Source organism: Bidens hawaiensis, unplaced genomic scaffold (genome assembly GCF_021521415.1).
Source record: "Bidens hawaiensis isolate Kalapana, Puna unplaced genomic scaffold, B.hawaiensis_p1.1 tig00008633_1, whole genome shotgun sequence".
NCBI lineage: Eukaryota > Viridiplantae > Streptophyta > Magnoliopsida > Asterales > Asteraceae > Bidens > Bidens hawaiensis.
In genome coordinates this window covers 1,006,680-1,078,768 of record NW_027491622.1, presented here as the reverse complement: position 1 = coordinate 1,078,768, position 72,089 = coordinate 1,006,680, and the positions used below count along the sequence as shown (strand labels likewise).

Below are 72,089 nucleotides of genomic sequence, written 5' to 3'. Positions count from 1 at the left end.
CTGAATTAAACGTTTAACCGAAAAACGAACTGAACCAGATTATCCACAACATTATCCGGATTACACAATCCGAATGTGTGGCCATGGTTGGAGATGTGGGCCCCCCCACTAACATAACATGGACTGATCGGTCCATGCTACACACACATACACATTCATTCTCTTTTTCTTACAACCAAACTCTCCAAAACCTCTCAACCTTACATACATCCAACCTAAATCTTTGATTTTTATCAACAATCACAAGGTAAAAACATGGTTATATTGGTTAAATCATAGTTTTAATTCTATAATCTTGAGAAAATGAGGTTTCAAATGAAAAATGGGTGAAAACCCGAGATGAAACCGATTCTTGGAGGATCAAGTGATGTATACAAGTTATACAAAGGATCTTGGTCCAAGAAAGGAGTTAAAAGAGTCAAAAACGAATTTTTACGGTCAAAATCTTTGTTTTGATGTTTTAATCGAAACCATAAAAGAAATGGCTTGATTGTGGGTATAACTTGCTTGGTGTGGTGTTGTTGTGCTTGTAGGTGTTGTATCTAGTGGCTAGCAAAGGCTAGAAACCAAGATCTTTGCGATCTAACGCTAGAAAACACAAGGTAGTTCAGTTTTCGTATGATTTAGATAATTTGGACAGATTGTGATAAACCTAGAGTTGGGTCACGAAATTTCACAGAGATGATCTACACATGAAAATATGAGATCTGTGAATTTTTGGTAATTTTTGGATAAAGGATGAATATTTGGTGAATTTAATGCTCGGTTTTGGCCAAAAATGGTGAAAAATAGCTAAACATCATGAAAAATTCTGGAAAATTTAAGATAAGCTTTTTATAACATATAAAAGTTACACACAAATTTCAGGTTCATTGGAGAAGTGTAAGTAGGCTTTTCGGTAAAACGAGTTCTAGGGATTTCTAACTCGGTTTTGGTGAAAATGGCATGAAAAATAAGTTTTGGTTCTGGAAAAAATTACAGGGAACTATGAGGATTGCAGGGGTCATCCCAGAAAAATTTGGGATTTTTTTTAAGTCGTTTAGTATTTTCGACATATTTGGTGTTTAAATGACGTTTAAAAATAGTTAAATAAATGTTAGATGTAGAAATTAATTCTTGAAAAATTTTATAAAATTCCTTACTGTCAAAAAGTAGTTTGTGAAAAATTTTAAGATCCGAGACTAAACGGATATTTATTTGTGCTAAAAAGAACCTATAAACAAACTTTTAAAGCTTAAAACGAGTAAACCGGCAAAGTTCGCCTAAGCGAACTGACTGGTGCATAAAAACCTTAAAAATGGACTATTTTCATGAAACTAAGTTAATCAAGTAAAAATAAATCATCCGCAAATAATTCGGATGATTTGGGTAATTTTACCCGATTTAAACCGTTTCCGATATATTAAAGACGGAAACGGGCCCCGCGGCCAAACGGGGTGTCTAACCGAGCTCTAATTTCACCACTTTAATGAAAATATCAATAATGACTATTTTCGGGACGTATATGATCAAACTCATTTTTTGAAAACATAAAGACGAATAACCGTGCTAGGCACGCAAAACGAGAAAACAAACTATCGGTAGTTTTGACTAAAGAACTCTAAGTGATATCACAATCTAAGTCCTGAAAAGTATTTCGGGGTTAACATTGTCCCCGGATCGTGTACGGTACTGGGTTAACAGTGTCCCCAGACGTACCGGTTAACACGAATTTAAGTTATATTGATAGAAATTGTGTAGTAACGATTTGGGGGATCGTATTACAGATCTGTACCAGTAGCCGTGCACCGTAGTACATCTTGCTCACAAGAAGGTGAGTTTTCACGAGCCCCTTTTTACTGAACTGTTTTAAATATTTTCCCGGGGCGGAAAGCATGTTTTTATCAAAGTGTTTAAGTACATGCCGATCGCATGGAAATAAATGAATTTATTTAATGTTTATTGTACGGGAATCGTACGGTAATGTATTAAGATGGTAATTGTCTGAGTTGTTAATCTTGTAAGGCCCGAAACAGTGTTCTGGGTTAACCGTGCCCCCAGAGGTTATTAAATGTGTTTCTGGGTTAACCGTGTCCCCAGAGGTTATTAAATGTGTTTCTGGGTTAACCGTGACCCCAGAGGTTATTAAATGTGTTTCTGGGTTAACAGTGTTCCCAGAAGTTATTAGATGTGTTTCTGGGTTAATAGGGGTTTCATTTGTGAACTCAGCATAATTTCATCGTTAATATATGATTTTTATACTGATTTAACATGGTTTATTTAAACTAGTGAAACTCACCAACTATTCGTAGTTGACCTGTTTCTTTACATGCTTTCTAGGTACCCCCAAACTGGAGTAAGTGCTATATGCTTGTTGATGCGTGTTTTGTGGAAGCATAGGGATCATTTTGTAATATATATGTTAATGTAATGTTGGTAAAACACATGTGTTAACACCTAGACGGTAATGGAACAGTGTAATACGTTTAAATTAATGTAGTGGTGTTTTCTTTATAAGCAATGATGTTGATATCAGATGTGTCTGTTGCATCCCGTGTACGTTTCCGCTGCGGTTACGGGGTGTTACAGATGAGGTATTCCCTATTCCTTTGTCCGAAGTTCTAACTATCTACACACAACAATCACCCCAAACAAACCAAGTTAATTCAACATATTCATCCTCACACTTGCTTGTTACTATGGTTGTGGATATTCAACCATTAGTCAATTTACCAAAATATCAAGATTTGCTTTAACACATGATTTCCAATTTATCAATATAACAACCATATGTTTAAAACACTTATCCATTAACCACAACCTTAAGGTACAACCATTATACTAATTAATCAAAAAGCAAGTGGGTATATTTCAAATAAATTCTACCTTAACAAATTTTTCAATGTGTACAAGAAAATTGACAAAGAACATACATTGATTGTTAAATAGGATGAAAACTAATTCTTTCTTCACACAATAATAAAAACCCCAAAAATTTCCTAATAAATTTTTCACCCCGATGGTTAACAAACGGATTCACACGTAACAATGAGTAGAATTAAGCTTGATATTATTAATCCTCACGAAAATCGAATCAAAATAAGGTTAAGAATCTTTAAAATGGACGGTTATATGAGAAAGTTAGGATGGTAGAGTTAGGGTTTGTAGAGAGGATTTGGGGAGAAGATGGTTTGAGTTAAGGTCAAGGGTGAAAGTAGGTGTAATGTGTGGTGTATAATGATGTAAAAATAACTTTATCTTTTGTTTTTTTAAACCCTAAATCGGACCTAATTCAACAGCCTTGCTCGCACCGTGGGCCACGGTTGAAACCGTGGTCCACGGTTCTATAATATTATCGGTCTGCGGGTCCGAACCATGGCTCACAGTTAGCACCGTTGGCCACGATTGATGAGCATCGGGGTGAACAGACCACACTGTACCGTGGCGTGGTCGTCCACCATGAACCTCACCATGGTTCATGGTTAGCACCGTGAGCCACAGTTCACCCATTTTTGGAATTTAGTTATTTTTTTTAATTAAATAAGAAGAACCAAAAATAAAATAATTTACCAAAATTTTACTTACAAAATCAAAATAAAAATTACCTTACCCCCTATGAAAGACCCGAGTTATCCCTAACACGGTAAGGAAATTCAAAAAAACAACTTCCCCACACTTGATTTGGACATACTCCAAAGCGAGAAAGGTAATTTTTAAAACCAAATTTAAACAATAATCTAAACTAAATTATACAACATGCCTGGACCTTTACGTAGTGGAAACATCCGGTGAGCTTAGGAAGAAACTCACATTGTCATCTTCAAGCATATTAACATCTTTACCTTCTAGGTATGTGTAACACCCCGGCCTCTCGTACCACCAACATTGTCCGCTCTGCCCACGAAGAGCTCACGGATTTGTTTTTGGTTGCCCAAAACGCGTTGGTGATGTTAAGAGGTAGGACATTACTTATGAACCAAGGATCTCTCTTGTCCACGGCCGATGTGGGATAGCCTAAGAGTGGGACGATGTTTGTGTTTGCCAAGGGTGTTACAAACAACCCCCCTTTGGACTCATCGTCCTCGATAAGGCATGTCCCATCATCCCGAACGGCACAAGAGTGGCTCTGATACCAACTCCCGTAACACCCTGCCCCTCGCACCACCAATATTGTCCGCTCTACGGATTTGTTTTTGGTTGCCCAAAATGCGTTGGTGATGTTAAGAGGTAGGACATTACTTATGAACCAAGGATCTCTCTTGTCCACGGCCGATGTGGGATAGCCTAAGAGTGGTACGATGTTGTGTTTGCCAAGGGTGTTACAGACAACCACCCTTTGGACTAATCGTCCTTGATGAGGCGTGTTCCAACATCCTGAACGGCACAAGAGTGGCTCTGATACCACCTGTAACACCCCGCCCCTCGCACCACCAATATTGTCCGCTCTGCCCACAAAGAGCTCACGGATTTGTTTTTGGTTGCCCAAAACGAGTTGGTGATGTTAAGAGGTAGGACATTACTTATGAATCAAGGATCTCTCTTGTCCACGGCCGATGTGGGATAGCCTAAGAGTGGGACGATTTTGTGTTTGCCAAGGGTGTTACAGACAACCCCCCTTTGGACTCATCGTCCTCGATGAGGCGTGTCCCAACATCCCGAACGGCACAAGAGTGGCTTTGATACCAACTGTAACATCCGTCCCCTCGCACCACCAATATTGTCTGCTATGCCCACGAAGAGCTCACAGATTTGTTTTTGGTTGCCCAAAACGCGTTGGTGATTGAAGAGGCAGGGCATTACTTATGAAACAAGGATCTCTCTTATCCCCTTCCGCGTATCGATGATCTTTTCGATCAACTCCAAGGAGTTGCACGTTTCTCTAAGATTGATCTCCGTTCGGGTTATCACCAACTCCGTGTCCACGATGATGACATACCCAAGACCGCCTTCCTTACTCGTTATGGTCACTTTGAATTCCGAGTTATGCCTTTTGGTTTGACTAATGCTCCTGCCGTTTTCATGGATCTTATGAATCTTGTTTGTAAACCCTACCTCGACAAGTTCGTGATTGTTTTCATCGACGAATCTTGATATACTCTAAGTCCGAGACCGAGCACAAAGACCATTTGCGCGCCATTCTCGACTTGTTACAAAAAGAACAACTTATGCTAAGTTCTCCAAATGCGAATTTTGGCTAAAAGAAGTTCAATTCTGCCGATACCCGTAGAAAACCATTATCATTTGAGTAAGGTGATAAAGTGTATTTGAAAGTATCACCTTGGAAAGGAGTAGTCAGATTTGGAAAGGCGGGGAAGTTAGCCTAGATACATTGGACCATTCGACATTATTGCAAAAATCGGTCCTGTAGCATACCGATTAGAACTGCCTGATGAACTGAGTGCAGTTCACAACGTGTTCCACGTGTCGAACTTGAAAAGGTGTCTGTCGGATGAGACATTGGTGTTACCTTTAGAGGGTGTTCAAATAAATGATAAGCTCAACATTGTAGAGGAGCCCATAGAAATAGTAGACGGGAAAATCAAGCAACTTAGACACAATAAGATCTCGTTGGTCAAAGTTAGATGGAACTCGCAACGAGGCCCAGAATATACATGGGAACGAAAGGGCGAATTTCGGAAGAAATACCCCCACCTATTTCCGCAAAAGGAAATAGTTGATGCGTAAAATTTCGAGGACGAAATTTTTGTAACGGAGGGAGAATGTAACAATTCCGACAAATTCAGTTATACCCTAGCCGGAATATACTATTTACGTGTTATTTAATACTGAATATATGGATTATAATGTGATTATACGAATATATAAGATTCTCAGTACGAATTATACTCAAATGTACAACTAGTTGTATCGGAATTACGATTAATCGATGAACGGTTATTGAAACGCGAACGAATCGGGAATTACATTATAGACGAAATATATAATGTTTAGTGATGTTTACGAAGTATTAAAGCTTCGGGATAAGTGAATTATAGCACAGAAAAAGGATTTCGATTTATTAGTACGTCGGTACGATAAACGAAACCTTTAACATCAAATCAAGCAAGAGACGATCGATCAAGCCGAAAAAGATGCACAATTACCGACAATATGATGTGTTAAGTCAATAAACGTCATGGTTTAAGTTTTTAAAGTTTTTAAATCAGTTTTATATAAATTTCATTTTTAAGCCGAAAAACGACCGTTTTGGCCTCGTTTTGAGCTGAATTAAACGTTTAAACCGAAAAACGAACTGAACCAGATTATCCACAACATTATCCGGATTACACAATCTGAATGTGTGGCCATGGTTGGAGATGTGGGCCCCCCCACTAACATAACATGGACCGATCGGTCCATGCTACACACACATACACATTCATTCTCTTTTTCTTACAACCAAACTCTCCAAAACCTCTCAACCTTACATACATCCAACCTAAATCTTTGATTTTTATCAACAATCACAAGGTAAAAACATGGTTATATTGGTTAAATCATAGTTTTAATTCTATAATCTTGAGAAAATGAGGTTTCAAATGAAAAATGGGTGAAAACCCGAGATGAAACCGATTCTTGGAGGATCAAGTGATGTATACAAGTTATACAAAGGATCTTGGTCCAAGAAAGGAGTTAAAAGAGTCAAAAACGAATTTTTACGGTCAAAATCTTTGTTTTGATGTTTTAATCGAAACCATGAAAGAAATGGCTTGATTGTGGGTATAACTTTCTTGGTGTGGTGTTGTTGTGCTTGTAGGTGTTGTATCTAGTGGCTAGCAAAGGCTAGAAACCAAGATCTTTGCGATCTAACGCTAGAAAACACAAGGTAGTTCAGTTTTCGTATGATTTAGATAATTTGGACAGATTGTGATAGACCTAGAGTTGGGTCACGAAATTTCACAGAGATGATCTACACATGAAAATATGAGATCTGTGAATTTTTGGTAATTTTTGGATAAAGGATGAATATTTGGTGAATTTAATGCTCGGTTTTGGCCAAAAATGGTGAAAAATAGCTAAACATTATGAAAAATTCTGGAAAATTTAAGATAAGCTTTTTAAAACATATAAAAGTCACACACAAAATTTCAGGTTCATTGGAGAAGTGTAAGTAGGCTTTTCGGTAAAACGAGTTCTAGGGATTTCTAACTCGGTTTTGGTGAAAATGGCATGAAAAATGAGTTTTGGTTCTGGAAAAAATTACAGGGAACTATGAGGATTGCAGGGGTCATCTCAGAAAAATTTGGGATCTTTTTTAAGTCGGTTAGTATTTTCGACATATTTGGTGTTTAAATGACGTTTAAAAATAGTTAAATAAATGTTAGATGTAGAAATTAATTCTGGAAAAATTTTATAAAATTCCTTACTGTCAAAAAGTAGTTTGTGCAAAATTTTAAGATCCGAGACTAAACAGATATTTATTTGTGCTAAAAAGAACCTAAAAACAAACTTTTAAAGCTTAAAACGAGTAAACCGGCAAAGTTCGCCTAAGCGAACTGACTGGTGCATAAAAACCTTAAAAATGGACTATTTTCATGAAACTAAGTTAATCAAGTAAAAATAAATCATCCGCAAATAATTCGGATGATTTGGGTAATTTTACCCGATTTAACCGTTTCCGATGTATTAAAGACGGAAACGGGCCCCGCGGCCAAACGGGGTGTCTAACCGAGCTCTAATTTCACCACTTTAATGAAAATATCAATAATGACTATTTTCGGGACGTATGTGATCAAACTCATTTTTTGAAAACATAAAGACGAATAACCGTGCTAGGCACGCAAAACGAGAAAACAAACTATCGGTAGTTTTGACTAAAGAACTCTAAGTGATATCACAATCTAAGTCCTGAAAAGTATTTCGGGGTTAACATTGTCCCCGGATCGTGTACGGTACTGGGTTAACAGTGTCCCCAGACGTACCGGTTAACACGAATTTAAGTTATATTGATAGAAATTGTGTAGTAACGATTTGGGGGATCGTATTACAGATCTGTACCAGTAGCCGTGCACCGTAGTACATCTTGCTCACAAGAAGGTGAGTTTTCACGAGCCCCTTTTTACTGAACTGTTTTAAATATTTTCCCGGGGCGGAAAGCATGTTTTTATCAAAGTGTTTAAGTACATGCCGATCGCATGGAAATAAATGAATTTATTTAATGTTTATTGTACGGGAATCGTACGGTAAAGTATTAAGATGGTAATTGTCTGAGTTGTTAATCTTGTAAGGCCCGAAACAGTGTTCTGGGTTAACCGTGCCCCCAGAGGTTATTAAATGTGTTTCTGGGTTAACCGTGTCCCCAGAGGTTATTAAATGTGTTTCTGGGTTAACCGTGACCCCAGAGGTTATTAAATGTGTTTCTGGGTTAACAATGTTCCCAGAAGTTATTAGATGTGTTTCTGGGTTAATAGGGGTTTCATTTGTGAACTCAGCATAATTTCATCGTTAATATATGATTTTTATACTGATTTAACATGGTTTATTTAAACTAGTGAAACTCACCAACTATTCGTAGTTGACCTGTTTCTTTACATGCTTTCTAGGTACCCCCAAACTGGAGTAAGTGCTATATGCTTGTTGATGCGTGTTTTGTGGAAGCATAGGGATCATTTTGTAATATATATGTTAATGTAATGTTGGTAAAACACATGTGTTAACACCTAGACGGTAATGGAACAATGTAATACGTTTAAATTAATGTAGTGGTGTTTTCTTTATAAGCAATGCTGTTGATATCAGATGTGTCTGTTGCATCCCGTGTACGTTTCAACTGCGGTTACGGGGTGTTACAGATGAGGTCTTCCCTATTCCTTTGTCCGAAGTTCTACCTATCTACACACAACAATCACCCCAAACAAACCAAGTTAATTCAACATATTCATCCTCACACTTGCTTGTTACTATGGTTGTGGATATTCAACCATTAGTCAATTTACCAAAATATCAAGATTTGCTTTAACACATGATTTCCAATTTATCAATATAACAACCATATGTTTAAAACACTTATCCATTAACCACAACCATAAGGTACAACCATTATACTAATTAATCAAAAAGCAAGTGGGTATATTTCAAATAAATTCTACCTTAACAAATTTTTCAATGTGTACAAGAAAATTGACAGAGAACATACATTGATTGTTAAATAGGATGAAAACTAATTCTTTCTTCACACAATAATAAAAACCCCAAAAATTTCCTAAGAAATTTATCACCCCGATGGTTAACAAACGGATTCACACGTAACAATGAGTAGAATTAAGCTTGATATTATTAATCCTCACGAAAATCGAATCAAAATAACGTTAAAAATCTTTAAAATTGTTGGTTATATGAGAAAGTTAGGATGGTAGAGTTAGGGTTTGTAGAGAGGATTTGGGGAGAAGATGGTTTGAGTTAAGGTCAAGGGTGAAAGTAGGTGTAATGTGTGGTGTATAATGATGTAAAAATAACTTTATCTTTTGTTTTTTTAAACCCTAAATCGGACCTAATTCAACAGCCTTGCTCGCACCGTGGGCCACGGTTGAAACCGTGGTCCACGGTTCTATAATATTATCGGTCTGCGGGTCCGAACCATGGCTCACAGTTAGCACCGTTGGCCACGATTGATGAGCATCGGGGTGAACAGACCACACTGTACCGTGGCGTGGTCGTCCACCATGAACCTCACCATGGTTCATGGTTAGCACCGTGAGCCACAGTTCACCCATTTTTGGAATTTTGTTATTTTTTTTAATTAAATAAGAAGACCAAAAATAAAATAATTGACCAAAATTTTACTTACAAAATCAAAATAAAAATTACCTTACCCCCTATGAAAAACCCGAGTTATCCCTAACACGGTAAGGAAATTCAAAAAAACAACTTCCCCACACTTGATTTAGACATACTCCAAAGCGAGAAAGGTAATTTTTAAAACCAAATTTAAACAAAAATCTAAACTAAATTATACAACATGCCTGGACCTTTACGTAGTGGAAACATCCGGTGAGCTTAGGAAGAAACTCACATTGTCATCTTCAAGCATATTAACATCTTTACCTTCTAGGTATGTGTAACACCCCGGCCTCTCGTACCACCAACATTGTCCGCTCTGCCCACGAAGAGCTCACGGATTTGTTTTTGGTTTCCCAAAACGCTTTGGTGATGTTAAGAGGTAGGACATTACTTATGAACCAAGGATCTCTCTTGTCCACGGCCGATGTGGGATAGCCTAAGAGTGGGACGATGTTTGTGTTTGCCAAGGGTGTTACAAACAACCCCCCTTTGGACTCATCGTCCTCGATAAGGCATGTCCCATCATCCCGAACGGCACAAGAGTGGCTCTGATACCAACTCCCGTAACACCCTGCCCCTCGCACCACCAATATTGTCCGCTCTACGGATTTGTTTTTGGTTGCCCAAAATGCGTTGGTGATGTTAAGAGGTAGGACATTACTTATGAACCAAGGATCTCTCTTGTCCACGGCCGATGTGGGATAGCCTAAGAGTGGTACGATGTTGTGTTTGCCAAGGGTGTTACAGACAACCACCCTTTGGACTAATCGTCCTCGATGAGGCGTGTTCCAACATCCTGAACGGCACAAGAGTGGCTCTGATACCACCTGTAACACCCCGCCCCTCGCACCACCAATATTGTCCGCTCTGCCCACAAAGAGCTCACAGATTTATTTTTGGTTGCCCAAAACGCGTTGGTGATGTTAAGAGGTAGGACATTACTTATGAATCAAGGATCTCTCTTGTCCACGGCCGATGTGGGATAGCCTAAGAGTGGGACGATTTTGTGTTTGCCAAGGGTGTTACAGACAACCCCCCTTTGGACTCATCGTCCTCGATGAGGCGTGTCCCAACATCCCGAACGGCACAAGAGTGGCTTTGATACCAACTGTAACATCCGTCCCCTCGCACCACCAATATTGTCTGCTATGCCCACGAAGAGCTCACAGATTTGTTTTTGGTTGCCCAAAACGCGTTGGTGATTGAAGAGGCAGGACATTACTTATGAAACAAGGATCTCTCTTATCCCCTTCCGCGTATCGATGATCTTTTCGATCAACTCCAAGGAGTTGCACGTTTCTCTAAGATTGATCTCCGTTCGGGTTATCACCAACTCCGTGTCCACGAAGATGACATACCCAAGACCGCCTTCCGTACTCGTTATGGTCACTTTGAATTCCGAGTTATGCCTTTTGGTTTGACTAATGCTCCTGTCGTTTTCATGGATCTTATGAATCTTGTTTGTAAACCCTACCTCGACAAGTTCGTGATTGTTTTCATCGACGATATCTTGATATACTCTAAGTCCGAGACCGAGCACAAAGACCATTTGCGCGCCATTCTCGACTTGTTACAAAAAGAACAACTTATGCTAAGTTCTCCAAATGCGAATTTTGGCTAAAAGAAGTTCAATTCTTGGGCCACATCGTTAACGACAAGGGTATTCACGTTGATCCCGCTAAAATTGAGGCCGTTAAAAATTGGGCGACCCCGTCTTCTCCAACGGAGGTTCGTTCCTTTCTTGGTTTAGCGGGGTATTACCGTCGTTTTATCTGCAACTTTTCAAAGATTGCTTCACCCCTTACCGCACTAACCCACAAAGGGAAAGTTTATGGATGGGGTTCCGATCAAGAGGAAGCGTTTCAAACTCTTAAGGACATGCTTTGCAATGCTCCAATCCTTGCCCTTCCTGTTGCGGAGTATACGGAGCGCTGTATTGATGTTCAATTCCTTTCTGAAGACAGAAGATCTCCATTTCAAAATTCTTGAACTATGTCCCATTGTCACTTCTGATGAACTTAACTGTTTTACTCATGACGTTCTCAACTTTAGTAATCAAACTCTTCACCATTTGAGCCGTCTCATCTTTCGATTTCAGAAAATATACCCACGAGTATCGCGAGTAGTCATCAGTGATCACCAAGCAGTAAGAAGTACCTCCTAGACTTTTTACATTCACGGGACTGAAGAGATCCATGTGAAGCAGTTCTAGAGTACTGGCAATTGAGTTGACCTTCTTGGTGAGATGGGATTTCTTGTGTTGCTTTCCCTTCTTGTATGCAATACATTTGTCTTCAAAGTTAAAACTTTTCAAGGGAACGCCCATCACAAGCCCATTTTTGACAATGTGGTTCATCTTCCGAAGATGAATGTGCCCCATTCTCCTGTGCCATAGTTCGGATTCTGATTCGCTTGCTTTCGTCATTAAACATGATTCTCCCGAGGCCATTTCAGTAGACCTCATATCCATCACATACGTATTTGTATCACGTGGAGCTGTCATCACTATCCACTCGTCTGGTATCTGAAAACCAGGCTTTAACACGATCGCCTCATTCTTCGTGAAGTGAACAGTATACTCCTTATCACAAATCTGCGACACACTCAGCAGATTGTGCTTCAGCTCTTCCACAAAATTCACATTCTCAAGTGTTATCTTCCCATTGGACACCGTTCCTTTTCCAGTTATTCTTCCTCCACTTTCACCAGCAAAACTAACTCTCGCTCCCTGAACAGGTTTTAAGTCGTGTAACAAAAATTTGTTACCCGTCATGTGCCGGGAACAGCCGCTATCTACAATCCAAAGACTGTGGGCAGCCCTGTTCAACTGTTCCTGCACAATAAAGCAAATGATTAGAATCTAGGGACCCAAGACCAATTGGTCTTGGATCTATACATCCCGTACTTCTGCTTTCCAAAGTTAGCATTTGGATAATTCCTGTCAGTCCATTTAGGAAATCTCATTGGAGATTGAGTGTGAGGCCTTCCAAACCTATGCGTATTGAAAGTATTATATCTTACGGTTTGGTGTTTAGCATTGTAAAACTGAGGTTTGTTTCTTTGAAAACCTGAATTAGTTACATTTTGAAACTTTGAAGGGTTTTCATTTTTAGCATTATTAAAATTTCCATTAATCTTATGCTCAGTTTTAATAGGCCTCACGCCTCTGAATTTCGGCGTCAGAGGACAATCTGCGACAAGATGTCCTAACTTATTACACCTAAAACAACACCTATAATCCATTTTCTTTTCAAAGGTTGTTTTGGATGTCGAGGCAGTGTTACCGGCCGTTCGTCTCACATAAGGTGGGACGTACGGGTTGAGTGGAGTACTCTTTTTAGGAGATTTATCTTTTTCTCCACCAGTGGGTAACACTACCTTCTCGTTTGTCTTACCCGATTCAGACAATTTATCCGAATCCGATGAGACTGGACTCGTAACAGAAATATTCACACTTGAAACAGGCGAACTCGTTTCGCCACTACTAACACTTGGTTCTGAACTCGTAACCTTGATTGGAACTGTCTGAGGAACTTCAAAATCAGCAGATTTCTGTACACTAGGGTTAAAAGTGTAATTGTGGTTATACGGTGGTGGAACCTCGTGATAACCAATTCCTCCTCTCTTTGTAGAGGTACCTTAATCACTAACAAGGTGATCAAGAATAGCTGAGGAATTTCTGAACTGTTCTAGTTTTCGGTTCAGTTCCACCACTTTCACCTGGTGGTCAGCAATCTGCTTTTCTCGTTCAGCAATCAGTTTAGTTTTTTCTTCTAAAACCTCATAACTTAGATCAATTACTTCAATTTTTTCAGCAAGTTTAGTTTTTAAGCTTTTAACATCTTTTTCACATGCTTTAATTTTAACTTTGTAACTGTTTTCTCTTGCTTTTGTGAAGTGATGATCTTCTTTAAGAGTTTTAAATTCAGCATCTAAACGAACATACTGATCAGTTATGGTAGCAAGTTGCTCAGACAAATTCTCACATTTAGTACAGATAGATTTAGAACTTACCTCGGAGCGTTGATCATCGTTATCTGCCATGAAAGCTTTTTCTTTACCAGCAGCTTTCTCTTCTCCGGTAGTCTTCTCACGTTCTTCATTCTCAACCTTAGCCATATTTGCCTGTTCATTATTTTCATTCAAATGCAAGTTCCAGTTGTATTCACCTGCTTCTCTGGACAGCATGGCATTGATTTCCTTATTATTCCCAGTGTGCTGTGTAGACCGGCCCTGACCACGTTCAACTCTCTCGTTTCTGCAATCTTTTGCAAAGTGCCCGTTTTGTTGACAGTTATAGCACCTCACCTTAGACTTGTCGAACCCTGGCCTGCCACCCACAAACTTTCTCCTCGTCTTTCTCATGAACTTCTTCACTCTCCTCACTATCATGGCCATCTGCCATTGTAAATCCATCTCCTCCAGATCATCAGCATCGATCTGGTCATAGTCTTCATCTAGCATCGCTGGATCAACCACCTTTCCTTGAATATAGTTTTCGTATGAAGCAATAAATGAAGCATAGAGGCCAAACTGCTCTTCAGCAGATTTGACGCTCATTGGCATCTTTGAGTAATTATTGCTTGAGGAACTTGAAGATCCACTACTCTGGCTTGCTGTCTGTTGAGTACCACTTGATCCACCCGCAACAAAGCAAACATCCCCATTTAAGTTTACTGACACATGCCCCTCCTGTGAAGAATTGGCACCCGACTCACCTTTCGAGTAGTAGGCGGCAGAGTCAGTCTTTGAACTTGTATTGGAGTTCACTTTCGCACCGTACATGCCTGGATCTTGAACCTGATCCATAGATGTTTCTTTTCTTACCATATTAAGCTCAAAAGTTCTGAGCTTGTTGACAGCGGTTTCAAGATCATACGTAGAGAAGTCCTTGTCTTCCCTCATCAGTACAGTATACATCTCCCATTTTGGTGGGAGAGCATTGAGAAGTTTCTCCACAATCTCTTCTTCTCGGTATGAAATGGAGTAGTTACTCAATTCAGTCATTAGATGATAATATCGAGTGATAATGTCATCAAGAGATTCGTTCTTCAAGTACTTAAAGACTGAAAATAGAGTCTTGAGTAACTTTATCTTTGAGGCCCGAATGCCTACATTTCCTTCGAATCTGCTCTCAAGAGCTTCCCAAAGCTCTCTAGCTGATGTATACTTTCTGAAAGTATGGAGGATCTCCTGTGGAAGAGCCATTGTGATTGCAGCATGAGCCTTGCTTTCGGCTTCATACATCTTCTTCTCCTCTTCTTCCATTTTACTGTATTTCTTGATTTGGTCTCGACCCTCATACTCCATGATCGGTGGAATATATCCATCTTGGATGCATACCCACATTTTCGCATCCTGGTACTTAACATACTGTATGAACCGATCCTTCCACGCAACAAAGTCGGTTCCCTTCAGCAACCTTGGGGCCTTTGTAGATGACCCCGCTTCAACTTCCATCTTGACAAGCTCTGAAATGTTGATTGACGACATCCTTCTTGAAGACTAAGAAACCCAAAAAATTCTGTAAAGGGCGAAGTTAGAAAAATTTCTTCGAAACAGTACTGTAGGCGAAGTTAAGGATAACTTCGCTTTAGTAATAACTTCGCTGGATCCTTCTTAAATTCGCGTGACTGAGCGAAGTTGAGAATAACTTCGCTTAGGGTAAGCGAACTTAGAAAGTAAGCGAACTTGAAGAGAACTTCGCTGAACTAGGCGAACTTGAGAAGAACTTCGCTGAGTTAGGCGTAGTTGAGGAGGTAGGCGAAGTTGTGAATAACTTCGCTTCTCCTTATATCTTCGCTGAAACCCTACGAATCCTGACGGCAACTTCGCCTGATGAACAGCAACTTCGCCTGACGAACTTGAACTTTCTGCAGATCTGAAAAACGGATTTTAACGACGATTTTGACGATTTGAAGGCTTAAACACACTGGTAGGAAGCTAGAATGAGCAAACACACCACAAACTCGTCCCGGTAATACCCGAAATGAGACGAATTCTACACCCGCGTGAATATCCCGAACCACACAATCGAGCAAGGGCTCTGATACCAATTGTAGGTTCCCTGGACGGATCACACGAGATATCCCGATATACACAGGTGCGGAATCCCTTTGTAGATCGTTACGGACGTAGAATATAAGCTTACGAACACACGTACACACGATACGAACAACCACACGTTATATTAATAACTTGAACCGTGTTACTTACAGACTCACGTCAATAGACTAACGTAAACTGAACTCGATCAACCAAAACACTAACTGACCAACAACTAAACCGTAAACAGTTAAACAATATAAATACACGACAACTTCGCCTCAGGCGAAGTTGTCTATAACTTCGCTCGTTCAACAAGTTCGCCTAGGCGAACTTGTCAACAACTTCGCTTGGTTAACAAGTTCGCCTAAGCGAACTTGTCAGCAACTTCGCTGTTACACAAACAATTACATAAACAATATTACAGACTCGATTACAGACTTTAGACATATGAACTACTGACATCTATGCACCAACACTTCCCGAGGGCAACGACGATTTTGTTGTCTTTTGTGACGCTTCTATTCATGGTCTTGGTTGTGTTATTATGCAACGAGACAAGGACATTGCTTACGCTTCGCGTCAACTCAAGGTGCACGAGAAAAATTACACGACGCACGACCTCAAACTTGGTGCGGTCGTGTTTGCCTTGAAAATTTGGAGACACTACCTTTACGGCACGAAATGTTTGGTCTTCACCGACCATAAAAGTTTACAACACATTTTCGACCAAAAGGACCTCAATATGAGACAAAGACGATGGGCCAAATTGTTAAGCGATTATGATTGCGAAATTCGCTACCACCCCGGGAAAGCGAATGTCGTGGTCGATGCTCTTAGTCGTAAGAGTCATGTTAAATCCGTCTTGCTCCATTGGGTCACCATCCAATCTGACCTCCAAAGCCGCATCTTCGACGCACAACATGTCTTTATCACCGTGGGTAACTTACATGACGAGATGTCGTGTGGCGCCGAACTCCAACTTGAAACCAAACGTAATGGCTTACTCTATTATTTGGACTATTTATGGGTTCCCGATCGTGACGGTCTTCGCATGTTCATCCTCGATGAAGCTCATAAGTCACGATACTCTATTCATCCCAGTGCGGATAAAATGTATGCCGATCTTCGTTTCATGTTTTGGTGGCCGTGAATGAAGAAAGATATTGCGGTGTATGTATCCAAATGCCTCACTTGTTCTAAGGTTAAAGCCGAGCATCAAAAGCCGTTTGGTTTGCTCGAGCAACCTCCGATCCCCGTTTGGAAATGGGAAGACATAGCCATGGATTTCGTTACCAAACTCCCCACTACTAAAAGCCGCAATGATAGTATTTGGGTGATTGTTGATCATTTGACCAAGTCAGCTCACTTCATACCGTTCCTAGAAAAATCCTCCGTAAGCGAATTAGCTCGACTCTATGTCAAGAACATCATTTGCCACCATGGAACGCTTTTGACCATTATTTCTGATCGTGATAGTCGGTTTACCTCTCACGTTTGGAGATCCTTGCAAACCGCCTTGGGTACTCATATTGATCTAAGCACCGCATATCACCCGCAAACCGATGGTCAATCTGAGAGAACGATCCAAACTCTCGAAGATATGCTCCGCTCTTGCATACTAGGCTTTGGTGGAAATTGGGATACTCACTTGCCACTTGTAGAGTTTTCCTACAACAATAGTTTTCACACTAGTATTGGCATAGCACCTTTTGAAGCTCTCTATGGCCGAAAATGTCGTTCCCCAATTTGTTGGAACGAGGTTGGTGAATCGCAAATCACCGGTCCCGAGCTTGTTCAAGAAACCTCTGATCGAATCGCTCTTATTCGTCAAAATCTTCATGCCGCTCGTAGCCGTCAAAAGAGCTACGCTGATAAGCGTCGTAAACCTCTCGAGTTCAATGTTGGTGATCGAGTGTTTAGCGTACAGTTGTTCCTTCTTTAGCAATTCTAGGATCAACCTCAGGTGTTCTTCGTGCTCAGCCTTGTCCTTGGAGTAGACGAGGATATCATCAATAAAAACAATCACAAACTTGTCGAGGTACGCCTTGCATACTCGGTTCATGAGATCCATAAATACGGCTGGTGCGTTGGTTAAGCCAAAATTCGCATTTCGAGAGTTTAGCGTACAGTTGTTCCTTCTTTAGCAATTCTAGGATCAACCTCAGGGTTCTTCGTGGTCAGCCTTGTCCTTGGAGTAGACGAGGATATCATCAATAAAAACAATCACAAACTTGTCGAGGTACGCCTTGCATACTCGGTTCATGAGATCCATAAATACGGCTGGTGCGTTGGTTAAGCCAAAAGGCATAACCGAAAACTCGTAGTGACCGTACCGAGTTCTGAAAGCCGTCTTTGAAATGTCTTCTTCGCGCAATCTTAATTGATGGTAACCAGATCTCAGATAGATCTTCGAGTAGTAACTCGATCCTTGAAGCTGGTCGAACATATCATCAATTCGGGGTAGGGGATAACGGTTCTTGATCGTCACCTTGTTCAGCTCTCGGTAGTCGATGCACATGCGGAAAGTCCCGTCCTTCTTTCGAACAAATAAGACAGGGGCTCCCCATGGTGATGAGCTAGGTCGGATAAAACCTTTATCCAACAAATCTTGCAATTGAGTGGACAACTCCTGAAGCTCTGCCGGTGCGAGCCGATACGGGGCTCGTGCTATGGGTGCTGCACCGGGGGTCAATTCGATTTGGAACTCAACTTATCGAATAGGCGAGAGTCCAGGCAAATCCTCCGGGAAGACTTCCGGAAAATATCGCACAATCGGTATGTCTTCGATTCGCTTCTCCTCCGCGGGTTTCTCGACAATATGGGCTAAAATTGCTGGATGACCCTTTCGTAGATATTTCTGCGTCTTCATGAGGGTGATAACACTTGTAGTCATGCCGCTCTTCTCGCCATGTATCGAAATGATTTCGCCGGAAGGGGTAGTGATGTGGACTATCTTGTCGTGACATATAATCTCCGCTCAGTTCTCGGATAGCCAGTCCATGCCGACAACGACATCGAAACTACCAAGTGTAAAAGGTATGAGGTCGATATCAAAAGTATGACCCGACAGTTTCAACTTACATCCCGCAAGTACATGAGTTGTTTCTATAGACTTACCATCAGCTAATTCAACAGGAAACTTAGCATCTAACGGGGTTGGAGTTAAGTCTAAGAGTTTACTAAAGGCTTTCGATACAAAACTCTTATCAGCTCCAGTGTCAAACGAAACAGAAGCAAAACAGTCATTCACAGGAAACTTACCGGTAACCACATTCGGATCGCTGCGGGCCTGGCCCGACCCAATGACGAAAGCTCTACCTTTACCACTGCTTCCGCCACTGTTGCTGCCTCCATTGTTCTCATTCAGCTTTAGTTTGGGCAATCCTTCCTGAAATGACCCTCTTGACCACACTCGAAGCACCCTTTAGTCGCCGTAGGCTGTTTAGGAGCACCCTTTTACCGCTAGGTCTCCCCTACATTCCTTGGCCTGATGACCCATTTTTCCGCATCTCAGACACTTGATACAGTTGCATGAGCCAGCATGGTGATAGTTGCACTTGTTGCATTTCGGGTATTTCCCAGCATAGCCACTCGAAACCTGCCCGACACCGTTGTTATTATTGTTGGAACCCTGATTATTGAAGCTCTGAGTGAGTTCAGGCTTACGGTAGTGTTGTTGCTGTGGGGGGGTCGATGATGAGGACCTGGTGTTGTCAAATTTCCTCTTTCGATTACCCGGGTTGTTGTTGTTGTCAGTGATTGAGTTGTCTCGGGTTTTAGAGGTTGAACCTCTAGGTGGTAACGCACCTTGCGTCACTGCCTGGTCCGTCAGTTTGTGAGCTAACCGGATCGCTTGCTGAATTGTAGCCGGTTTGGAAGACGTCACCATACCCTGAATTTGTGGTACCAGCCCATCGATATACATCTCGATTCTCTTACTCGGCTGGTCTACCATCCGTGGACACATTACTGCTAGCTCGTGGGAACGGGTGGTGTAGGCTTCAATCTCGGAACCCACCATTTTCAACGACCAAAACTCAGATTCCAACTTCGCGATTTCCTCTCTAGGGCAATACTCTTCTCGCATCATATTCTTGAACTCTTCCCAGTTCATAGCGTTTGCCAATTCCAATCCAAGAATTTGCACGTTGGAGTTCCACCAAGTGAGGGCAGAATCTTCCAGTGTTCCAGCAGCAAATTTGACCCTACTGGCGGGTGGACAGTTACACATATCGAAAGCTGACTCTGCCTTCTCAGCCCAACGCAGGAAACCTATGGCTCCCCCAGTGCCCTTAAACTAATTGGGATTGCAATCCAGGTAGTTCTTGAAAGTACAGGCTCCGACTGGACCTCCGGATTGATTCTGAATATGTGCGGCTAGAGCTGCCGCCGCATGGTCATTCAATAGGGTTTGAAGTTCTACTGCGGTTAGGTTGATGTTACCGCGACCATGTCCAGCGTTTCTTCCAGCCATCTCCTAGAATCACAGCATAAAATGTTAGACATGAATTCTCGGTTTCATATGCAACACACCATACATGTAATAAAAGGTAGGTAAGAAAGAAAAAAAAAAGAAGCAAACATCACATCACAACCAAAATATAATCCAAATAATAATTCATGATTAAAACCATTGTATTCGCTACAAAGTATTTAAAACCAATCCTTAAAATCATAGAAAATACTAGTCTGGATGGAGACAACCCCTCCATCTAGGTGTTACCATCCTTAGATGTCATCGTCTGAGGACACCTCTGAGTGTGCCTCCGGCTCAGCCGGTTCTTCCCCCGGCACCTCTTCGGGTTCCTCCTCGGGATCTTCCTCAGGTTCTTCCTCAGGTTCTGCTGCATTCTGAGCAATTTGCGTCTGTAAGATATCGCATCGCTCTAGAGCTATCTCTGTCCGGGATCTCGCCACAAGAAGTTGCTCTTGCAAATCTATCATCTCTGCTTGCATTTTTCTCATAATCTTCATCTGCTGATCATTAGTATCCTGCACTTCCTTCATAGCCGCTGTCAGGCGGGAAATTTCCTCCCTAGCCTCGGTTCTATCTCTTATCAATCCGAAAACGTTCGCTCTCGCCGAGCGCATAAAACCCGCGTCACGCTCTAAACAGGAAACAACAGCTGCGAGAACACGCTCTATTGGCTCGGTTATGGGTGGTAGGGTGTTGGGGTAATCAGGGCGACTCGGGTGAGGTAGTGGAGGAACTTGTTCGCGATAAACCATACGCCTGATCAGACTCGGGTACCAATCCCAGCTAACGTCGTCGTCGTACATGCCTCCAGATAGGCGATACCTCTTCGGTGCAGGGGCTTCTAGTTCCGGGGCTACTCGGGGTGGCGACGAGGTAGGTAGCTGCGGTTCCTTCCATGGGCATGAGTCACCTGGTCGAATGATGATGATGGTGGCGTCGACATCCCTACAGGTAAGTCGTGTATGTGCGCGCATGAGTGAATGAGGTAAAGAGATAAAGATAACGAAAGACTAAATAAAATATATATGCAGTGCGTAGAAATTATAACTAATGGGTCGTTGCGGTTATAGTCTATTATGCATGAAATTTTTAGTTCACTATAACCAATAGCTCTGATACCAATCTGTCACACCCTCAAAATCCACTAACGGAGTTTTACCGTCAGAGGGTGTGAACTAACAGGATCGGAATCATTAGTTATAATCAAACACCATAAGTAAAGTTTTCAAACCACGAAACATTTAAGTGTAAATAAGTGCGGAAGCGTAAATTCATAAACCAAGTGTTGCGTCACGCAGGACGACTTAAAACCCAATTAATAACAGTTTAAAAACAAGTTTGCAAAAACGATAGAGTTCAATGTAATGCATGTTCCTATACCGCGCGCCCGCCTCGGCTACCTGAGAATAACATACTAAAAGTGTCAACACGGGGTTGGTGAGTTCACAAGTTTATATAAATAAAGCGTTGGCGTGTAAGTGTTTGCGTTTTGCGTTTGCGTTACCAAATAATGTTATGTCAATTATATATCGATAGGTAGCTAGCCTATACAACTAGTATTACTAAGTGTTCGACACCGAAGCTGACTATTTATCAATTGCCTTGCCACCATGTCTACCACGACCATGGAAAATGTGTTAGCCAAAATTACACCCACTCGACCTCCAGTCGAGTTTAGAGTTGGGTGGGGTTTGTCAAACCCAGTAGTACTACTCAACAGTGACTCGCTATTATCCAAATATTAAACGGTTCGATGTTATGAAGGACTTTAGTTGGTTCGCTTGCCACTTAGCCTTACAAGTGATATATAATTAATAACAACATCTAAAGCGTTTTGGAGTATGTTATCTCCCCCAAGTAAAAAGCGTTTAAAAGAGTAAAAGGGGAACGTGAAACTCACTGTTTGCGAAGAATTCAAAAACAAGTCAACCGAGAGATGCGCGTCACAGAAAATCCTCACTAGCGTTCTAAAACAAGAATGAGATTTTCTAAGTGTTGGAACTATTATTGAGTCTCTAGACTCGGCACATAATACCTATGCATGAGATACGTTTCGTGTTTCGTTTGTGAATTATGTGTGACTCGACAAACACATTGGTGACACGTTACATATGTATACAACTACTTAAGCATCAAATACTAACATTGTACATTACTAGTAAATTATTCCCCACCAGGGGCAATTTAGTCAAAACATAGCAATTATCGATCAACAAACACGTTTCATGTATTTTCACATAGTTCAGCAGCTAGTTTTATCAAGACAGATTTCTACTTGAAAGATTACTCTATTCAACAGATCATAACATTTCAATTAATTCACCAAAAATTGTCACAAAAGCACACATGAGTTAGGTTTCCAGAACTATTTTTATTGTATTTTTATTCCACATACTTTTCTCACAAAGACCAAAACATTACAGTAAACTCACAGCAGTCAAAATCATGCACAACAGAATGATATTTGTTATTCCCGTTAAATGATAATAAAAATTAATGAAAGACCAATTGGGTTAGGTTCTTAGCTCAACATGTTAACCTCCAGAAGTGGAACCAACCCATTTGGTCTTGTAGTTTTTGAGATATGATAATTACAAAACAGCCTAACAGCAGACCTCACAATTCAGACTTGCACTTCAGTTTTGTAAAATAATAAAAGTTAACTTTTACACGTCCAAAAATTACAAACTTGGACTTTATAGAAACTAGACTCAACCTAGTACACTGTAATGTTAATAATTTCGACCAATTACCACATTAACATTCAGTTACAGTTGTCTAAACATAACTTACAATCTGCCCAGCACCAGTTTTGACCTTTGATCACATTTAAATCGTTTGAGCAACCAAAACACCTCTAAATCAGGCGTGGTTGGGTTTTCTGAAAACTAGACTTAGAGTACTACCTTTTAGACTCATAAATAGTCCAGTTTGGTTATATATTTAACAAGTTACACCTCGTTCAAGTTTAACTATCACTGCTGTCAAAAATCAGCAAGCACACACAACCGTCTAGCATGCATCCTAAGCATACGACATATCCCCAAACATGCAATAAACATAATTATCCATAGAAATTAGTAGTAAAACCTCTAAGGTTTACGAACAATCAATGATCTAACAATCTTTCACCGTTCAACATCACACATGATCATTTAAATCAATAACCGAAGCATAATCAAGCATCATCTAATCAAAACAAAGCATATGAACACTTAACATATGATATTAGAAAATTAGGGTTTATGTTTATACCTTAAAAACGCAGAAACAACCAAGAGGAAAGTGAGGGATGACTAGAAACAAGTGCGGGATGCTCCGATTATGAAAAACAAGGCCAAAACGGAAGTGATATGGTGGTGGTGATGGCAGCCGTCGCAAGGGGGGGTGAGGGAGGGCCGATCGGGTTTGAGGAGGGAGGGAGGGGGTTAGGGTTTTTATTATTATTTAATAATAATGATATTACACAAAGGCCCCTCTACTTTTAGTTATTACTTTTCTAGTGAAAAATAGATTTTTTTGCATCTTGAGTTAATGTTCTACACAATATTATCAAATAACACATAAGCCTAACACATAATTATCAAATACTTATTGTTTTGATGTTTGTCGTTTGTTCACCAATGGTTTGCGTCAACTCGTTTGCGTTTCGGTGCAATCCCGAAAGACTACATGTGTAGTGATTGTCAAGCGTCATTTAAAAACCCTAGTTTAAATGTAATGAGATGTGCGTTATAGATCAAGTGATCTTAAGTTTGAATTGACGGAGTTTGAATTAACGGAGTTAACCTGAAATTGATGAGTGTCACAACCCGTTTAAGGGTTCGGGTCACACATTTAATAAAACCGACGCATTTATTGAGTATATTTTCTTTTAAAAAGTTTTAGTTTTATTATTAAATGGTTTAAGTATTCAAACTTACAATACTTTACAATTTCCACCCAAACTCAAACTTTAACCCATTCTCGTTCCCATCTACAAACTTCAGGGACTTGTTATGTGAATTCTGATTTTATAATATAATATATTATATTCAAAAATTACCCTAACCCACCCATGGATCCAACCCGACCCGACGGCACCCACAACCATTCAAAAACCTTAATCCTGCTCGTTTATGATCAATTAATTTTGGCAATTAGCATATTCCATCGAATAAACGTGTGACCGACACTTAATTATAGTAGGAGCGCGTTAATTCGTTCTTAATTTGATCGATTTACCATATTAAACCCCAACCAAACCCTAACTAGTGATCCTATATAATCCTTTCGTTATGATTCAATTAAACTTGCAGAAACAACCTCCTCCACGTCGCCAACAATTCCCCTAAACTCAATCCCGTTTACAATCACATCCCGTCACCTAATTAAACCCCTTTTGGCCGCAACCTAGCTCAATCAATTACACCATGTTACCAGCAGTTCTAATCCAATTAAAAGGTATGCATAGATTCGCGATCTCTCGTAGATCAATAGCCCCTTATTGGATCGAGCAATTATGGATCCAAAATCGTGATTCAATCTTAGGGTTCATATGTTCTTATCGAGTAGTGTTTATATATTTTCAAAACTGTTTATGAACCAAAAGATTGTCCAGTCCAGTTGGTTATGTGTGTGTGTCTCAAAAAGTAAGGTCGCGGGTTCGAAACCCGGCAGACCCATTTTATATGTTTTTTTTTGTATTTATTGTATTCTTTTGATATTTATGTAATAACAACCCTTTTGAAATCATTAAATAAGAACCGACAACCCTAAGTCGTGTTCTCGTCATCTAAAAACCCAGTTTTGTTAACTTTTATTATTGCAACTAATATTTATTATTATTATTAATATTATTTTCATTATTATTATTATTATTACCACCATTATTATTACCACCATTATTATTTATTAATCATTATTATTATCACAATTATGATTATTATTAAAGTTTTTTTTTTATAATAATAAGGACAACAACAATTAACGAAAATGTATCTAGTAATATTTTAATGTTACATACAACCCCATCGAAACCCAAGATCCGTCTTATTATTTTGTTAGCTATATTTAACTCTCTTTATCGTTAACAACTAGGAATAATTGTCGGCAAATCTCGGGAAGCTTGATCATTTTCCATCCTAGTTCTTTTTCTTTTATTATCTCGTCCTCGTTTATCTCTCATTAAAGGTAAGTAAATTCACATCCCCTTTTTACCGCTTTATAATTTTGGGGGCGTTATGTTTTCAAAATCAATTTATTGTTTTAACTACAATTCCGTTATATACATAATTGTAATTGCTCGATTAGTTGTTATGTGCGAATATGACTATGTGTTTATTTTTATGTTGGTTGGTACCTCATCCTCATTAGTATGATCATATGCCGTCGAATTAAACCATTATCAATGCGATTCGGTTGAAAAGACAACTTTTATTTATTGTTGCTACTTGTAGTAATTTACGATTTGCATGGAATTGTCATTTTATTATTTTATATACTCAAAACTGTGTTTTACTTGTTCAACTTTATGTTGACAAAATATATATTTTCACGCATGGCGCAGGTAGCTTTATTGGATGAATCGAGTATTGAAAGTTAGATGAGACCTTAGGTTGCTTGATGAATGAAGAACATTTTTTTTTTGTATTAAGTAATTTATGTTTTAATATTTAATTGTAACGGTATTTCATTTGAAACGATGTTTGTGCTTTTGAACTTAATATATGAATGAATAATTTAGATATTGACACGTGTATTTCATTTAGTGTCTTCTGAGCTATGATACAATCAATGTCTCGCCCCGGCATGTTCCGCCGTAGGTTGGGGTGTGACAGTATGGTTTGAGGCGATGTCCATTCACAACTTGTTTAACTTGATTTTGCATATCTTCAATCTCAACTTCACCAAACCTCCCTACTTTTGTGATGACATAAGGACCCATCCACTTGCTTTTTAACTTCCCAGAAACAATTTGAGTCTCGAATTATACAACCATACTTTTTGCCCAACTTCAAATGTTCTCTACCTTATATTAGCATCATGCACCCTTTTTAACTTTTCTTTATAAGCCGAGGCACATTCATACGCTTCATCCCGGATTTCTTCTTGTTCACTCAACTTCAACTTCCTCAACTTGTCGGCTTCATAATAATCCATATTAACACTCTTAATTACCCATAATACCTGGTGAGCCAACTCCAGTGGGAAATGGAAACCTTTCCATACACCAATCGATAAGGAGTAAGCGGTTCGATATGCCCATAACGCATCATCCAACTTAACGACCAATCTTTCCTATCCATCCAAACCGTTTTCATCAAAATTTTCTTAATTTGGCGACTGGAAACTTCTACTTGGTCGCTCGTTTGAGGGTGGTAAGGTGTTGCAATTCGATGATTAATACCATAACGTTTTAACAACTTACCAAACGTGAAGTTCTTGAAGTGCGATCCACCATTACTTATAATTACTCTTGGGATACCAAATCTTGAGAATATGTTGGATTGTACAAACTTACACACCACGGAGTGATCATTAGTTCTTGTTGCAACCGCTTCAACCCATTTCAAAACAAAATCAACCGCAACAAGAAGGTATAAGTACCCACACGAGTTCGGAAACGGGCCCATAAAATCTATGCCCCAAACATCAAAACCCACCAAAATGGGTTGTAAAGGCATTTCATTCCTTTTCGATATACCCCCCGTTCGTTGACAATTCAAGCAATGTCGGGCATATTCATTAGCATCTTTGAAAAGTGTTGGCCAATAGAACCCGCATGTAAGTACTTTATACCCCATTTTAGAGCCACTAAAATGGCCCCCACATGCCGACGAATGAGCATGTATCAAAATATCATGCACTTCATTTTCAGGTACACATTTTCTAAGACTTGATCCGCTTCAACTTTGAAAAGGTCTGGTTCATCCCATATGTATTGCTTGACTTGGGACATGAACTGTTGCCTCCGTTTCTTTGACCAATGTTCCGGAATCGCACCCTTGGCTAAACAATTAACATAGTGGGCATACCACAGTGCGGTTGAGACGACGAGCAATTGTTCATCCGGAAACTTTTCATTTATCTCCATCGGATCATCAACACCTTCAAATGAAATCCGAGACAAGTGATCCGCCACTACATTCTCACAACCTTTCTTCTCCCGGATTTCAATATCAAATTCTTGTAACAATAACACCAATCGAATCAAACGAGATTTTGCATCTTCCTTCTCTATTAAATATCGGAACGCGCTATGATCCGAATACACCACAACTTTACTTCCCAAAATATACGACCGAAATTTGTCCAAGGCATACACCACCTCAAGTAACTCTTTTTCGGTAGTGGTGTAATTCAATTGTGCATCGGATAAAGTTTTCCTTGCATGATATAAGTCAATTAAGATTCGCTACCTAATTAGAATCAGAATTTTTCTCTATAAGAGTTACTTGAAATTGAAATATGGGTTCATAAGATAACATGTTTACTATACGATTTTTCCCCCTTAAAAAATTTCACGTCTCATGACTCTCTTTTACAAAGTGATCAAGAAATTCAATAAAAAATAACTATATTTTCTCACTCTCTTATTTAGGTTCTCACCGTCATCGCTGTCTTTAGCATCCCCATCAAAGCGACCACTCGGATGTTGATATATATTTAATTTTACTGACGTATAATAATTTATACATCTTTTTAGCACTAAAATATCTCCAAATAAGCATGATACCGACAATTATATTAGAATAAATAACCACTAATTTCTATTAGTTAATGAAAAAGCCCAATGCATGAAAAAGGCATGTTGGGTCTTTGAACCTGTTCATATCATTCTGATAATAATCAGTTGGATCTGTTTTACTGAGAAGGTCTACGGTTCGAGTTCGTATAGCCCTAGAGCCCATATCTATAGGTAATTATAGCTTTAAATAATAAAACGAGTTGAGATACGAATAAAAACGGTGAAGGCCAACTCAACACACCCCATGGTGAATCAAGGCATGACCATGCCTAGAACATACGAAGAAAAGACAAAATTCAGGAAGTCATAACATGATGTTAACCAAAATACACCACATGTTGAAAGTACAAGCGAAAAGACAAAATAGAATATTATGAAGCTAAACATGGCCATGTTTTCTTAACACACCCAATGTTGAAAGTACAAGAGAAAAAGACAAATTTGGACTCTTCTAGACTCACCACGGTCGTGCCCAACTCACCACAGTCGTGTTCACTTCCTTGATGTACAATCTGACAATGAGCATTAATTAACACATGACAAAAAGATCACCATGTCCGTGTTTAGCAAAGCACGACCATGTTTTGATGCCCTGATCAGCCTATAAGTTGAATGTTAATCTAGCACATTCAATGGACTTGAAGAAACAATTAATACACTCCACCCACTCACTTTCATCGCCATTAATAATGGAATCATCACATCCATCCAACCTTTGAAAATACAGGAGATTAAGCTCTTGGAAAAAGTCATAAGCATAAAAGACTAGTCATCCAAATTGGTTAAATTGTTTAAATTTGATCATGTTTGTATCTATTACTTTGATGTATAACATTATGTCTACTATTGGCTAAACTTTAATAATGTCATCTTAGTTTATAATGAATCTTAATTGAAGTTTAATAATATTGGTTAAACATGTGACTGGTTTACAAAAAGTAAAGGTTATGCTCACTTGGTGATGAATGTTAAAATATTATTAAGAGATACCCCAAGTGTCAAACTTGACGATAAGTCAAGGAATTGCTAGTCCTGTGAGGCCGTGGTTACCCTTAAAAGAGACACCAAGTACCGAGCTTGATAATAATTAGCCGGTAGGGGTGAGCAAGACATGGTTCGGAACCGCCATAACTGAGGAACCAGAACCGAACCGATGCCTCAGAATCGCTAACGTGTGTTACCTTACGGTTCTCGGTTCTAGTGTTCGCATTAAACAGTTCCCAGTTCGGTCCTGGGTAAAAATGTGGTTCTAGACGTGGAACCGAAGAACCAAAATATTAAAAACTTTTTAATGATATTACCAATTCCCAATTTTTATAGGGTACTTATTAGTCGGCATTCATTTAATTATTCTTTATTCAATTCTTCTTTCTTTACATTCAATACCTAGCAACCAAGATCAATTTTGATTTAGGATTTTAAGGTAATATAATGTAAAATGATATGATCTTCCTTTAATTTATCGCCACAAATAATTTATCTAATTTCATCAATTATATTTTAATAAAAAAATATAATGGATGTTTATACTATAATCTAAATTAATATTTATCATGAAGTAAGACATACAATTATATAAACTTGTTTTGAAAATTGCAAAGATGCACAATCCATTTGATAAATAAAAGACCGAACTGGTTCTAAAACATAACCAATTAGCGAGAACTGACTTAACTGGTTCCGGAATGGAACCAGTTTACTATAATAGGCTCTGGTTCCGGTTCTAAATTTAAGTCATTTTCAGTTCCGGTTTGGTTCCCGCGGTTCTGAACTGTTGCACAACCCTATTAGCCGGGGAACTGCCATTCTTGTAAGGGTTCGGTTGAGAAAAAAACATAAATCCTAATATATGACATGGATTGATATACGTCTATTGATACATCTCATATCCCTTGTAAAGTTGTGTTTATTTAATGTTTTGAGTCTGGTTTAGTTCGTGTTTTGTTAGTCTTTTATTATTTAAGGTTTTGAGTCAAGTTATTTATAGTTATCGTGTTTTAATATCTTTTGGTGTCTTGCATGTTAAACTTAATTCTTTCTATTTTTTCATGCGAAGTTTATGTCCGTTTTGTTCATCATTGGTTACGTGATTGCTTCACTTAGATTTTTTATTTGTTGTCATGTAGATGATGGCTTGGAGAAGCAAGGGAAACAAGTTCTAGAATATTTCTAAGTGTTACTTGAAGTTCAAGAAAGATCAATCAAAGATTGGGCAAAGATTTAACAAGAAATAATAAAAAAAATCCGAAATCAACCCATGGAGGGCGCCGCGCCCCGCTAAGGCTAGGGGCCAAGGCGGCCACCGGGCGCCTAGGCCTTCTGGGCTGCCAAATTTTGCAAGCCAAGCCCATTATGCGTTCTATATATACATCTTTATAACCAATCCGATTCTAAGACTTATTGCAGCCGATTTTGCGAGGGTTTCCAAGGGTTTGAAGGTTATTTGGAGCTAGGAATCAAGGAGGATCATTAAGCTTTCACCCAAGTGTTCAAGGGTCGATTAAGACGGGTTCTCTCGTTCTTTATCTTTGTTCTTGTTCATTATCTTTCATGATGTTTCCTTTTGTTCTTTGGTTTAGTTATTTGATTATGATTATGCTAGGCTAGACTTCATGTCTACCTAGGTTTGATGAACATGTTTGATGCATGATTCTTGCTTTGGATAATTGTTTGATTATGGTTTCGTTTTATTAATAGTAAAGACTTGATTTTGTGTTCATGATGTCATGTTAGCTTATCAAGTTATTTAGGGTTTAGTGTTTCGTAAGATTGCTTGCTTTAGATACTATTAATTAAACCTAATTGATGACTTTGCGGAAATCAATAATACTGATTGCTTAATAATCTAATAAATGTTCTTCGGGATTTCATTTGATTCAGTCAAGGATCCTTGTTAGATGAATATGTTTAGAAATCAGTTTCCATAATCATGTTATCTGTCCATTGCTTGATGATTGTTGATGCATGGTATTCTTACCTAGGTAGATTCCTTCTTTTATTGGTTTCAATCTTGTGTTCAATTGCTTGTTTCTCGTTTACTTGTTTATTTTCTTTCTTAGTTTAATCTTAGTTTAAAAACCCCCTTAAAACATTAATAATAAATAGTCGTGTCGTAAGTCGAGTCTAATTAGTTGATTAACGTAATTTATAGAGTCCTGTGGGTTCGATATTCCGGACTTACTTAGCTTTAGTACAATTGACCGGTTCACTTGCCGGTGTTTTGTGTAGTTGAGTCATAAGTCTAGTTTTTATTACTTGTTTAGTTTAGTCAATATTTGATTGACTGTTTTGAGCACATCATGAATCAAATGAAGTATAAGTAGTAATTAATCATCTTAAAATGGGAATGATTGTAATATTGTGAAAACGGATTGTTGACATTCCTACACTAAAATCGGTTAATTACTTGTCAAGTGAGTGTTCAACATAACCTATTTTAAACAACTTTTGGGTGGTTATTACATGAGTTTTATAATTGTTCAAGAGTTTTGCGGGTTAATACCTGATAACTCAAGGTTAATCCTTTACAACTTAATTAATCTTAATTGGTATTTTAAGTATAATACAAATGTTATTTTACTAGAATATCAAGGACAATTCACTTAGTAATTTAAGGGATTGTCTCATCTTTAAAGTAAGTTATCTTATAAATGCTTCTTACAAACTACTTGCTTAAATAAAATGTTGTTTTAGTGGAGGTCATGAAGTTATGTATACTTGTTTATTTAATTGTCATGGAATGACATGACTTAAGAATAAGGTGTTATTCTCACATTTAATAGCAAGCTCATATCACATGTTTCCCAATTATTGTCAAACCAAGTTAAGAGGAGTTTTAACCAAGATGATATACTTCTATCCTTGATCATCTTTATAAATATATTGAAACAAAAAAAAATTGTCTTTAATTTATGCTTTTAGAATTTCTCTTTAATACTTATTTATCAACCCAAAACCACTAAGATGTGTACTTCTTGTTAAAATAAATACAACTAGCTTGGCTAGGTTAAGTTTGTAAGTTGAGTTATTTGTCCTTAGTATTGAATTACTCCTTTTCTCCTAGGTTTGTAATTAGCTCGAGCCTTAGTGAGATCTGTAACTTAGACATGGACCAAGTGATGAGTTATTAGGGCACGTAGATTAACAACCATGAATTAAAAGCTATCTAGAACCGTTAGGGTTTTCTGGTAAAACTTACCATAGGAACCCAGTTGCCTCGACCTCACCTATGTTTGTCTATTTTTAGAACCCTGGTTTCAACCACATGTTAGCACACGTATCATCTTATGATCGTTAAGTCATCCTACCTAAGTGATTCGCTTTCTTATTATCGTTAGTTCTGTTAAGTTTCACCATTAGTTAAGTTAATTAGTTAAATTTAGTTAGTTTAAATAATTGAGATAAATAAATATATTATTTAGGCAGGAGTTAGATTAGGGTTAATTATCTGAGCCGTTCTCGCGTGTCTTTGTGTTCGATATTCGGACTTCCATTAGACTGTGCTGTTACACGATCGTTACACTTGCCGTTTATGGAAAGTTTAGTTAGGATTATTTGGTTTTATAAATTTAAGACTTAGTGTTGAATTGCAAGAATTAGTTATTAATATTTATATATAGCTTTTCACACACAAGCAGCATGTGTGTCCTCATAATCTGGCATAAGGTACAGTTGCAGAAGAGCACTTTATATCCACCATCAAAATTCAATGATCAAATTCTAATGTTATGCCTTTAAGCAGAAGAGCACTTTATATCCACCATCAAAATTCAATGACCAAATTCTAATGTTATGCCTTTAAACTTTCCCGTCTTCAATATAACTTCCATGTTCTGCACCTATAGTTCCACTTAAAAATCAATATTCTTAGTAGATAAATTTGAGTGAAAACAAAAATGAAGGTATATAAACGAATGCTAATCAACTAACATAAACGAAGGTGAATGAACGAAAACAAACAGACGTTCACGAACGCAAATGAATGAATGATGCCTTCATGAATGCAAATGAATGAATGATGCCTTCATGTTAGTGTTCATCTTCATCCACATATTAAATAAACTTAAATAAACAAACGATAATACTCAAACATAAATGAACGAAAATAGACAAAATTTAAATAAATCATGTCATTGGTACCATTACCTTTCTGCAGCATTTTTTTGGTGACGGACAGGTGAACATGAAATGTTTCTGGACAACTGCCCAACCAAATTATAAAACATACAACTTGGTGATTTGTGTAAAATTTGGATCTCATACAACCCATATGACATGTTCGCCCTATCATCGGCTAACGACTCGTTTGACTAATTTTCACTCTGCCATACAGATAACAAAACCCAAACGCATCAATCATAAAAAAATTTAAAAAAACGAATAAAGAAGAAGGTATAAGAATAATCGTTGCAGCAGCAGAAGGAGTTCTCCTAGTCCATAAAGTTAAAATTCAATAAAGTAACAACATTAGCAAATTGCAACAAGCACAACGGCTAATCTTATATGCATTGTTCTCTCTTATGTTGACCATTGTCATAACCTGGAGTATTATTGGGAATAAAATGCCTATTCTACTGGCCATTATAATAGAGCAGAATTAACCAATGGAATGTAAATTTCCTAATTCCATAAACTACATCAAATCAAAATTAAAAATCACCCTGAAAATTCCAAAATTTTCAACAAAGTAAAATAATCCAAAACTAGCATGTCAAAACCTAATCCCCAAATTTAATTTTGTAAAGCGTAAGCACATTATAACCAATTTGTGAATTTGATTATCAATGATAAAAGTGACGAAGAGGGTGGATATTAATATACAAACTGACGACATTCAATCAATGGACTTTAATATCCAAGCTAAGCATATTTAGGCGTTCTCAAATCCAAATTGGAATTAAAAGAATCCAGCAAATCAATTTGAAAAAATTCAAAATTAAATTGGACACCTTACCAAAATGTATCATCCAAGTTGTAACATACATCTATAAGAAAGGGTCCAAATATGTCACTAAATAATTTATGTAGCAATAGTAAACAACTAAAAACAATGGAGCATAACAATAGTAAAGAACTAAAAAGAATGAAGCATAAGATCGAGCAACTTTAGAAGTAGTAATCACGCTGATGTTAATTGTGGATGTCATTGGAATTTCAATGAACCAAAGTGAATATAAATTCATATTTGTTAGAAGTTAATTTCAGACCAAACAATTATAGCCTCAATCCAGATTGTTGAAGATATAATTAATCAAATCATAGACAAGATCAAACTACAAGTGATGTCTGCTTGGAGAGTATATATATCCTTGGCTGATGGTTCCCCGGCCACAGTCCTGTCTCCTTATTAGCCCAACTTCATGACAAAATTATAACTTGAGCCAATTTATTTGATATTCAATATTCGCATATTTGCTAGGGTTAGAAATTAGAATAATTATCTGTGGTAAAAGAGCTTAACGTACTAGTATAGGTGTTAAGAGATGCTCAAAAATCATATTGAATCGCTGACGGCGAAACGATGATGATTGATGAGAGAAATTGCGAACAATGAGTAGGTTGTGACTATCCATATTTGGTGGAAACTAAGATACTAAGGCTGTGTTAAACCGTTGATTGATGATGTCTCTAATGATTGTAGGAGATGGTTTGATGATTATATTGAATGATTGTATTGAGTGCGCCGGATTGTGAACCTTGGCCGGGAAAGTTGCTGGAGATGTCAATAAAGATGATTTCAAGCATACTTTTAAGAAGTTAAAAGGAATTATCATAAGGTCTTCTACGAGCAAAGTTCAATCTCAAGCAAGCTACAAAATCCCGAGCATACTATGTTTGTTATATAAGTCTTAGACAAAAGGTTGAAGTGATCAAGAAGAACAAGTTTGCTCGTGGGATATTTCCGAGCAAAGTTCGGTTATTTTGGTTATATTATGAAGATTGAAGTATACTTGAAGAATAATTTCTTAGAAAAATATTTTAAGTAAAAGCTTACTCGAAGAAATCTTTGAGCACACTCAAGGGTTACAAGGTCTGCTCGACAAAGACAAAATCTTACTCGAAGACCCAGTTGACACTTATAACAATTTTGAATATGTTTGAATATGTTTTGGCAATCATTAGGGTTTTTAAAAGGTGTCTGGTGAGTCTATAAAAGGGAATACTATGTCATATTTATGACAACAGCTGATTACACACTTTTCTAAGCATACCAAATATCTTGTACAGAAAAGCAACCATACATGACAATCTACTTGACACCCTAAAGATATTTTCTTTTTATTTTCACTGAATATTATGAATGGAAATCTTTTGAGTTTATAGCGTGCTTATTAGTTTTGTGTTATTATGCAACACCCTGACTATTATTGTTTCTACCAGTTTTAATCAGAGGGTTTTCACATAGTTATTTCGTGATCCGTCTTGTCAATATATTTGTGGATTACGAGTTTGTAGTGATAGAATCGATCCTGACAGAAGATTCTTCAATCCCAACTTCGATTTAGTCTCCGTTAATTGGTTCCTCAATCACAAGTTTCACGTTGGGTTTTTCAATCGATTATGTCGCGTCTAAATAGATTTTCATGCATGATTTCAACCGTTTTTAAATACATGATTGCAAGCGCATGTTCAGTCGATTCGATTGTCGGCACAGGTTCAATCGAGTCGATTGCATGTTTTTCGACCAACATATATCGATTAAATAGATGATATTGCAGGCCAAATGCCTATTGGTAGTCAAAAGGAGTAAAAAATCAGAGTTACCAAACACGACTAACAACAATAACTCAACCCAACAAGTGTATTCCGTTCGATATTTAATCAAATGAATACAGATCGAATTCACCTGACTAAACCGATTACATAACAAAAAGATTAAATCAAAATATTAGTTCTTCAATAAAAAGTAATTCGATTATCTCTTGAATTTGATTATGCAAATCATGGCTTTAAATTATAATAACCATAAATAAATAAATAAATAAATAAATAAATAAATAAATCATTAGAAAACCTTCTGTCAATTTGATTTTGGAAAAAAAAATAATAGGTTGATTTAATAAGAGAGAGAGAGACTAATTACTTAAAAAAAAGAAATTGAAAAAAAAAATTTAATAAATACTTTTAAAAAATCACTTATTTTGATAAATAGTTTCTTTCAACCCATTTTGAAAAAACACTCATTCAAGAGTTTTTCACTTTTTGGTAAAAAAAACTTATTTTGATAAAAAGCTTTACTATTCAATGAAGTGATGAACATTGTATTGGTAAATATTTTTTCCACTAACACTAGATAGTATATATATAATTATAAGCTAAATATTTTTTTCACTAACACTAGGTGGTATAGATATCATTATGGGAGAAGTTGATCGTTAAAATGATAATTGATACAACATAATTACAAGCTATCAAATCTTTTTGGAATCCTTAAAAGAGGTGTATGAGATCATATGGGTGTTTATCCTTATTTTTACTCATGTATTGGGAATTAGAATAGGTGTACTAGTAATTGTTTGGTTAGAGAGAGATGTATCTGTAGATATACAACAACGTATTGGTCCTGAATACGCGAGACCTTTGGGAATTCTTCAATCTCTAGAAGATAGAAAAAAAAAAAAAAAACTCTCCATAAAGGCCCCTATCTCTTATTGGGATGGAGTTATCAGTTATGGACTGACGTTGAGAAAGTAGCCAAAGTTCCACAATGATTTTATAAAATATCTTATGAGCTTAGCGGATATCATTGAGTAATGACCCACAACACCACAAATCAACATCATGAGAAATGCTCTCATTGTTTCACTTTATCACCATCTTCAATATATGACAGTTCAGTCATTGAAATATCTTGTAAATCGTTGCAACCTCAAAGCAAATACAAGAACTAGGATCAATAATTTCATGATAATTGGAAATGTATGCTATCACTGTTTCACTTTATCCGGGTTTTATATTAAAAATTACACGCTATGATTCTTGTATACAAAAATTTTATATAACTTTATTACAAAAATTAATAAGAAATGTAAAATTTAAAAAGTCGGTGAATATAAAATATCTATCAAGCCCCTTGTTTCTCTATTAGTCAAGATTAAAATCTCATTTGCGAGTATTGTTCAAATAAACAATAATATTATTATTTCTTGTACTCGAGTTGAAGATCGCCTCATAATAAGTTAACAAATGTTTTATGAGTAACTTATTTTGATCCGTTCTATGATTTGAGTAAATTGGCCTATTGTAGAGCTAGAGTAGACACAAATACACATGAATAAAATATTTGTTTCATGTGAATTAAGTTATCTATTGATAGACTGACTTAAATAATAGAATATGTTTTTTTTAATTCTATTTCATTATTTAATTAAAATAGTAAATAAGGACAATAAATATAAAACACATCAAATGTGCATCTATTTTAAACATTAAACGTGAGACATGTTTTAGACTTGAAAATCATTATTGTTAAACATAAAACATGAAAAATATTTTAGAGAAAAAAAACAATTTATGTAGTCTTTTTCATGGTTAAAAATTCATTTTCATGACTTTTATATAATATCACAAAACTCTAGCCCTTAAATCAAGATGATCTTTAGAATATTCATTGTGTCCCCACGCTTCATACCTCATAGTCATGACTCATGAGGGACCAAACTGTCATACGACCAAAACTAAGGCCCCTAAAGTAATTATAAATTACAATGATTTGAAGCTAATGGCTAAGATTTGGGTTCACAAACTGGTTTAATACTCTAAATCAGTTTATGATTTTTTTATTTTTTTTTTCAAGTTGAAACTGATTTCTTGACCAAATTATAATTAGCTCTTTACCGCTTCTTGATCGACATATGTTCGGTTAACTGGTTTGGAACCAATTTAAGTGAAGAGAAATACAAATAGTTTCAAACCTAGAGTCTCAATCAGTTCTAAATCGGTTTCTACATAATCAGTTTCGGGTCGGTTTCAGTTTGATTTTCGGTTCGGTTAACTAGTTTTTTTTTGTCACCTCTACTTGAGAGCTTATGGTCTAAGGTTATAAACCTTTCTCAAATGATATGTTTATTTCTTGATGATGTTTTTAATTAAGTCAGACACGTGGAGTCAAAATCAGTATAAACACTTTATATCTCGTCTTAAGAAGAGTCTCTCAAAACATTATTAAAAGAAAAACAGAAAAAGAAAAACAACAACTAAAAATTATAAAAATCTATTTGAAGCATAAGCATTAACCGGTTGTACCGAATAATCTGCAGCATAACTCTCTGATTGGTGCCGTAGTGGCCATACACATATCATCTATCTCTCTTATATATATGCACACACTGTTTGTATTGTAATTTGTAAATATTAAGAGAATATTGTGAAGATGCATCGTCACCTGATCACGCTAATTGTTCTATCGATCATGGTGTTAGTCAACGGGCGTGAACTGGCTGATGATTTTATCCGGTTGCCGTCGGAAAAGCATGACTCCGTTGGTACCAGATGGGCGGTCTTGATCGCCGGATCTAACGGTTACGGGAACTACAGACATCAGGTGATCATTACTAAAATTCATGTTACATGTTTTTTTTTCTTTTGACTTTTTTTTATTGGCGAATATGTTGCGTGTTTTGTTGCTACTTGATCATGGTTTTCAAGCTTCACTATGATCGGTCGGATGATGTCATAAATAATTTGAGAGTTATATATAGATAATTAAAACAAAATATAAACTTTTCAATGACATGGAAAATACGTGTAAGATTACTGGGGGAAATATGTTGAACGTTCGAAAACATTTATTCCGTTGGGATTAATCCCGGACAAATAATAGTAAATGAGATTTTGGGAGAAAAAAAAATAAAAAAGTTGAAATCCGAATGGTTCGGTCCACCGATCCAACCAGGCAATTGGCTGGTTTAAATAAGCTCAACCGAACCGGTTATGTATCTGGTTCTCAGTCTCGGCCTGGTTATGAGACTAGTGTAATTGATGGAAATTAAGACAGAAACACTAAAAAAAAGGTTAGGATGTAGGAAATAAATTGTAAATTATTTTTAATAAAATTTATATATTATGAGTTCATGATTACATATAGCAATTTCTTGCCTATATTAATTTCTCTAGCTAATAGCAATTCATGGTCTGTTTTTGACTGTACTAAATTTATTGAAGTACCATTCTTTGTTTGCTACAGGCTGATGTATGCCATGCATATCAAATCCTGAAATCCGGTGGCCTCAAGGACGAAAACATTGTTGTATTCATGTACGACGACATCGCCTACAATCCAAATAATCCCAGACAAGGAGTCATCATTAACAGCCCGGATGGAGATGATGTGTACCATGGAGTACCAAAGGTTTGTGTTCCACACTTACCAATTTACAACTACCAAAATTTAATAATTTTGTTTCTGACGTGTCACAATTGCGTGAGCCAGGATTACACCGGGGATTATGTGACTGTTGACAACTTTTTTGCTGTTTTGGTTGGAGATAAAACTAAAGTTAAAGGCGGAAGTGGCAAGGTTGTGGACAGCGGTCCAAATGACCGGATCTTCATTTACTACACGGACCACGGTGGTCCCGGTGTGCTTGGTTAGTGACAGATTTTTTTAAAAACTGAAATATCTATATCAGTTTACTGATATTTTGTGGCAATTTTTGTAAATGTTATCAGGGATGCCAACAAATCCTTACTTGTATGCAAATGATCTTAATGATGTATTGAAACAAAAACATGCTTCTGGAACATACAAAAGCTTGGTGTTTTACCTCGAAGCCTGCGAGTCTGGAAGCATATTTGAGGGTCTTCTTCCTCAAGGTTTAAATATATATGCAACCACCGCCTCTGGCCCGGATGAGAACAGCTGGGGTACGTATTGCCCTGGGGATTATCCTAGCCCACCACCCGAGTATTCCACGTGTTTGGGTGACTTGTATAGTGTCGCCTGGATGGAAGATTGGTATGTCAAATTACCATTATACCCTTTAACTAATTTAGCAAGGGTACTCATTTGTCGTATCCCTCTTGCTTATTAATTGATTCTGTTATTGCTTACAGTGATGTACATAACCTGCGAACAGAAACGATCAAGCAGCAGTATAAACTGGTAAGAACATGAGTTTGGTTTCTTAAAATGACAAACGCAGAGTGTTTTTAATGAATAATAGTTTACTCATTTAGTGTCATTGATTTATTAATTTTTGCAGGTTAAGAAAAGGACCGCAAGTGATAACTCTTATTATGGATCACATGTGATGCAATATGGGGACTTGCCACTTAGCATAGATAATCTTTACATGTATATGGGTACAAACCCTGCGAATGAAAATTTAACTTTTATTGAAGAAAACGCCATATTTCGGTCACCGAAAGCTGTTAACCAACGTGATGCTGATCTTTTACATTTCTGGCATAAGGTTTGTTAACCCGAGCTTTATTATTTCCTTCTTTATTCGTCATTCACTTCATTAATCTATAAATATTGTGACAGTATCAAACGGCTCCAGAAGGTTCTGATAGTAAAACCGAGGCTCAGAAAAAGTTTATGGAAGCAATGTCTCACAGAATGCACATAGACAGCAGCATACAACTCATTGGCAAGGTTCTGTTTGGTTTAGAAAAGGGTCCCGAGGTGCTAAACACGGTTAGATCAGCTGGAAAGCCTTTAGTTGATGACTGGACCTGCCTTAAAACATTTGTAAGCCTATAAACCATCTCTCTTGGTTTGGTGTTGGAAGCAAACTTTTTACATATTATGTTCGTGTTGTGTAGGTGAGGACGTTTGAGACACATTGTGGATCCTTATCACAATACGGTATGAAACATATGCGGTCCATTGCTAATTTGTGCAACTCTGGAGTTACGAATGAGCAGATGGCTGCTGCGTCATCACAAGCTTGTGTCACCTTCCCCTCAAACCCTTGGAGTTCACTTAGCAGAGGTTTCACAGCATGATGTTCTTGATTCTTCAAATATTGGTCGACCCGTATGCTTAAATCTGCCAACTATCAAATATATGTATATGTTGTTACTTGTTAGTCTTCAATCGTGCATAGCTTTATATTTATATGCATGTATATCGTCTGTATGGAATATTATAATCAGTTATATGCTCCTGCATATGTATATTAAAAAAATCAGTTGCAGTGCCATAATAAGATAAATATAAGTGATTATGCACCCAAACATTGAACTCCTTTTCAGATCGACATGTATCTTAAACAATTGGCTTGTGACATACTCTGCTATCATATCATGCCTTTTGGTGTACTAAGATCATTATCTTCAATTTTACTGAACTTCAAATATCACCCATTTTAAGAATTAGTTGATTTGGGCAAATGTAATACGTATATTGGTTATTTTGGGTCAAGCTCAAATTTGGGTTTACTTTAACTAGAAAACAGATCAAAGAGGACAAATATAATAAAATTTGTTGACGGAAAGGTCCAAAGGGGTTAGTATCATCATGACGATTGTTTGTCTTCACCACCCACTCGACGCTCTGTATCCGCCATCCCGACAACACCTCTTAGTCATACCCACTGCCACCACCACCGCTGCAGCCAACTTCACCTTAGTAATCTAGTTATTTATGCATCTTATGCATGAATGTGTGTGATCCAGTGTATGTATGTGTAAATATATATGCCATATGTGGGTATGGCCCATTTCCATCCAAACTCATTTTGTTCATACCCGTGACCGTAACCACTGCCCACTTAATTTTAGTTTGCCGGACTTATGGGCCGTTTTATTAGCCTCTTAATGGTTAAGTTTTAGGGACATGCTAAATGATTCCGAGGCTACCTCTTAATCAATTTAGGTCTCTTAATGATTTAGTAAAAGATTTCGAAACAACCCCGTAGCCTTATATAATGACAGACCTGGAACAAAAAAGTTGCTTAATTTGAACCAAAATATAAAGCAAGCATTCCATCATGTGTAAAGCTTCAAAACAATGCCTACAACAAAAACTTGAAGCAAGCATGCTTACATACATATAAAACAATGCCTACCACTTTATGTCATACTCTTTGCATACATACATACATACATACATACATTTATATACATATACATACATTCTGTTGTATTTAACAATCACGGCATTAAGACAGAAGTTACAATCACAGAAGCACAAAGTACAACACCAGCCGGTCTTCCAACACAAGCGCAATCTAACCCGAATCATGCTGCTTTCTTTCCTCTTGTATGGACTGGAAAATCCTTGCAACAGATGCAGTTGCTGACCGTGCATTATGAGGTACAACTCTAATAACACGAGGCAGGCCCACTGTTTCAACAACCCGAGGTGGTTCACAGGCAGGACAGGAAGGAGGAGGAGAGGTTGGAAAAAGAGGAAGGGCGTTTTGGTCTTTTGTTTTATCGCTTTGACTGCTTGCGGTACTGGCTTGGACCTCGGTATATTTAGAAGAAATATTAACATTATTCATGACAGTGTTTGGAACGACTGCACGCCCGTTTTTCTCGGTTTGAACGTTCGTTGAGCCTTGGTTGAAGGGCTTGATTGGCTCGACTGTGGTGGAGCTTGAGACCAATGTGTTAGCCATTTGCATACCGTAAGAAGGGAAGTAGCCATGGCTAGCCGGGAGTGGGGTGAACGGGTTAACCCCTAAGTACCCTTCATAATAATGATGGTGATGATGATGTGAAGGTGATGCACCATAGCTTGGCATATTATATCCTGCTTAGTATTCAAAATTTTAAAAATTAGCTTGTTAAAATCACAAAGCCAGCATACCGTATATTGAGGTCCTTAAAACTTATTTAAACTTGTGTTCGTAAACGTTGTTTTTTAAAATTCACAAGTACATGTATTTAAACAAGTTCAGTGACTTCAATTCTCCAAAACTGGTCTAAAAATTAGGGGTGTGCATGAAACTGGAAAAACCAATCCCTGACTGATGTAACTGGACCTAAACAAAAACAAATGGTTTGGTTTTATGTTTTCGTAAAAACCGATTTTTCGTTTGGCTTCAGTTTTGCATGTAATTAAAACCAAAAAAGCTGAACCGAAATTATGGAAATACAATTTGGATGTTGGGTAATTTATAAGGACTTGATAAATAGTGTAACCCAAATATTTTAGCCCAAATGTATAATAATCAATTAATCATTAAATAACAAGATTTAGGCCGCATTCTTAATCATGGGCCAAATTCTTTTTTTTTTCGGTCCAAAGATTTAAAGTCCAGATAGTAAAAAGCCCAAAACCAAACTGACTCAAACCAAAAAAACCTAAACCTAACGGTTTTCAAAACTTAAAAAATGTATAATAATCAATTAATCATTAAGTAACAAATTAATTAGGCCAAATTTTTTGTTCAGCCCAAATATTTCAAGCATAAATAGTAAAACCAAAAAAAATGGAAACAGAACGGTTTTAAAAACTAAATAACCGAATTTCCGGTTTTCGGTCCGGTATAAGGCCAAAACCGACCCATCCCCCAAGTAAAAGTTTCTATAAAAATCGCAAACATTAAAATAAAGAAGGCATGTAGTTGAGGAAAAAAACAAAAGTCAAAGAAGACTTTACCAGGCCCAGGCATGGAACCAAGAGGACCACATCCACCATAAACCGGGTTCATGAACCCAGGAGCAGGGTATGGTTTGTAAACAAGTCCTTCAGATGGAGACATAACAGGAATCAACCACTGGGGTTAAAATTCCAAGAGCCCATATTTTGATCAGACGGCAACGGGTGCCCGCCAAACGGTCTGCAGTTTGTTGTCTGACTGCCATTTTGCACAGAAGATAGAGACACCTTGCCAACGGCATTCTCGGCTGAGAATTCCATGTCGTCGTTCGATTTCTCAAGGTCTTTTATGTTCTTAGGCGTATCGATTGTGGATTTCGTAATATACTCTATTGGGATTTTCTTGATTGGAGATACTTTTGGTGGCCATTTTATAAATTGTACTTAATAAAAATGGGAAAAATATGAAATTTTAAATGTTTTTGACTTATATGAAATTGCCATAAAAGAAAAACGCTAAACATAGGTGGTTAATCATAACCCTAAATTGATTCATAAAGACCCATTTTTTTAAATATTAACTATAAAATAGTTGTTATACATAGTTAAAAATTAAATTACTATTAGATTAGTAATTTACGTAACTAAATTTGACACGCTAAATGCTTAAAAAAAGCACAAAATGTTTTCCGGGTCAACCAACCGTACCAAAATTTCCATTTTGACCCGTTACCCAGCCAGTTGACCCGCCACCTCTAAGCAAAATGGTAAGATGGCCCGACAATTTTGACTGAAAGAATTGTATGAGAAAAAGAGTGATAATTCAGGGATATTAGTTAAAAACAAAATAGGTAGTTGACTCGACTTACCTTTATCAATCTGTGGAGCTCAAACACTTGGACAGCAAACACTCTTTGTTGGCTGCAAACAAATGTAAACAAAATGAGACGCGCTCAAACACAGTCAGCGTATTATAGGAACTTAGGGTTTTTTAATCTATTCACAAAGGACACTTTCTTGTAAACTTCAAATTAAAGTCGCATATTTGCCCATATAAAATGAGAAAAATAAATAAATAAAATTGATGGCAAATTAAACTGAGCATCAATGATTTTGTTAGTTTGAAACCAACAAATTTAACAAATAATGTAGACTAAGAAGAGAAAGGTGCAAAACTGACCCAAAACATTATCCCTAATAAAGTTTTCAAATTAAATTTCAGTCATAATATTTCCCAAGTTGGTTACTTTTTTAGAACTTCTAAAGTTATGCAAACTAACCAATATAAATACTTCCATTCAAGATCAAATGACCTGGTAACATGCCAAAAACAATGCTGTAAGTCTGTGACGTCAAACCCTAAAATTTGATGAAGAAAAGAACTTACTTGACAATAGCTCTTCTTGCCTTCCAAAAATGTTTTTGACCAATAATCCCGACAACGTCATCAGGAGATATATCAACTCCGCAAATCGAATCAACCATCGAATTCTCTGAAACCGCATCACCATCATTAGGGCTTCTCAAACCTTCTTTTTGAACTTCCCTTAACAGGACTTGCTTTAGACGCCTCGTTTAACACACTATCACCCCACAAAGTGTTATCTGCCTGCGAGTCATCTCGACTATCCCTTACATTCCTCCTATTATTTGTCTCCTTCAATGAAGCTTTAATATTTTGTCGAGGCGGTTGATTTGAGGTAGATACAGCAAATTCTTGAGGGTTCTCTTTTTGAAACTTATTATTGTTTTGTTTAGCATTGTGATAGTTTTCCCTATTTTGATGATTTTGACTTGTCCCAGATTGTTGGTCAAAGATTGGAACCGTAAAGTCGTCTTATTCTTGTCTCCTTTTATGTTCTTGTTGCACACGGTGGTTGTTGAAATCGGATTGGCGAGCTTCGGGCTTCCTGATTGGGTGATTTGAAGAAGATTGTTGAAATGAAGAATACGTGCCCCTTTCATTCATGGTAATCTAAATAATATGAAAACAATTAAATTATTGGTCATCATTCAAGTAATTTAAGGATTTCCCGCCCATAATGTGATTATTAATTTGACATAACTGAACACTAAATCAAGTTATCAACTTGTTCTATATCCCAATATGTGTATAATGTAAGACTAAGTTAAAAACCTGTGTACTAAACGAGTTAAATTAAGGAAAAATTAAATGGTTATAATGAAGATGTAGGAATTATAAAACAATATTTTAAGATAAGATATGATTGAAATTGCGCATATGTTACTAACTAATAATTTAATGTATACAAAGTTAAATATCTCACATAAGTTACTATCTTGGTTTTAAATTGTGCTATCCATTATGCCCAAAAATCTGACGGGAGATGCGTAATGCGAGCGCATCACGTATTTGATGCGCTCATTATTTAAAAAATACTAAAGTATTGAAACATGGCTAAAATATACGCATCCTGTTGTCCCATCAAGCTAAATTCAAAACAAATGAGTATCTAATTTTACTGTATGCATTTAATTGTAAAATCAACATCAAAATTTTATTCCTTAAACTAATAAACAACTACTATTAGTATTATAGACTCTATCACTTATATCATATAAAACAACAAAAACAGTACTCATCATCATCATCATCATCATCATCATCATCATCATCATACTCAGTATATCCCACCAATAGCAAAGCTATGGTAGGGTCTGAGGAGGGTAAGAAGTAGACAGCCTTACCTCTACCCCGTAGAAATAGAGAGGCTGCTTCCGGTGAGACCCCCGGCTCGATAGTAGTTTTGCATCAAGCCTTGGACATAAGGCACATAACACTCAACCATCGGGACACCGGCCGATTTGTGCATGTACCCTTGTCTTTTGGCTATTAACGCCACCACATGATGCCTGATTAACCTTCCGTCACTTTTAACGTTATTTTCACGAGATTAGTAAAATAACGTCAAAATTAGTGCAATTTCAATTTTTCCCACTCGAGGGTTCACACATATATACATTATATGTGTGCGCCGCAAGCAGGGCAAGGCAACAAAAACAGTACTACAAATTGATATAACAGTTCCAGCCCATTTATCCATTAAAAAGCCTGGCCCCTTAATAAAATTTAGACAAAACCCTAAAATAACTTCCAACATCATAAACTAATCGGTGGACCCACAATTTTCATACATAACATGCAGTGTTATAACAAACTTATAAATATTTAGAGGCATCAATCTCAACTAGTTTACTTATTAAATCTCAAATGAGTCAAATAAATAAAAATAGATAAAAGTAAAACGGTTTGATTAAAAGTCACCCAAAGTGTATTTTAATCCATGCAACCTCCTAGATAATTTAATACAATCCACATTTATAGTATCAATTTGAGTCCTTTTGTATACCGTTTTTGAAGGGTGATCCTTTAGGCAAAGTCAAGCATTGCAGCAACATTTAGGTAGGCAATAAATACATATATGGTCGGAAAGGAATCGACACGCATAACTTCAAACCAAAGCTAAAAATTTATATGTAACCGACCGGATTTGAAGAGGAGGGGAGGCGAGCAGCATTGAAGGTTTGTGAAGGGATAGTGAGTTGTTCATAGAGAGCCATTTTGTTTCTAGGAGGTGCCCTTGGACCTCCTTTGTCTGTGTCATTCACATGAAGCCTTGGAAACATTGGCCCCATTTTTTTATCATCATCTTTCCCTCTTTTCATTCTCACCCTCTTCAAAATTCAAATAACAATAACAATAACAACCTTACTATTATGACCTATTCTGCCTTGATAATAACAATAATAATAATAATAATAATAATAATACTTACAGAACAAGAATCAATAACCCTCAAATTGAAGATTCCTCCAACGAACAACAAAATTCAACTTCAAGAAACCCTAAATTGCGAATTGGTTTTTTTTTTTTTTTTGAATTTGAATAAAAACGCAAGCGTAAATGATGAAATTGATAAAGATGAATCTGAGTTTGTTGATTCTGGAGGGTTGATATTATTTGGTCAGAAGATGAAATTAGTAGATATAATAATTTTAGGGGAAAAGAAAAGGTTTGATGAATGAAATTATTATTAATTAAAAGATATATATATATATATATATATATATATATATATATATATATGTTAAAAGTGCAAAGGTGGGAGGGACCCATGGGTGGTTTGTAGTTAAATAGAATCTTCAATTCACATAATAATAATAATAAAATAACTCATCTATTCCAATCAATCCTATGTCATTACAAAAGTGCTTAGTTAAACAAGCAATATTTTGCCAAATCTCATACCCATGGATTTAGCCGACCCAATGAGTTCAACTGTGTAATTAGGTCAAGCTCGGCTTGCTTGATTTACAAACTAGGGCATAGCCCAAATGACTCATAATTCTCACGTTATAACAACCATTTTATATTCTCGCTAACTTCATTTTCCAGATCTAAATGTGTCATTTTTTTCAAACATTAGCAAGATTCAAGTGATTCAAATCTCTTAAAAGAAATATAAATTATAATATTGATTTAAGATAGTGCCCGTGTTACACACGGTGGAACATATTTAAAACATAATATATATGTAACATAATATAAATTTAATCAAATGCAAATGTTGTACTTATAAATAAATGATATATTTCAATATTGTTCAATATTGTTCCATTTGATAGTATTTGAACTAACAATATATTTCAAACCCGGGTAATATTTAAAACGAAAGTACGAAATAATTCGTAGTAGTTGTAGAGATTATAATATTGGATTTAAAATTGAAATAGATTGGAATATAATTTTGAATTTCGATATGTTAATATTAAAGTCTATAACTTATTTTTGTAAAATTCATATAAAGTTGAAAATTATAGTCAAATCACTATTCATTATCATTATTATAAAATTAAGTCTAAATCATATACCAAACATGCATACAATTACCGGAAAGTTAATTTGAATTTTGTATATATATATATATATATATATATATATATATATATATTATAGATTGTATACAATTACCAAGGATATTTTTTATAGATATACAATATTGTATATTGTATATGTTGTATATGGTCCTTAACTTATTAACCTTAATAAACACAATTAGATTAAGTTGTTTAAATGTAACAATATAGTCAAAATTCAAATGTATATAAAAATAATATATTTTAGTTAAATCATTATTATTAATATGGACTATTAATTATAAATTAATGGTTAATCATATACCAAAAATGTTTAGAATTACCATATTCGAAGCATTAACCTCCACTGACCTTAAATATGTTAAGTGAAATTTGAGTGCGTGATCAATTTTATAACTATCCATCACATATACTTATTTATGTAAGATATAATATAAATAGAAACGATAACAAAATTTTGAAATTAGAATCTTAAAACTAACAATATATTTCAAACCCGGGTAATATTTAAAACGAAAGTACAAAATAATTTGTAGTAGTTGTAGAGATTATAATATTGGATTTAAAATTAAAATAAATTCGAAGATAATTTTGAATTTCGATTTGTTAATATTAAAGTCTATAACTTATTTTTGTAAAGTTCATATAAAGGTTGAAAATTATAGTCAAATCAATATCATTATTATAAAATAATGTCTAAATCATATACCAAAGATGCATACAATTACCGGAAAGTTATTTTGAATTTGTAATTTATATATATACACAATATTGTATATTGTATACAATTACCAAAGATATTTTTTATAGATATACAATATTGTATATTGTATATATTGTATATGGTCCTTAAGTTATTAACATTTATAAACACAATTAGATTAAGTTGTTTAAATGTTACAATATAGTCAAAATTTAAATGTATATAAAAATATATTTTAGTCAAATCATTATTATTATTATGGACCATTAGTTATAAATTAATGGTTAATCATATACCAAAATTGTTTAGAATTACCATATTCAAAGCATTGACCTACACTGACCTTAAATATGTAATGTCAAATTTGAGTGTGTGATCAATTTTATAACTATCCATTATATATACTTATATATGGTGATAAATTGTATAACAATAATAAATTTTTTAAATTAGAATATAAATAGAAATCAAATAGTTTTATAAATTATAAAAATACGGTAATATAAGTTATGTTTTAAAATATAGTCAAAATTTAAATCTATATAAAATAATATATTGTAGTTAAATCATTATTGTTATTATGGACCACTATATATAAGGAAAGTCAATATTCAATATTGATGTTAATTAAAGTGTGATTGGGATCATTAAAGTATTTAAATTGCCATATTCATGTTAATTCGGTTATTTAAACAAATAAGTAAAGTCAAACTAAATCAACTGTATTAATGGAATAATTAAATATGTACATGAATATACATGATTATTCAAAAAATAAATATCTATATATATATATATATATTAAAACAATTGAGTTTTATTGAATAAACTCTATTGTTTCCATATATAACATTCACTTCTATGATTTTCTTAACAATTAAATAATTTAAAAATTAATTAAATTAATCAATAACCCACAATTAATTCACGTACTAAGATATTTAAATTATCTATAAATTAACTTTTAGCTAAAACCGACAATTTTAATATTCAGATTTAAATTTCATACTGAAATCGAAACTAACACAATGAATGTTCAATTTTAATATTCAAATTTAGACCAAAACTAACAACATAATTAATTCTTATCCTTACTAAATGTATTTACTCTAAATCTAAATCATCTATAAATAAAAACCGTGTAATAACTATTTTCAAACCCTCAAGTATTAGATGTCCAATTTTTGAAATTTCAAATTTCCACTACTTATTTGACCTCATCTTATACTTCGAAAACCATTTCAACAATCATTTCTATAAATTCGGTATTCCATATTCGTTTGTTTATATCATCATTTTCGCTCTTTTGAAGCTGTTATAACTTATAACTACGACTTTGTATTCAAATTTCTATCGTTTGTTATTGTTTGTAAGTGAAATTCACATATTAATTTAATTATGTTGTCCTTATTTGATCTTTTGGTTGTTATGTAGGCATGTTAGCTTGAGAATTGGATGTATGCAAACTGGTTAAGTGAATGATACATGTTAAAATTTCTGTATTGTCAGTTCTACTTAAATATATATCTCTTGTTCTTATTGTCGGTGTACCTTGAATGAAACTTAATTATTTGAATTGTTTGTATTATCTGCAGTTCATCTTATATGTTGCACACATCTTGCTGCTACATAGGTAGGTCGGATCATGAAGTTTGAGGACCATTCGGAGACTAGCTCGAGCCATGGTAGGACCTGGTCACCAAATGCGTGTTCTGATTGATGTAAGATTTCTTGAAATTCATATTTACAGTTTTATTATTATATGTTGAGAGCTCCCTCTATTCATATTTACAGTTTAAGAACCATTTTGAGACTAACTCTAGCCATGGTAGGACTAGGTCACCAAAAGTTCCACCTGCACCTTCCAAGATTCAATGGACATGATGAAGGTTTTGAGATATGCGAAAATATTGTTGATTTATTTCCTTATCGAAATTATTATGATAATTATTCCGATTACATCCATTGATAATTCTTACTAATTTTTTTTAATAGTTCAGTGTATCTAACATTAATTTATTTTTAGTAATTTCAATTTATAGCCGCCCAACTTGGTAGATTGGCTAATTGCATGGAAAAAGTATTTGATGAAGATTAGGTTGATTATGTTTGTTCTGGTCATTACGAATGTATTTTAGTTGTTAATTTTCTATCATTTTTTATTTTATGTAGCTTAGACAATTCATGTAAATTAATTCATATATGACAATTTTTATTTACTGTGTTAAAATTTTTTAATCTTATCTTGAAAGTTTTAACAATTAGTTATTGTTCCAAAAAAAATGTAACGTTTTTTTATAATAATATTTACGATTATTTATTTTTGTTTTTAAAATTCAAAGCTAACTACTATTGCAACAATCTTTTGTAGTTTTTAGTAGTATTCAGTCTCAACTAACTATCCAACTTTTATATTTAACCAAATTTTAATTAGCATAAATGATAAATTTAATGTAGCTGGAAATTTTAAATAATTTGCTTTTAATTATACTCGAAAGTTAATAAGTTTTGTATTAAAAACTCATTAATTTATCTAACCAATTTAATAAGTGGTGTATTACTTATTTTATTACATTTAAAAAATCTTAGATATTTATTGATAAATTTCAATCATTTATACATTAATTTTTTTTTTTAAGAACCGAATTTGATCACTCTTTTTTATTTTTAATATTCTTCGATCTCAATAAACTTTACATCTTTTATATTTGACCAATTTTTAACTAGACATAAATGTCAAGAATTACCGATTCGTTTAAATTGTTCCGGCCAAATTAAAAATAAAATAATACTAAATAGAAAATAAAAACTTTCCATCTTTTATATTTGACCAATTTTTAATTAGGCATAAATGTCAAGATTAATGTATAAAATTAAAAAAAGAATTACCTAATGAATTTATTGTTAAATAAGGTAATGATGCTAAAGTGTTGACAATAATTTTGTGATAATTAAAAAAATTAATAGTATATTGTTTAGTTACTGAATTTTCAAGAAAAATGTAAAGTTTTTTATAATAATATTTACATTTATTTATTTCTGTTTTTACAAAACCTAAATTGACGACTTCTGCAACAATCTTTTGTAGTTCTTAATAGTATTCAATGTCATCAAACTTTCCATCTTTTATATTTATTTTTAATTACGCATAAATGTCAAGATTAATGTATACAGTTGAAAAAAGAATTATATAATGAAATTAATTTTAAATAAAGTAATGATGTTAAAGAGTTTGAAACATAATTTACTAAAGATTGCAGTCACTTTAATTAAATTTTAATTAGGGAATGACCTCTATGTAATAAAATTAAAATTAACTGGTTTAATTTTAATTATCTATATATTATTTTAATTTTACTTAATTAGTGAAATTAGTAGAATAAAAATTTATTACTTCGATTTAACTTAATACTTTTAACTAAAAAGTCTTTGAATCGAAATAAAAAAATAGTTTAATTACAAAATAATTTATAATATACCTTTATTTAATTATCTTACTATACTATTAAAATAAATTAGCTTGCCTCCACATGCCCCTTTTCTATTGGAAGATTAACTTTATTTCCAAATATATATTGCACTTCTCTATTTTTTACCAATTAAATAAATCAAAATTAAATTCTATTCCTAATAATTAAAATACTCAATGTATTCATTTAAGTCAATAATACCGGTTTTCAAGTTTCAATTCTTTCAACATCATTATACCCTTTCCTTCATACTCAACCTTTTAACCTAATCAACGAAATCCTCCATACAATCGGCTATTATTTTATGTCAATCGGACAATGATTTGATTGGATCCAACATGTTTAATTGACACCGTCGTTCGTCTAAATAAGGGCAATCGACGATAAACGGAATAGTTAATTATTTGAAAACAATCATTGATCTGATTACATCCAGGAAACGATTTCAGTAGACCCATGTCGAATGTTAATCATATATTCACTTCGATGGTTGTTTTACTGTCAATCGATGTTTTTTCTGGTTAGTATGTTTAATGTTTACTTCTTTATATTAATCTTAATTCTTAGTGTTAATTGATATCGTCAATTGATATGGATGTTTCATTGATTCGAAATATCAAATTCCATTATCTATTAAATTTTGTTTATTTGTATTTTAGATTAGATTTAGATTTAGATATTAACCTAGGTTAGCATTTTATATTGTTAGGATACTATGTTTAATTAACCTAGGTTAGTATTTTATATTGTTAGGATAGTATGTTTAATTCTTAATCTTAATTGTTGATGTTAATTGATATTTTTAATTGATAATTTATATGTTTCCTTTGGTTAATGGTTATGGTATTTGTTTCAATTTTAATGTGTAATTGATTCCAATTTTCAATTATGGTATTTTTTTCAATTTTAATGTGTAATTAATTCCAAATTACAATTATAGTATTTGATTTTTATTGATTCATATCATTACTAATACCTAACAACTTTTCAAAATCGGAATTTGAATTCACAGTCAACTTAATGTCTAATTTTGTAAACATGAATTATAATATAATTGAATTTATATCAGTTATGACTTATGAGTTATTATTATTTTTTTATAAATAAATCCCTAATTATTTTCTGCGAATTTACTATATTTATTAATCGGTTATTATACAAAGCCCTAATTGTATTCCCTAAATTAACTGTATTTAGACCTTTCCTTTTTTTTTAACAATTCAAACTTTCTAACAAATACTGTTTATCTATATATACTATAACCAGAATAAAGAGATTCACACACTTCTCACTTACTTACTCATCGATTCATATATGTATCATTGTCAAGGTTTCATTTTCTTTCATACAGATAATTTTTTTATTTCTAATTTTATTTGTTTCTAAGAATTATAAATGTTAATTACTGAATCTTGAATCTTTGCTTGAATTTTTACAAGATGAGATGGTATTATTATATACAACTATAATTGTTTATATTTCTTTTTTTTTCTTCCTCAATATATAAAATTAATTGTTATAATGTTTGTCTTATTAATAATGTTGCTAACCCGAATGAGGAGTATCTCATTATCGTCCTTCAATTCGCACGAGTCAAGTACTATGGAGGTATCATTAACAATTATATCTTTTATATTTTACCCTTCAAATTCTTTATAGTTAATAATTTTAAATTTACATATGTGTATATTTTTTGCCAGAAAATGTATATGTTCAAAACTCCTATGGTAACGCTGTTTCAAGGTTGCTGATCAATGATTACTTGTATGAAGTGCTTGATTACTAGAAAAGGTAATTTCTTATAACTATTTAATTATAATCTAATTTTATTCCATGTATACATTATTATTTATTTCAAACACCTTATGACTTGCTTTCTTTAAATAATAATCCTCTCAAGTCGATGTTTAAGTATCTAAACCGGTTGGTTCATCTATGTTGCTAACTGTTAAGGATGTAAGACCAATACGTATCATTTTGCATCCATGGGTGCTATGTAGTTTGTTTGTTGTCTTTTGTGTTTATCGACACTTCTGTTATGGATTTCAATGTTTTGGTAATGACATTGTCGTAGACTATTTAACATGTTTAGATAATATGGTATGCTGAAGTTTGTATGCTTTATCCTGATGATGATTGCAAAATGTAATTTTTGGTATTATGTTTACCTTACTTTAATATTGTCTTCAGCAATTCTATACATATAAACTTAATTAAATCATATATAACAAACTAGGAAAGTACTAATGTTAAATAAGACATAGTATTATGTAACATGAACGTATGTAATTTACTTATTCAATATTTTTGTCAACTATTAACATATATAAACATATGTTAAGTAAACAAAAGATGTGAATGATTTATTGCTTTCTGTATAATTTTGTTATTAATGGAATTACTATATGTTAGTTTAGACTTTTAAACATTAATAATCTATAATTTCAACCATATTTAAGTTTTCGATTTCAAATTAAATAGTTAGTTATCGTTTATTTCTTTATTTATTCAATATGTATATTTTAGAAAATTAGTATTAAATTTATAGTTTCACATATGGAAGTTTGTTGTATCAAATTATTAGATAATTTTAAATTTTAACTACTTTTTTATTTTGAGAGTTACATATAATTTGTAACTAACAATCACTAAAAATAGGAATAAATTCATCAATAAATGTAGATTGTTATTTTTTTTAATGTTGACATCTAATTAGTTAAAATTGGACCAAATTCATCAATAAATGTAATTTCATTTAAGTTTTTCGTTCAAATTATCATCAAAGTTTATGGTAATTTGATTTTGGTTATTTATTATGAACAATAATTCTGTTTTACATATGTCATTACTAACAAAAATCTCGGTCATTCCTTTTAATTCGTAATAAATATAGTTGAAAATTAATTTTCCAACATACTCAATATTATATAAAATACACTAAATAGTACAGTATATTGATTTGGTCAAACAAATTAAACAATCATAATGATTCTTTCAAAAGAGGAAACTTAATTTAGGCAAAATAAAATCCAAACAAACTTTTCATAACTTATTGAATTATTATTTATATAGAAAGGACATAATTTATGCTAACCATAGAAACTTGGTCTTTCCTTAAAATACTTTTACCATAAACTTTCACACATAAACTTCAAGCCTATATATTGAATACTTGAGCTTACAAAATATGTCACTCTTAAATTATCACTCCTAATACTTGGTGAGTTATTAACTCGGAGATTAAATAATTTGGAAGTGTTGATAACAATTTAAGTTCAATTATATTATAAGATTGAAGGTATGTACGATTTGTTTGTAAAATACGCTACTTTGTATAATCGATATAATTATACATCAGTCTATGTAACTTATTGTTCTCTGCATGATATAAGATTTCTAAATTTTCACATGTTAATCGTATTTTTTTTATTTTATACTTTAGATGTCTTCAAGATCCAAGAGACGGACTAATTCTCAATCATCATCTTACAATAAGAGGAATAATGCAAATGGTTAGTGAGTTTAATAATTTAAGGTTACTCTCTAAGTACAATGTTATAATAATAATAATAATTTTGTTTGCAAAACGTGCAGTCTCATCGTCTAGACAACCATTGCGTATCATATCCAACTGTAATAATTTTTTATAAACCATCAATTGATTAAAAATGTTAATATTTTATGACCGTCTTTTTTTATTAGATCTAATATTTTATTAGATGTACGGCAAGTAACATTTTTGCTATTAGTCATGTATTTTACAACGCAACATACTTAATTAATAAAACTAATTTAAAGTAACATTTTTTACTTAAAAGCAACATATAATAATACCATTTTATTAACTTTTTTACAAATTTTATATCAATTTATATATGTTTTTATTAAAACATCGAAATATGTCAATCCTTTTACATATATCTGCCGTGATTCTTATATATAATTATTTTAGCGTAACACAATAATAAAAATGATGCCTACATGTATCTAGATTAAAAGGTTTGACTTGAAATGTAAGACCCCGACTCCCGGTGGTCCCACAGTTGGTACTCATACACGATATTTACAAAAATGCTTAAACTTAAACAGTCCATTCCATTAAAATAATAATTCAGAGTATAGGTTCAGCGGAAAATTATTAAAAAAAATTCCCAAAATCAAATTGAAATGTATTTAATAAAACATTAAAAGAGAATGTTTAATTTTATTGAAACTTCCGACTAAGTATGCCTTCAACCGACCGAGTAGTCTCGAGTACGTCCAAGCGGTAGGCATCCTCCTCTTAACCTGAAAGTCACACTAACATGTACACAAAGTCAGCTTAAGCTGAGTGAGTTCAAGTTTAAATAAATAACATCTTTAATAATAATAGATTTTCATTCCTCAGAAGCCAAAGTAAGCTACGGTAGCCCCTGCAGAAAAAAAAATCATATCGGCATTAATAATAGGTAATCATTCTTATATATAAACATCTCTATACATGCTTTCCTATATAATATATATATATAAATATTTATATATAACATCCAATAATAACTTTCAGGGCCGAGAAAACGTACAACCCCAACACGTAACATTCCATTATCGCGTGCAAACACGAAGTTGGCATACGTAACATCCGTAGTCGATAACAACTACAAAATTCGCCAAATATTGGCCATTCAATAATATATATACATACACATCCATACATCATCCAATAATATCATCCCAAGGCCTATCCTATATAAATAAACCTATGCAAAATAATTTAAACGGTTCTTCAAGCAAAATAGTTGAAGTGTACATGCTAGCCCAAAACAAAAAAAAAAGTAAAAAGGGCATCATGAACTCACGTGACACAAGGCACGAAATCACCACGAGCTAGAGAATCCCTAAGTATCCCCACAACTCAAACGCCTGTCGGTTTATAAACAATCATTACTAACGACACCGAAAGGACTCATTTATCCTACGGGACATTCTAACACGGTTCGAGTACCTAAGGCCTCAACCTCATCAATCTCATTCATAACAGCTCCCGGGCCTTACTTATACCCACACGACTCTTAGATACTCCCAGGAACAAAGATTTCCCAATTTGCCCCCGGAAGCACTATGTGATACTAACACGCGCGTTTAAGAGTCGGTTAGGCTATTAACATCCAACTCAGCCCCATGTGGACCCAATATGATGAATTCACAGTCAACAAGTCCACACGACGCTACACGTGTCAAATGAGTCGGTAACTCTTAAGTACAAAGTACCAACTATTCAATAAACGTGGATTACCATTGTACCGACCCATTTGATTAACCGACAACCAATTCATCCCATCATTTTTAAGATCAATTTCTTACAGTCCACAATTTTTACCAAGGCTATAATATTCGAATTGGTTGTTGATTTCTTCCTATTAATGCGTTAGACATCACAAACACAAACTAGTCAACCGAATACTAGTTTTCAATTACAATTAGTTGACCAGTCAAACGAACACCAAAAGACATGATCTTAAAGTATGATATACTAGCCATACCTAGGAAGATTATAGTGTAAATGCCTCAATCACTTTAGTCCCGAAACTGCTCAAACGGACAGCCACCCGGTAAGACTAAAACAAGCAGTTTATGATCAATACGTGATACATAAAGATGGATTATGGTGTAATAGACCTGGGGAAACATAGAGCTCACCTTCAATAGAAGTTTTATGCCCACACCCTGGCTGTAAACAAGATGATTGCAGGGGTGAGCTACATCTTTGCTGGCCGTTCAATTTAAGAAAGAAAAAAAAAGTGAAGCATGTGTGGAACATGATGAGTGGATGAGTAGTTTAATAATGGTGAGCTGCTCTTGATGTCTTGGTCGGCTAAAGGAGGAAAAAGGTAAGAAGAGTAGTTCGGAGAACATGGTGAGTGCAAGAGTGGTTGAATGATTCAACCTGAATCATCTCTTCTGTATGATATAATATCAAAGTTACACCATGGCCCCTCCTACTTAAAGAATATGGCATTTGAGAGGAAAGCTAAATAATTTAACGGACCGGGATAACGAGAAGGAAATTAACGGGTGTTACAAGTCTACCCCCTTACAATGGGATTCGTCCCCGAATCCCGATGCGACAGGAACAACTGCGGATACTGTTTCATCATCTCATCTTCGGATTCCCAAGTAGCCTTGGAACCCTTACGGTGCTTCCACTGCACCTTAACCTGCCTAACTACTTTATTCCTCAAACGTCTTTCCTGACGGTCAAGTATAGCGATAGGCTCTTCTACATAGTTTAACTTACTATCAAGCTCGAAATCATCAAGAGGCACATGGGCCTCCTCATCTGTTAAACATTTCCTCAAATGAGACACGTGGAAAGTAGGATGAATCCCTGCGAGTTCGTCGGGTAAATCCAGTCTATATGCTACCTCACCAACTCGTGACAAGATACGGAACGGACCAATGAATCTCGGACTGAGTTTCCCCCTTTTATGAAAACGAATAATACCCTTCCAAGGAGAAACTTTCAACATAACACGGTCACCAACCTCGAACTCAATAGGTCACCGCCTTTTGTCCGCATAAGACTTTTGACGATCCTGAGCGGCCTTCATTAAAGCCTTTATCTTATCGAGTTTTTCAGTCGTGGCCTCAACCACTTCCAAGCTACCCAACTGTTTTTGACCAATAGAGCCCCAACAGACCGGAGTACTACACCTACGCCCATACAACATCTCAAACGGTGGCATTCCAATCGCAGCGTGATAACTATTATTATACGAGAACTCGACTAACAGTAAGTGACGATCCCAACTACCACCAAAATCGATAACACAAGCCCGCAACATATCTTCCAGTGTTTGAATGGTCCTCTCGGATTGACCATCCGTCTGATGGTGATAAGCGGTACTAATAAGAAGTTTGGTACCCATCTCCTCATGGAATTTCTTCCAAAATCTGGAGGTAAAGCCCGTCTCCCTATCCGAAACAATAGATACAGGCACTCCGTGCCTAGAAATGATCTCACGAATGAACACATCGGCCAGCTGCTTAGAATTAAAAGTTTCTCTAATTGGAAAGAAATCAGCGCTATTAGTCAATCTATCCACGATTACCCAAATTGTGTCATAACTACCCTTAGGAGTACGAGGCAACTTAGTCACAAAGTCCATCGTAAGATGCTCCCACTTCCACTCAGGTATTTCTAGGGGTTGTAGCTTCCCGAAAGGCTTCTGGTGTTCAGCCTTAACTTGTAGACACGTCAAACACTTACTCACGTACTGAGCCACCTCATACTTCATCGCGGGCCACCAGAAATTCTTCTTCAGGTCTTGGTACATCTTGGTCGCGCCCGGATGAATGGAATAGCGCGACTTATATGCTTCATCCAATATCTGGCTCCTGAATCCTCCATGCTTGGGTACCCATAAACGACCGTCCTTATACTTCACCCCGTCACCGACGTTTTCTAAAAATTTCTCCTGACCCCAAATACGTTCTGACATAATCCATTCCTGAACATTGGCTATCTGTTTTAAAATATCATGTCTGAGGATAAGCTGGTAAGACATACGAATAGGATTCGGTCTCTTCTTCCGGCTCAACGTGTCGGCTATCACGTTAGCTTTGCTGGGGTGATACATAATCTCCAGATCATAGTCCTTCATCAATTCTAACCACCGATGCTGACGCATATTCAGTTCCTTTTGTTCGAAGAAATACTTTAAGTTCTTATGATCGGTATAGATAATACAAGGAATACCATACAAATAATGTCTCCATAACTTAAGCGCGAACACAACCGCTGCTAGTTCCAAATCGTGAGTAGGATAATTCACCTCATGAGGCTTTAACTGCCGTGAGGCATAAGCTATGACTCGACTCCGTTGCATCAGAACACATCCAAGCCCCTGATAAGAGGCGTCAGAGTAATCAACCAGATCCTCGGTGCCATCGGGTAAAGCTAAAACTGGAGCATGCGTCAACTTGTCCTTTAATTCAAGGAAAGCCTCCTCCTGCTTAGAACCCCACACAAACTTAACATTCTTCTTAGTCAACTTGGTTAACGACGAAGCGATTTTTGAGAAGTCGGGAATGAAGCGGCGGTAATACCCTTCCAATCCCAGAAAACTACGAATTTCAGACGTTGACTTAGGAGGTTCCCATTCGTTCACGGCTTCCACCTTTGCAGGGGCGACCAGAATACTGCTCGAGTTAATGACATGACCCAAGAATTGAACCTCACGTAGCCAATAAGAACACTTAGAAAATTTCGCGTACAATTTATTCTTTCGCAAAGCTTCCAAAACTTCAGTGAGATAACCAGCGTGATCGGACTCACATTTGGAATACACAAGAATGTCATCGATGAACACAACAGAACGATCAAGCATCGGCCTACACACCCGGTTTATAAGATCCACGAACGTAGCCGGTGCATTAGTAAAACAAAAGACGTCACGAAAAATTCATAATGCTCATAACGAGTGCGGAAGGCAGTCTTAGGGATATCATCCTCACATATTTTCAACTGGTGATACTCGGACCTAAGGTGGATTTTTGAAAACCAACTAGCTCCTTGGAGCTGATCAAATAAGTCGTCGATCCTTGGTAGAGGGTATCGATTTTTCACAGTAAGTTTATTCAATTCACGGTAGTCAATGCACATCCGCATGCTACCGTCTTTCTTTTTGACGAACAAGACTGGGGCACCCCAAGGTGAGATGCTCGGTCGAATGAAGCCCTTGTCAAGCAAGTCTTCCAATTGAGTCATAAGTTCTTTCATTTCATTTGGTGCTAGACGGTAAGGGGCTCGAGCAACAGGTTTTGCACCTGGAACAAGGTCTATTCGGAACTCGACTTCGCGATCCGGCGGCATATCTGACAAATCATCAGGAAAAACATCCGGGAAATCCCGATAGGAACATCACCGACAGTAGCATCCTCGGTTTTCACGTTTATAGCATACGCCAGATACGCTCCGCACCCACGTTGCACCAATTTTCTCGCCTTAAGCATGGATATGATAGGTGGAGTTGCACCATTCCGATCACCGAAGACCATAATATGGGTCCCATCCGGGGCCCTTAGACGTACAAGTTTCTGACCACAAATGATCTGATCATCAACACTCGCGAGCCAGTCCATCCCAAGCACCACATCGAAATATCCAAGCGGCATCAAGTACAGTCGCACCGGAAATCTATACCCAGACAACTCGATGGTACAACCCTGAATAGCCCTAGACACGGATACAGACTTTCCTACGGCGACCTCAACATCAAACACATCAACTACGCGCTCGGGTAATTTATTCAACAAAGAACAGAAAGTGGTAGACACAAAACTTCTACTGGCACCCGAATCAAATAAAACGGTTGCCTGTATTTCATCAAGTAAATAGGTACCTGGTATAATATTACACTACTTACTTAGCTACTTGAACACACAAACGTTTCCAAAGGAAAAGAAATTCAAAATGGTAAATTATAATGACGTATTGGGAAAAGTACCCGAAACAACGTCCGCATCATCCTTTGCCTTTTTCTTGGTGATATTGAAGGCCCTCGCCCTGACCTTTGGCTTTTCTTCCAGTTTCCCCCTCGAGGAAGTTCCCGGGTCCCCACAAGTCTTGATAGTAGGGCAGTTTGATGCCAAGTGACCAGCTCCCTTACAACGGAAATAAGTCAACGTCGGACACTCGAAATAGGGGTGTCCAACCTTATCACAACGAAAACAGGAACTAGACCCATGCTTACATTCCCCTTTGTGTTGTTTCCCGCACTTCTTGCACTTTACAAACGCCACATCCTTCTTAAAATCCGAATTCTCAATCTTAGCCCTCTTCTCGGCCGAATTAAAGTTGTTTCCCCCGGGTCGTTTACCGTACGAATTTGAATTCCACGTCTTCCTAGTCTCGGTTGGCGGTAACTTCTCCCTCTGATCGTATAATGTGCCGGCTAGGGTAACCACTGAATGAAACGAGTTCATGTTAGTGGTCATCACACCCCTTCGAATATCCGCCGGAAGACCCTTCTCATACTTTTTAATCCTCTTGGCTTCAGGAGTAACCAAATCGGGACATAAGCGAGCCATCTTATTAAACTTCATGGTGTACTCCCGATGAGTCATACTGCCAGCCTCCAAGGTTAAGAAATCTTGTTCAATCTTATCCAATTCGTGTGGAGGACAAAACTGATCAAGAACCAACTTTTTCAACTCAACCCAAGTCATCCTCCTAATAGAACGATCACCCATAGCCTGCACCAGATTATCCGACCAACATAGCACTTCAGAACGAAACGAGGCAGTTGCGAAGGTCACCATGTCCTCCCCCTTACACTTACTAACCCTCAATACGACCTCCATTTCTCTCACCCACTGATGTGCTGCAATGCATCCTTAGTACCGTCGAAGGAAGGAGGGCCACACTTCTTAAAATCTCCATACGAACAACCTCGGCTAGATGAACTAAAGGTGCGGACCTCGTCTTCATCCTCACTCGGCACAAACACCTCTTCCTCCCCGGCTGGCATCTTCTTACCCATCCCTTCCTTATCCGAACTCTTACCCTGCAGTGATTTTTCCATGGCCCTGACAGCCTCAGTAACGATTTCGGGAATGGCGCTATGGAGAACTTGGTAAACCTCATCCGCGATAGCCGCGCGTATAGCAGGATCTAGGGCAGGGTTACCCTCTTCCTCATTGATAGGGGTTTCTTCCTGTTGCGGGGCTGGATCACCTCTCTCGGCCTCGGCACGTGGCTTACGACCACGACCACTACCACGACCACGAACACTTGGACGTCCTCTCTTAGTTGCACGATTAATAACCATGTCTTTTCCCTACAAATACAGAATTGTAACACGGTCAATGAACTTTAATGCTAACGCCATGAGAGTTAGCCATATCCTATCCATACAAAGACAGAACCCTAACATAGTCAGACACAAGTAGTATTTAGAACATGGAAGGTAAAGGTAAACTGCTAATAACGTTGATCAAGTGTTATTAGTCGTTTACTTCACCGGCCCGTCCTAAGCACCCCCTGCTCCTAACCATATTAGCATCCCATCTAACACTTAAACATTTAATCATATTCTGGAAACCTTAAAATTCAAGGAATGACAAAACAATTAAAGTTACCTCTTGGCGTGCAGCTACTCGCGGTTGGCATATTAGTCTTTTCCCTTACAGTTCGAGTCCAAGCATTCGGGGATGCTCGAATCCCTCGAACCATGGCTCTGATACCAACTTGTAAGACCCTGACTCCCGGTGGTCCCATAGTTGGTACTCATACACGATATTTACAAAAATACTTAAACTTAAACAGCTCGTTCCATTAAAATAATAATTCAGAGTCTGGTTCAGCGGAAAATTATTAAAAAAAATTCCCAAAATCAAATTGAAATGTATTTAATAAAACATTAAAAGAGAATGTTTAATTTTATTGAAACTTCCGACTAAGTATGCCTTCAACCGACCGAGTAGTCTCGAGCACGTCCAAGCGGTAAGCATCCTCCTTTTAACCTGAAACTCACACTAACATGTACACAAAGTCAGCTTAAGCTGAGTGAGTTCAAGTTTAAATAAAAAACATCTTTAATAATAATAGATTTTCATTCCTCAGAAGCCACAGTAAGCTACGATGGCTACGGTAGCCCCTGCAGAAAAAAAACCATATCGGCAATAATAATAGGTAATCATTCTTATATATAAACATCTCTATACATGCTTTCCTATATATAATATCCAAAAATAACAATCAGGGCCGAGAAAACGTACAACCCCAACATGTAACATTCCATAAGTGTACATGCTAGCCCAAAACAAAAAAAAAGTAAAAAGGGCATCATGAACTCACGTGACACAAGGCACGAATTCACCACGAGCTAGAGAATCCTAAGTATCCCCACAACTCAAACGCCTGTCTGTTTATAAACAATCATTACTAACGACACCGAAAGGACTCGTTTATCCTATGAGACATTCTAACACGGTTCGAGTACCTAAGGCCTCGATCTCATCAATCTCATTCATAACAGCTCCCGGGCCTTACTTATACCCACACGACTCTTAGATACTCCCGGGAACAAAGAATTCACAATTTTCCCCCGGAAGCACTATGTGATACTAACACGCGCGTTTAAGAGTCGGTTAGGCTATTAACATCCAACTCAGCCCCATGTGGACCCAATATGATGAATTCACAGTCAACAAGTCCACACTACGCTACACGAGTCAAATGGGTTGATAACTCTTAAGTACAAAGTACCAACAATTCAATAAACGTGGATTAACGTTGTACCGACCCGTTTGATTAACTGACAACCAATTCATCCCCATCACTTTTAAGATCAATTTCTTACAGTCCACAATTTGTACCGAGGCTATAATATTCGAATTGGTTGTTGATTTCTTCCTATTAACGCGTTAGACATCACAAATCACAAACTAGTCAACCGAATACTAGTTTTCAATTACAATTAGTTGACCAGTCAAACGAACACCAAAAGACATAATCTTAAAGTATGATACACTAGCCATACCTAGGAAGATTATGGGGTAAAGGCCTCAATCACTTCAGTCCCGAAACTGCTCAAACGGACAGCCACCTGGTAAGACTAAAACAAGCAGTTTATGATCAATACGTGAGACATAAAGATGGATTATGGTGTAATAGACCTGGGGAAACATAGAGCTCACCTTCAATAGAAGTTTTATGCCCACACCCTGGCTGTAAACAAGATGATTGCAGGGGTGAGCTACATCTTTGCTGGCAGTTCAATTTAAGAAAGAAAAAAAAGTGAAGCATGTGGGGAACGTGATGAGTGGATGAGTAGTTCAATAATGGTGAGCTGCTCTTGATGTCTTGGTCGACTAAAGGAGGAAAAAGGTAAGAAGAGTAGTTGGGAGAACATGGTGAGTGCAAGAGTGGTTGAATGATTCAACCTGAATCATCAGTGACATTCGTCAATTTCGGGTCACTTTTGTTATGTAAACCCGACCCGTTTGTAACCTGAACATTTCAAAAATATAAAATATTGGATCTACTCATTTAAAATATATAAAATATATAAAATATTGTTTTTTTTATATTATGCATTGTTTGACCATTTAAACATACCAATTTTTATGCAAACCATAGAAGAATCTTTATACCCAACCCTTCACTCATTCCCTATATATACACACACCCATCTTCTTCATTTTACTCTTGCTACATCTCCAAAAACTTTCTCAAAACTCCATAGATTCAAGGTTGTTATTTCTTATGTATTCTTGAAGTTTTGACTTCTGAAGTCAAACTAACTATAGTCTTTCATTATAACTTGTTCATCTAACATTACTAACTCTTGAATATGGTGGTACAACATATATATAATACACACCCCTTGTTTCCTTTATTTGTTACTTCACCGACTCTGGTTGGTTAAGTTTCCAATGTCATAAGGCAAGGCTTCATGGAGAACTTCGTGTTCTTGATATATATTTACACACACATAACTTATTATACATATCACTTATGACAAACTTCTAACCCTTTAGTTTGTTCATCTTATTTACAAGTTCCATGGTGTGGGTTTGTATAAGACTAACCTCGGTTTAACCGAAACTAGTCCAAACCGGAAACCGAACTTTTGTTTACTAGTTTTGTTAAAATAGTTGTTTAAACATGTTTATTGCTAGATTTGAGTTTCAAAAATCATTTTTACAAGTTCTTTGATATTAAGCATATGGAATCCATCTATGAACTCGTTGGGAGATGGAAACCAAACTAAACCGAAACTTTTGCTTAAAAGACTTGTAGTTAACTTTTTTGTTGTAAAATTTAAGTTTTCTTCATTTATAAACCAATATACAAGTTCTATGATATTTGGGCATGTAGAAACCATCTATGAACCATTTGTGAGATGGAGACCGAACCAAACCGAACTATACCGACTTTTACTCGCTTAAGACACACAAGTGTGTTTTTAGCTATCAAGACTTGTATATTTCTTTAAAAAATAGTTTACAAACTGATTTTAATTATTTTCTTAAGTAATTGGGATAGTTGGATCCAACTTGATCTCATAACATAGTTTGGACCGACAAAACCGAACACTCGATTAACTTGCGTTGTTAGTTCTAAACAATAGATCTACATACTTGGTTAAGTGTTAGTATGTTTTAATGAGTTATCTCATAACAATTAATATTTTGGAAAGTTGACTTTGGGTTTGACCATTTGTCAAGACCCGAACCGACAACCCGAACACTCGTTAAAAACCCGTTTTAGTATCTTTAGCCTAATGGAACTTGCATTTTAGTATTTTCCCCACCTTATTACTTAACATTGGTTAAGTAAATATTAAGGTTAGATACTTTAACCCGGTTTTGAGCAAACTTACATTTTTTAAAAGGGTTATTATTATAAATTCTTAAATAGTTACATTTTAAACCTTGAACTTTAATTGATTAGTTTTTGCAACAATTATTTTATTTAAAGATCTTCAAGACAACCTTTCTAAATCTAAGACTTTCTTTTATTTAGGCTTCATACGTTAAACTCGTCGTTCCGGCAAATCTCCAAATAATCAATCTTTCAAGTTTATTACTTGAACGTGAGTAACTTCATACCTCGTTTTCTATCTTTTATTTTGGGGGTGACATTTCAACTTATCTAAACTAAATGTTTTATACTTGGGTCTTAAACCACAAACGTTGTTGTATACCTTACTTGAATAATTGCTCGATTTGGTGTTCTATGCTTATTTGACTATGTGTTTATCGCTTTTGGATGGTGGAACTATAAATCCTAGACCATTTGGCAACCCCTCATGGCAAGGTGTCGTTAACGTAATGCAATTAACGATAACTATAAAATCCTAAACTATTTGGCAACCCCTTATAGTTGGGTGTCGCTAACTTGTTAGCGATAACTATTTATCCAAGTTTATAGCTATTATTTATGGTTTTTGTATACTAGTTTTGTTGCTTTTCATACTATATATCTATTGTTCAAACTTATGAATTGCTCACCAACCTTTGTGTTGATAAACTTTATTTTATCAAATGTTACAGGTTTGCATCTAGGTTGATTATGGAGTTCGGTGAAGAAAACGTCACAAATACCATTAGGATATTAGCAAAAATAAACAATATTTGATTTGCTATATTTTGTTATATTTTGTTGTATTTGAGTTATGAATATTTGGTTATGTGATGTTGTGAAATGAAATGAGTTTGTTAAATATTGTCGCTTTAAATAGTGTCATGCGCTTATGAGCAATCGTTGCACCCCGGCATGTTCCGCCGCCTTTGGTCGGGGTGTGACAGATTGGTATCAGAGCCAAGACAATTAAGATAGGTGGTTAGATGTAACGACCTAGAATTGTTATGCATAGGGTCCTATACGTGTGTTCATACGTGTTTACTCTATCTAATTGTTCATATCTCATGTTTATTTATTAACTTGTTTAAAATTCACCAATATCGTAAATGATCACATACACACATTTTCATAGTATTTCCAAGGTATCCTTACCTTAAAACGCAAAAAGTAGATTTTCATTGTGTTTTATGGATTACAAGATTAACTTGGATCCCGTTGTTTCAAATCCCTTAAAGGTTGCGTTTATTTCGGGTTTGTAGCCATCATAGGAAACGAGAAATTATAAAATGACCATTTGACAAAAAGATTCCAAGAATCGAAGGTGATTTACTTACCTGGGATGGTTGAGTTATAATGCTCGTTTTCTAGGCCATAAATCGTGTTATAAATGTCAATACTTTAAGTAGTCGAATGCGAGCGTTCCGGTCGCCATCCTAATTTTTGGTTTCAAAACAATAGAACTACGGTGATTTCGTGGACTAGTGTTTTGACATGACGTTGTATCTCGATTTATTGTGTTATTATCATTATTTGAGTCGAAAACATGAAAAGTTTCGGTGGTTCGTACACATGTTTAGACTCCAATATGTTGTTTTATATAACTTTTTAGTGTTGGAATATCAAGTCATGGTGGTTCATGCACGATTTTTCCAACTCTATAAATCTCAAAATCTCAAATTTTTAAGCTTTAAATTCTAAAAAAAAAAAAAAACCATTTACTATTGTTTTCGGTTTTGTTATTTATAAACAAAGTTTTATATTTTATCTAACACTAACATCTTCTCCATACTAACTCTAGGATTCACAAATCAAAAATCGAAATCTTATTTTATTTTATACACCTTTATATTCATTTCCTTTTTACCCAAAAACTTATCCCATTTTCTTTATAATTTTTTAGCATGCCTCCGCTAAGACGCCAACCGCGCAAGAACTCCACTCGACGTATGGCCGCCATCATCACCAAGCAAATGGCCGCTGTGATTCCCGAACTAATAACCCAAATACAAGCAAACCAACCCGCACCCGTTGTTGCACCCATTGAGCCCAAACCCGCATCCTACCTGCTTAAACAATTTACTAGTGCCAACCCGTCCGAATTCTATGGAACCAACTGTGTGACTATGTTGTTGCAGTGGTTCGAATCTGTGGAGAATGTGTTTTTACACAGCGAATGCCCCGAAGCGAAAAAGACAAACTTCGCTTCAAGCATGTTTAGGGGAACCGCCCTAACATAGTGGGGTAGTGTCATGCACCTCCAAGGTACGGATGTGGCTATGGCTCTTCCATGGGCCGAGCTCAAGGCGCTGATGAAGAAGAAATTCTGTCCTAAACACGAGCTCTAAAAGCTTGAGGTAGAATTTTGGGACCTAAAACAAGAAGGTGGTGATAACGCCGCTTACTCGCTCCGTTTCCACGAGCTAAGCGTTCTTGTACCTCACTTGGTCACCCTAACCGAACGTGAAATTGACAAATATATTGGGGGTTTACCGATGAAAATCCGGGACTCAGTCATGAGTAGCAAACCCGCGAACCTTGAGGAAGCCATCACGTTAGCCGGTTGGCTATCGGAAAATCACGTGAAGGAGGGTACCCTAACCCTCAAGAAAACAATCGAGAAAGCCAAAACCGAGCCCGCTCCCCAAGCCAAGATTGAACCCGCACCACAAGCTATAAACTACTCCAACTCCTCTCGACACAACAACAACAACAAGAAGAAACCCAAGACTAATTACCGAAACTTTGCCGTCACCCACCCTCAACAACCACAACAAGCCCAAACACTTCCCCAAAACCGAAAACCTTATATTGGTAACTCCCCACTATGTAACACATGCCAACTTCACCACCCAACGAACTCGTCGTGTCGCCATTGTACAATTTGTAACCGATTTGGTCACTTCCCCAACACATGCCGATCCACCCAACGAAACCAACCCAACCAACCTAACCCACCAACCCAACCGAAAAACTATCCCCAAAATGCCCAAAACCGCTATGCACCATACCCATCAAACCAACCCCAACAACCCCGAGCTTGCTTTAATTGTGGTGATCCCAACCATTTCCGCCAAAATTGCCCACATTTAGCTTTTGCCAACCAAGCTCAAACCGTAATCATACCATACTACCAAACACAAGCTTACCAAGTTCAAACTTACCAACCCCAAATTCCCCAACTCAATGCATCACTCATCCAACCCATCCAAACAATCCAAGCACCACCTCCACCTCCACAACAAGCACATCAAGTCAACCATGGTAATCAAGGGCGGGCATTTATGATGAATGCAAATCAAGCTCAAGTGGCAAACGATGTTGTGAACGGTATGTTTTTGGTGAACTATCATTTGGCTTTTATTTTATTTGATACCGGTGCCGATAGAAGTTTTATTTCTTTGAAATTTGAGTCGAAACTTGCGATGCCTCGAACTAAGCTTTCCCGACAGTTCTCTGTTGAAGTCGCCAATGGCAATTCTATTACCATCAATTCCGTCATCCGCGATTGCTCTCTTATTCTTTCTAAGCATAAATTCTCCATCGATCTCATCCCGATGCAAATGGGTAGCTTCGATGTCATAGTAGGCATGGATTGGTTGTCTTTGCACCGTGCCGAAGTCGTTTGTTTTGATAAATTCATTCGCATTCCGCTTGTCAACGGCAAGGTTCTTAAGGTCTTTGGAAACACAACGTCTCGAAGGCTAAATCTCATGTCGTGTGCTCAATCGAAAAAGTACTTACACCAAAAGTACGTTCCGTTTTTAGCTCTCTCGGTGACAAAAGACAAAAAGGAAAGGAAGATCCAAGATATTCCTATTGTTCGTGATTTCCTTGATGTCTTTCCCGATGATGTTACCGGTCTTCCTCCCGTTCGTCCGATTGAATTCCAAATCGATCTTGTGCCCGGCGCGATTCCCGTGGCCAAGGCTCCTTATCGTCTAGCCCCGTCAGAAATGCAAGAACTATCAAACCAACTCGAAGAACCTTCCGATAAAGGCTTCATTCGTCCAAGCTCTTCTCCTTGGGGCGCTCCTGTTCTCTTCGTGAAAAAGAAGGATGGTTCGTTTCGTATGTGCATCGATTATCGAGAACTCAACAAACTTACTATTAAAAATCGTTATCCATTGCCACGTATCGACGACTTATTCGACCAACTTCAAGGCGCAACTTGTTTCTCCAAAATTGATCTTCGATCGGGTTATCATCAATTGCGTGTTCGCGAAGAAGACATTCCAAAAACCGCTTTCCGTACTCGATATGGACATTTCGAATTTTTGGTTATGCCCTTCGGGTTAACAAATGCACCCGCGGTGTTTATGGACCTCATGAACCGCGTTTGTAAACCATTCCTTGATAAATTCGTTATTGTCTTTATTGATGACATCCTTATCTTCTCTAAATCCAAAGCCGAACATGAACATCATTTGCGTTCCATTCTCGAGCTCCTTAGAAACGAACAACTCTATGCCAAATTCTCCAAATGTGAATTTTGGCTCGAGGAAGTTCAATTTTTGGGACATATCGTAAACTGCAAAGGTATTCATGTTGATCCTGCTAAAATTGAGGCTGTTAAGGATTGGAAAACTCCAACGACTCCCACGGAAATTCTATCCTTCCTCGGTTTGGCCGGATATTATCAGCGTTTCATTAGGAATTTTTCCAAGATCTCTTTGCCTCTTACCTCTCTCACCCATCAGGGACAACCCTTCGATTGGGGTTCGAAGCAAGAGGAAGCCTTTTGTACTCTCAAGGACATGCTTTGAAATGCTCCTATTCTAACTCTTCCCGATGGAAACGACGATTTTGTTGTATTTTGTGATGCATCCCATCAAGGACTTGGTTGTGTTCTCATGCAACGAGGTCAAGTCATCGCATACTCATCAAGGCAAATTAAGGTCAACGAGAAGAACTATACGACTCACGATCTCGAACTTGGTGCCGTCATTTTCGCTCTCAAAATATGGAGACATTACCTTTATGGAACTAAATGTGTGGTTTTTACCGATCATAAAAGCTTTCAACACATTTTTGACCAAAAAGATCTCAACATGAGACAACGACGATGGGCCGAATTACTTAGTTATTACGACTGCGAGATTCGCTACCACCCCGGTAAAGCGAATGTTGTCGCCGACGCCCTAAGTCGAAAGGTTAATGT

At 36.3% G+C, this 72,089-nt stretch overlaps 2 protein-coding genes and 1 pseudogene across 3 annotated transcripts; 1 reads left to right on the top strand and 2 right to left on the bottom strand.

Annotated features, from left to right (window-relative positions):
- The first annotated feature begins 38,353 nt into the window (after positions 1 to 38,353).
- On the top strand, positions 38,354 to 41,192 carry LOC143529645 (vacuolar-processing enzyme-like). Its single transcript, XM_077025394.1, has 8 exons — positions 38,354 to 38,556; positions 39,199 to 39,363; positions 39,445 to 39,601; positions 39,684 to 39,969; positions 40,068 to 40,116; positions 40,217 to 40,426; positions 40,501 to 40,707; positions 40,782 to 41,192. The coding sequence occupies exons 1-8, from the start codon at positions 38,386 to 38,388 to the stop codon at positions 40,962 to 40,964; spliced, it is 1,428 nt and encodes a 475-aa protein (XP_076881509.1). The 5' UTR covers positions 38,354 to 38,385; the 3' UTR covers positions 40,965 to 41,192.
- Positions 41,193 to 41,987: 795 nt separating this feature from the next.
- Positions 41,988 to 47,205, bottom strand: LOC143529644 (protein EARLY FLOWERING 3-like; annotated as a pseudogene). The gene is made up of 5 exons (XR_013134702.1): positions 47,017 to 47,205; positions 44,897 to 45,484; positions 44,354 to 44,430; positions 43,570 to 43,952; positions 41,988 to 42,717 (listed from the first exon to the last, which is right to left on the bottom strand). The product of XR_013134702.1 is annotated as a protein EARLY FLOWERING 3-like (transcript).
- A 13,877-nt stretch (positions 47,206 to 61,082) lies between these two features.
- On the bottom strand, positions 61,083 to 62,922 carry LOC143529630 (uncharacterized). Its single transcript, XM_077025381.1, has 2 exons — positions 62,067 to 62,922; positions 61,083 to 61,961 (listed from the first exon to the last, which is right to left on the bottom strand). The coding sequence occupies exons 1-2, from the start codon at positions 62,920 to 62,922 to the stop codon at positions 61,399 to 61,401; spliced, it is 1,419 nt and encodes a 472-aa protein (XP_076881496.1). The 3' UTR covers positions 61,083 to 61,398.
- Positions 62,923 to 72,089: the final 9,167 nt, after the last annotated feature.

Bases quoted from the DNA above. Each gene is read 5' to 3' on its own strand.
- LOC143529645 (XM_077025394.1), top strand. From the start codon at position 38,386: ATGCATCGTCACCTGATCACGCTAATTGTTCTATCGATCATGGTGTTA. The intron at 38,557-39,198 runs GTGATCATTACT...TGTTTGCTACAG, and splicing joins ACGGGAACTACAGACATCAG to GCTGATGTATGCCATGCATA. The intron at 39,970-40,067 runs GTATGTCAAATT...TATTGCTTACAG, and splicing joins GTCGCCTGGATGGAAGATTG to TGATGTACATAACCTGCGAA.
- LOC143529630 (XM_077025381.1), bottom strand. From the start codon at position 62,922: ATGGAGGTCGTATTGAGGGTTAGTAAGTGTAAGGGGGAGGACATGGTG. The intron at 61,962-62,066 runs GTACTTTTCCCA...ATATTATACCAG, and splicing joins TGATGCGGACGTTGTTTCGG to GTACCTATTTACTTGATGAA.